A 72,089-nucleotide genomic window follows, 5' to 3' on the forward strand; every position below is an offset into this window, starting at 1 on the left:
GTTGCACACAGAGAGGTTTCTCCCAGGAGCCGTCTCTCCCCTGCCCAGCTCTTACCAAGGACAAAGGCCAATTCTCAACCTCCCAGTGTGACAGAGATACTTTGGGGATGGAGATTTCCCTGCTCTCTCTCCCAAGGCTGGCTCCAAGGAGGTGCACAGACCCTTTGACAGCTTGACAAATGTTTTTCAGCACCATCCAAGTGCACTTCTTAGTTAGGCCCCTCTCTCTCCTTCACAAAGTGGCTCTGTGTTGTCCCTTTGGCAGCCAGTAACAGGGCTTGTTACTAACCAGTCTGAAGGACTCTGCTCTTTAAAGAAAAATAAAAATAGATCCTTCACACCAGTAGAATAAGGAGACAGTGAGACCCAAGTAACTTGCCAGGAAGTTCACATGGGCAGGATGCTCGGTGTATTTTCTCCATCCCTACTCAGAAAGATTTGGGTGTCTGCCTCTCATAAATACCAGAAATGAAAGAAACTGGGAAAGGGAGGGGTACCACCAGCAATGTGCTCCAATTAAAGGAAAAAAAATAGTGATTTAAGTGATTCTTAAACCTTATTTAAAAATTTGAAGCAACTCTTCTACAGGGACTTTAAAAATGCTGGTGTCTGAAAGGCTTCAATGACCTCACAGCCACCAAGAGAGGGAACTGGTGTTTTCACAATGGATCAAGGTGGGTTTTTTTACATCTCAAATAAGTTTGCAGTGCTTCTGGAGGGTGCATGGGGGTGTATTTACAGATCTCACTTCCCAGCCAGGGCACAGGGTGTAGAGTGCCAGCCTGGGGCTGTGCCAATATTGTTGTGTTCTGGGAAAACACAGAACGAGAGCTTTTTTGGGTTGTGATAAGGGGTCCACTTAAGCAGAGCAGAAGCCAAGTCATCCCAATTTACAGCATAATGCAGACTGTGATAGCAGTGAAGGTGCAGCATGAAGCTTTCAAATAACATAAGCTAACGTCTAGAAAGTGAGAGTGGAGGAAGGGTTTTGCTCCTGGTCCAGCCACCAATTCCATTCATGTCTCAGACAAATCATGTTAGGCAATATTTGCTATCCTGAAGAAAACAGAAGCAGTATACAAATAAAAGCTGGTAAAAAAAAAAAAATCACAAATTACAAAAACAAAACAAAGAAAAAACCAAAACAAAGCTACAACCAAAAAAAGAACAAAAACAACAACAAAAAAAAAAAACCAAAAAAACCCAAAAAAAAAAAAAAAAAAACCAAAACAAAGATACAACCAATAAAAGAACAAAAACAACAACAACAACAACAACAACAACAACAAAAATCCAAAAACAAACAAACAAACAAAAAAAATCAAATCAAAAGAAACAAACAAAAACCCTCAAAAACACAACCAAACAAAAAAACCCCCACCATCCAAACCTGGAATATGTGCAGGTCTTCAGAGTATTCTGGTGTCACATGTTTGCACACACATGCAAACATGCACCAATATATGGATGTAGAAGACAAATGCACAAGTTGTATTTTTCTTCCTCTCAGGTGAGATTTTTGAAGATATTGGACTGAATTAGGAGCTCAGATCTCAACATTGTTTTCTGGGGACTTCTGCTCCTAATTCACTCACATTTCTGGATGCCTGTGGCATGTCATTGCCTGTGTTTTCCTATCTCTGTCTGGGACAGGGGTTGTGTGTGAAAAATAATTGTATTTTTACATCAACTCTATCACTAGCAGCAAGCTCTGTCTCAATATTTTAATATTAAAACTGCAAAAGCAACATTTTATTACAATACAAACTTCCTGTGAAGTTTAATTACTTAAGACCTGCAAATACTCTGAGTTACAGTTTTCAAATAGTATTTATTGCTATTTTAATGGATATAATTACACAGGATAAAGTTATAGCAAATATTTCTAGCTTAATATCTATTTCTTCAGGAGTTTAAATCTGGTCCTTGCTGCATTGTAGTCCTTTGTGTGTTTTTAATATTTTAAAAAGGCAGGGCAATGCCTTAGCAAGATCTACATCAAAGAATTTAATGTGTAATTAATTAAAAGGATACTCTGGTGTCCCAGTCAATTTGTTTATTTTTTCTTTCTTTTCCACATTTTGCAGAATTATTATTTTTTTAAATTTAGATTTCTATTACCTTTTCTTTTTCATTACTCAGAAAATGCTCTATGTGGTGACTACAAACAAAGCACTACATGGTACTCTTCATTGTACCAATGCTTCTCTGGAGATCTATTAAGGAAGAAAAAAAAAAAGATACAATAAAATCTTGCTTTGAGCTGAGTTATTCCAATTTTCTTTTCTGAGTTGGAAGCATAGAAAAGAAAAAAAAAAAAACAACCAAAAGAAACATTACATATTTGAGTATTTAAATGCCTGACTGTTTATGATAACACTGTCATCTGGTACTTCTGCTTTCTTGGAACCTTTTGAGGATTTTTTTAAATAACTCTCTCCCTTTCACAATTTTAGAAGTGATTCAGAGGAGATTAAGATGCTACTGATGTAGTTCTGCTGTTTTTTAGTACAGTTTTCAACTCACTTGTTCACTTTAGCAGATATTTCTTTTATGACACTGATGGTATACAATTAAAATTGTTTTATAAATATCTCCCTCTCTTCCTTCATAACTGTTCCTCTTCACCTTCTGGAGAATTATTGCTCAAACTCTCATCCTTAGCCACAAATCTGCCTTTTAGCCCAAGTCAAGTGGGATGAACTCGTGACCTTTTCAAACTCACAGAAGATAGATTCAGTAGGAAGGGACTTACTCACAAGCAGACACAGTTCCTAGGAAACTCCCTGAATTGTCACCCATGCAGTGCTGATGGGATGCACGTGCTCTGCAAGTGGGAATGAGATTCTCACAGAGGGGTGAGTTACCTTCAATTCACATCTGATCTTTCTGGTCAAATGAGATTCCAGAAGAGAGAAGGAAAAAAAAAAAACAAAATAAAAAAAAAACCCAAAAAACCAAAAATCAAACCAACTAACCAACCAACCAACCAAAAAACAAAAAAACCAAACCAAACTAAACCAACCAACAAACAAACAAACAAACCAACAAAAACAAAGCAAAACAACACAAAACCAAAAAAAACCCAAACAAAAAAACCAAACAAACAGAAAAACTCAAACCTAACCAACCAACCAAAAAAAAAAAAAAAAAACAACCAACAAAATCTCACAAAACAAAACAAAAACTGAAAAATGAAAAAGCTCTATTCTGTAGCAAGAAGAAAACTAACTTATAAAAAAAAAAAAAAACATAGCAAGAAGAAAACTAACTTAAAAAAAAAAAAAAAAAACAAACAAAAACACCAACCAACGTTAGTCACTTAGTCTTTGGAAAAAGGAGTTTATATTGGAATATGGACAATGCACACAATAGTAACACTGAGGGAAAATCAAATATTTCCTGAAAAAGAAAAATAAAATAATCAAAAGTCAGCCCTCATGACCTAAGTGGGAGTGATTATATGTGTACTGAAAAGGGAGAAACAATCCAACAGCAAAATGAAAAACTAAATCCTTCATCTAAAAGGTTTTCAAAATTCTTCTGGGTTTGGCTCAGGGAGAGTTAATTTTCTTTTTAGTGGCTGGTTCAGTGCTGTGTTTTGGATTCAGCAGGAGGATCATGTTGACACCACGCTGGTGTTTTGGTTGTTGCTAAGTTCTTCTCACCCTAAATCAAGGGCTTTTCAGTGCCTCATGCTCTGCCAGGGAGAAGCTACACAGGAATCTGGAGGGGAACATGGCCAGGACACCAGCCTGAAGTGGCCAAAGGATGTTTCATCCTGTGGGACACCATGCCCAGTGCCTCAGCTGGGGGAAGTGGGGCTAATCACAGCCAGGGGATGGGTTTAGGTGGTTTCAATCACTGGGTTTCAATTTGGATTTCAAACACTGGGTTTCAATCTGGGTTTCAATCACTGGGTTTCCATCTGGGTTTTGATCACTGGGTGGTGACAAACTGCATTGCATGTCTCTTGTCTTTTTGGCTTTTATGACACTGTCTTCCTCTGCTCTATATAGTAATGATCATTATTAATTGTAATAATTATCATTATCATTACTATTATCTTTTATTTGTTTCAATTATTAAACTGTTCTTATCAGAACCATGACTTCTATTCTCTTTTCCAATTGTCCTCCCCAACCCACCAGAGAAGGGAAAGAGAGCGAGGGCCTGTGTTGTGCTAAACCTGGACAAAAATTTCTATAATGTGTTTTATCCACAGGACACCACTTCTTTCTGGGCTGATATTCAGAGTTTCAGCAACCCCACATTAATGGGTGTGATCAGAGGCAAGCAGTGATCTAATAACCGTGGTGAGATGCCTGCTGTCAACATCAAAGGCTGCAGTTATGGAGGCAGAAATTCCAGCTGGGACATTCTTGTGTCCTGTGTCACACAAATCAAGATGTTCCCGACACTTTGCTCTCTTATCCTCATCCAAACTTCCCATCGTGGAGTCACTTTGGTGTAAAAATCACACGTAGTTCTTGGGCAGGGCCAAGGTGTCAGGAATGATTTCACTCCTTGGAACTTCCCAGGAAGTGAGATCCACACAGAGGCATTGCGTGAAATGGTGAATCAGTTTGGGAGGCAGATTTCTGCTTTTTTCTTACAGTTCATGGGGGGAAATGGGTGTTTCTTTGTATTCACCAGGGCAAGACAATACATTTCACTGCTCATTTGTATTGTTCTTACACAAGGAATGCACACTCACACTGATCACTGCACTTCATTGCTACCATATGAAAAATAAGGAAATTTTTGAGCCTCCTTGCTTATCCTCTAGGAACCTACCAGGTGAGAATTGCCGTTGCACAAGTTCTGCCCTCCCTACATCCTATACCACCAACTTCCCAGAAGCGAAGCAGATTTATAAATTATTTCCTGCTCCTGACAAGGCCTCTTGGATAAGTTTACAACTCGGCTTTGTTTGCAGTTGTTTGATTTCTTCCTGTGACAAGCCTCTCCCCACTCTGGCATGGATGTGGTGATTTGATAGTTGGATGGCTGTCCTGACACAGCAAGAGGGGAATGAGAGAGGGAAATTACTACACTTCCCCTGTTCTGAGCAGAGAACAAACGGGAAGCTCGATGACTTTTGCTGTTTCAGAGGTCAGTAGGTCACACTGTCCATTTCCAGTGAGATGGCTCAAGAATTCTCAGCCCTCTCCTTTTGTCTTTACAAGGAACAAAGCTCAGAAAACCACATAACCTAGATGCTTCCTGCAGTTTAACTTCACAGAACTCACAGAATCACAAAGTTGGAAGAGACCTTAAAATCATAGAGTCCAGACCAGCCCAAACACCTCAACTAAACCTTGGCCCCCAGTGCCACATCCAGGCTTTGTTAAATACACCCAGGGATGGTGACTGCACCACCTCCCCAGGCAGCCATTCCAGAACTTTATCACTCTTTCCCTGAAAACTTCCTGCAGGCTTGTGATCAGCTGGGAGAAAATAAGGCTAGAGCCACTTTCTTTACAATGAAAATATCAAACCCTCCAGAAAACTCATTGGTGTGGAAATCCCATAGTTCTACAAGAACTGTCCAGCTCTGTGAACAGGAAGGACTGGAGAGCTGCAGAAAAGATGGAAAATTCTCCATGTTGTTTCTTACTCTCTATAGCCAATCTTTGCCAGAATTGTCATGGTCCTTTTGGTGACATTTAGGTTGGGAGCAAAGTCTTTGGCACATTGTCTTTGAAATGGAAGCATTTAAAAGAATCTTTAAAATTTTGATATTTTTGGGATTTTTTAAATACAATATATTTATAAATACTCTAAGTCTGCTATTAAATAAAGCAGAGGGACCAGAGTGAACTCAGAAAAAGCTGCAAGAATGGAGAGGCTGGGTAACCAACATCCAGAAGAAACCTTAAAGAACTGGGCGTGTGATTTCAGAGGCGAAGGAAGATTTGTGATTAACTGAGGATGGCTAAAATAGATGTTACATAAGAGACAAGCATCAGTTATTCCTTCTCATCATTATGGGCAGGAGAAATGGATTTACAAGGCAGAAGGGAGGAATTAGACCAAATATTAGGAAAATGGAAGCATTCAAAAGAATCTTTAAAATTTTGATATTTTTGGATTTTTTTTAATACAATATATTTATAAATACTCTAAGTCTGCTATTAAATAAAGCAGAGGGACCAGAGTGAACTCAGACAAAGCTGCAAGAATGGAGAAGCTGGGTAACCAACATCCAGAAGAAACCTTAAAGAACTGGGCGTGTGATTTCAGAGGCGAAGGAAGATTTGTGATTAACTGAGGATGGCTAAAATAGATGTTACATAAGAGACAAGCATCAGTTATTCCTTCTCATCATTATGAGCAGGAGAAATGGATTTACAAGGCAGAAGGGAGGAATTAGACCAAATATTAGGAAAGACATCACACTTACAAAAAAATCTTCATAACTACAAGGAAAACCAGGCAGTGGAGTTCGTTGCCAAGGGGAGGATGTGAATCACTGTCAGTGGAGATCTCTGTGGTTGAACAGCCATCTGTTGCAGAATTAAATCTCCATTGTGGTGTTAGATTAGGGTTGAAATACTTAGCTATTGATGTTATTGCAGTTAGAGTGAGTCTTGTATTACTGGTATTCATAATTATGGATAACCCAAGAGCAACCTGATTTTTTTTGGTTTTTTTTTTGTTTCAGTTTTGTTGTCTTTTTTTTTTTTTTTTTTTTTTTTTCTTTGCCCTGTGTATATGAAGGTTTGTGTAAAAAAACTTAGCTATTGATGTTATTGCAGTTAGAGTGAGTCTTGCATAACTGGTATTCATAATTATGGATAACTCAAGAGAAACATGATTTTTTTGTTTTTTGTTTCAGTTTTGTTGTCTTTTTTTTTCCTTTTGCTATGCCCTGTGTATATGAAGGATTGTGTAACAAAACAGCTGCTACATTTTCCTTTTCCTTCTATTTATCCATTACAGGAAACCACCAAAATATGGCAAATATAGTGGAATAGGTGGGAAATATATCTCGTGGTTCCTCCAGTAAGCTTCCAGAATCTGTTTGCATCCCAGCAAGCTGAATGAGGAATTCCTCGTAAGGAAAAGAGGTACAGATATGCCTTAGTCTAAATGGTAGTGGAAAAAAAAGTCATGGCAAGCTGTCACTTCTGTTTATCATAGAATTATTAAAATATATTAAAATTTGAAATTTGTCCCTTCCTTTCTTCTCTGCTGCAAATATGGATGGTTTTTATCCTTACACGGGGCTTAATTCAGGAAGACACAAACTTCTGGAGGGTATCAGGAGCTTTAAGGAGTAAGCAAAAAGAGCAGTGATCAATTCTGATTTTTAAAGATAGCACTTAGGAGTGGGACAATGGAGAATTTGTGGAAAAAAACCCCTGATGTCTCATAGAGAAAGACCTTGAATCTTTGTAAACTCCTGCTACATTATGGAGCTACTCAAGGGTCGGATAAAATATGGCAATCAGACCATAGATATCCTGATCTGTCTGTAGAGGCTGAAACAGAGCCTTGGCTTATTGGGTTAATTTCATCTTTTGTCTTTCTACTGAGCCCTGAAGTTGGTTTCAAGATTTCAAATATGCAGTCTTCAAAATGAAAATAGTTCCTGATCTTTCTAGAAAAGCAGTTCAAACCTGTGCAGGAAAATACATTGAATCAGGTGGCTTGTTGGAAAAGAGACAATTTATTCTTCCCCCAAACTTGTAAATGTATAATAATCATTACAGTTGAACCATTTCCACACTCATCTATACTTTTATTTGTATATATTCCTTGCTCTTTTCCTTCAGAATCTTTTATTCCGGTTTTCCCAAAGGTGAACAATTTGTCTGAGCTGAGAACTATTTCTATGGCTCTTAGGCTTGTAAAGAGAGAGCACTTCCATGTTATTATGTCATTTCCTCAAATAAGGGTCTGTGTTGCAAGATAGAGGAGTTAATTATGCTTCTCTTTTCTCTTTAGTCAGTTCTGAATCACCATGTTGTGTAATTACTCAGCTACTACTGTGCAATCAAAATAATAATATGTTTTTTACTTTTCTCATCACTATTGTAACCAGTTCAACCAGAACCCTTACTTTTTGACCCAGAATGTGAGAGTGTGAAACCACCTGCAGGATAACCACAAGCACGGGCTTATCTGTGGTCCATGGGCCACCAAGAGAGAAGAGTTGACTTAACTCATCTCATGCCACTCATAACTAACACCACCATCACCACTTGAGTGCCACTGACTTCATTATTGGGCTTTTTTTTTCCTTCCAGTCTGAGCCCCCACTCTGATGGGTGCTGTGTGAAGATGTCTGATAATTACTGAGTCTCTAGAAATTAAGATCTCTGAGCAAGAGGTTGGTCTCTGACCTCACTCAAATTTTGACCCTTCTTCTGTACATTTATTCTAGAAGCAGCATATCATAAGAACTTTTAAATGAGTGTGATGGGTCAACCCTGTCTGGATGTGGGGTTCCTACCAAGCCACCATATCACTGCCCTCCTCAGCAGGATAGGAAATAAAATGGATAAATGTCACAGGTCAAGAAAATCCTGCTCAATCAAGCAAAAGCTTCATGCAGAAGCAAAGAAAAATAAAAATTTATTCTCTACTTGGTGTCAGAAGGGGCTGTCCAGACACTTCTTGGGAAGCAGGGCTGCAGTACATTTGGTGGCTGCTCTGGAAGACAATTGCTGTGACAACAAATGCCCTCCCATCCCCTTCTCTTAACTTTTATTGCTGAGCACATGTGATATGGTGTGGAGCATCCCTCTGGTCAGGTGCCAGGCTGTGAGTTCAATCCCTATATTGGACTTGATGATTCTTGTGGGTCCTCAGAATATGCTGTGAGGTTTGGATCAGTTGTCCTGACTGTGTCCTTTCCCAAGATCCTGCCCAAACCCTGTCTACTAGCGAGAGAGAGAAATGCTGGAGAAAATAATAGAATCTCAGATTGGTTTGGGTTAAGAGAGCTTAAAGCTCATCTCATTCCAACTCCCCTGCCATGGGCAGGAACAACTTCCACCATCCCAGGTTGCTCCAAGCCCCATCCAGCTTGGCCTTGGACACTTCCAGGGATCCAGGGGCAGCCACAGCTTCTCTGGGCACCCTGTGCCAGGGTCTCCCCACCCTCACAGGGAACAATTTCTTCCTAAAATCTAAACCAAGTTGTCCTCTTTAGTTTGAAGCCATTTTCCCTTGTTTGTCACTCCAAGCTCTTGTAAACAATCTTTCTTCATCCTTCTTGCAGGCTCCCTCCAGGTACTGAAAGGCCACAACAAGGTCACCCAAATCCTCCTCTTTTTCAGGCTGACAATTCCAATTCTCCCAGCAGGGCTGCTCCATCCCTCTGATCATCCTGGAGCCTCCTCTGGACTCACTCCAACAGGTTAATGCTCAGCAGTTGCCAAAATGCCCCTGTGTCCCAAGAACCTTTCTAGCCATCAACACACAGCTCAGCTGCTCTGTGGAAAATTAATTCCACCTCAGCCAGGCCCAGCAGAGCCAGGGACAAGGTCCAGACTGAAATCTGGACACCTTTTTTTTCAGCACCTAAACATAGGTGTGCAGAGGGAGAAATTTCTGACCCAGGCACTCAATGTCCTTGTGCTAACACGATGTCTGGGGACATTTGAGAAATGCCAGGGTATTGAAGAAGCCCATGTTGATGGATTCAGGGAACACCTGTGCTATTCCTGCCTGGCTGGAAGCTGAGCAGGATGAACCAGAACAGCTCAAATATCAATAACCACATATGGTCAGGTAACTGAATCCCCTCCCAGATGTCTGGGTGCGCATGGAATTCCACAAGGACATTTCCAACGTGTCAGGAGGCAATTTTTCTTTAGGAAGGTAAAAAAAAGTCACTGTCAAAAGAAAGATATTCAGCCACCCTTTATAGGTCTCCCCACACTTCTGCTCACCCCAGTTCATGAGATGGCTGCACTTTGTGTTCTTGCATTAAAAAGAGTTGGATTTGTTAATCCAGCAGCACAGAGAGCGAAGCAGAACCACAGAGGCCTGACTTTTCCAGCATCCATGGTTAATGAATTCCATTTTAAAATGCACAGTACTCCGGTATTGTCATTAGTCAAGGGGAAAATAAAGACCAAAAAAGCCTCAGTAGTGTCTGTCATCAACCCACTTTTTCTCAACCTCTCCCATGATTATGATGTTCAGGGATTTACTGATTATCTTAACCTTTGGCCAATGATACAATCAAAAGAACAGCCAGTGCCCTCCCCAAAGTAAAATTTGGCAGTGCAAGGGCTCGAAAGAAGTAAACGTGATTTTGTAAAAGAACAGGGTTATAATTTAAGTAATGAAATTGCTATCCACCTGCTTAATTCAATACAAATGTTCCTTCCTGAGTGAGTTTTGCTTAGTCCCTCGCCAGGATAGCAACAGTTTATGAGAGAAGAGTTAGGAAAAAAAAATACCTCCGACCTACTCTATTCAATAAAAATATAAAGGCACCTAATGACTGCTTCAGTGGGTCTCTTTAGTTTATTATTAATATTCTAGCACTATCTGTGATTTTCTGTATGGTGTATCAAGAACAAATGGGTTTGCTCCTTACTGAAAGCATGGCAAACATTCCTATTTCCACTGAATAAAACCTTTTTTTTGGCCAGGAATTGTTCCATTAATTTGGAAAAATAATATCCCTTTTATATCTTATTCCTACTCATTCTTTCAGTAAAAATATTTTGAGATTTTAGAAGGTTTGGAACATTTGCACAATGGAGGTTATACTGAAGTTCATCTCAGAGACATGAGTGGTAGTGACACTTTCAATCTGTTGTCAAGAAAAAAAAATGGGCAGAAAATTTGTCTTTTCCCTCATTATTTTTTGAACTTAAAAAAAAAAAAAGAAGTAGAATAATTCTGTTTTTCCTGCCAGTTTGACTAGGAAATGAATTCCTGGTGTGGAAGAGGAAGTATGACACTATTATAAACTGTGTTCTCCTCTCAAATTCTACTCACTTTGCCACCCCTAAAGACAAATCTGTTGGCACAGCACTTCAAGGACTAATCTTTTGTGACTGACAGAATTCCAACAAAACACAAAAAAACAGCTTGCAAAGACTTCAAGACGTAACCAAGCCATTGTCCAGCCTCGAGGCAGTCTAAGACATCACTCCCATGGTGTGTGTCTGATCTTTTTCAAAACCCATCCAAACCCCATGACATTCTACATTTTCTTCTCTTCATTTATTAAAGATTTTAATAATTTTTACTGACATGAAGATTTTTCCAGACATCCCATGAACAATTTCCCTCTTGCACCTTTAGCCAGTGTCTTTTTGCCCAACCTGATGCAGCAAAATTATTCCTGTTTCCTTTCCAAAGGTCTTTCAAAATATGAGATGTGTCATGTCACTGTGCTGTAGTGGAAGGTATCCCTGCCCACAGCAGGGGGCTGGAACTGGATGATCTTTAACATCCCTTCCAACCCAAACCATTCCATGACCCTGTGGTTCTGTGATCTATCCACTTCATCTTCTCTTTTGGCAAAACCATTGCTTTCCTTCCGACCTTTCCCCTTACTCTGCATTTTCCTGGCCTCTCCTCAAACTCTCTGCTTGCCTCTGGATTCTTTCCTGCACATCCAAAGCTTTCTTGAAAAATACTTCCTAAAAAGGCTTTATCCTAGACTGGCCAAGTGTCTCTGGCGGTTTGACTGCTTACCACCATAAGTATTGCTTTATGCAGGAAATAAGTGAATCCCTCATTTATACACCCAATAATTTTGCCCTTTCTCTGGTATTGTGACATCACTGACATCATTTACTCACCTTGTGTAGCCACCTCAACCCTTGGGTGGTTTTTTACCCCATTAAGAGAAATGTTAAATGCAGCACTCAAATGGCAAAGTCTGTTTGTCTGGAAACATCACCTGATGGGCACCTGCCCTCTCCTAAAACTGTCCCCACTCTTCTACCAGGGGCTGCCTTCTCTCTTCCACTGGCAGCATTTACGAGGTGCCCTAGGGAGCTGATACTGCTGGGGCAAAAAAATGTGTATTTCTAGTCTGGATCAGCTCCTGCTCCAGTTCCCTGCAATGCCCACAAATAGTTGTGGCAGAGAGGGAGCAGCCCAAAAGAAGTTGAAATGGCAGAAGAAAGAAGAGCTGAAGCGCTGTGTGGGCAAGTAGCTGTGCCACAGCCTTGCTGCCAAGCTAAAAAAAATTATCCCAGTGGAAATGAAATCAATCAAGCATGCTGGTACAGGCCCCAGTATTCTAGTGCTTAAACAGATTTAATTTCACATGATAAAGGGTTAATGCTTTACATTTTGTGCTGTTTAAGCAGCTTTAGTTGAAATCCATCAGCCCGTTTCATACATGATGTGAGCAAAAAGGGGCAAAATTATCAACTTTTTACACTGCAAGGAAAAATTAATTTCACTGCATAATTATTGACTGCATATTTTTCAGTCTTAAAAAATGATAATTCAGGGCATCACTTACAATGCTTCTTTGAGCTCTGGGCTGTGTAAATTTTGAACATTCCCTTTTTCCTGGGAAATGAAACATTCATCCGTCACGTCTGCACAGCAAAACCGCCTATTCTTGGAGCTGTGGTTACGTGACTTAGGCCCAGCCTTCCCCCTCCCCTCCCACACCTTCCCTCTAAATTTCAATAGTATTAGAGAAACATCATGGCAATAAAGACTGTGAGACAACAGTAGAGACTGAAATTTACTTTCATTTCTCTGTAGATTTGCTCCCAGTATTACAAATTTCACCACAGCAGTCTGTGCCCATCAGAGTGACCTTGGTAGCCCACAGAAGCATTCCTAGCTCCATTTTCACTTTGGACACTGCTGGTTGCATCAATGACTTCAAGAAAAATGCCACCTGTAGTTTTTTTCCCCCTATATTGAATTCTAATACCTTTTCTTGGGCATGTTCTTTGGGAAATATGAAGCTGCAGCAATGTCATCTCAGAAGTTGTAACTATTCAACTCAAATTGTTTGCTTTCAGCTTGGCAAAATTCCTGGGGTTTATATGTCAATGAAGTAAGTTGTTACTTCCTTTTTAAAATTATATTGTGAAATAATAATTTAGAATGTTAAGGTTTCCTCCATCTTTCCATCATCATAAGAAAACTAAAATCATGAATCATGGACTGATTTAGATCAAAAGGCACCTCAAAGACCATCCAGTTCCAACCCCCTGCCATTGACAGGGACACCTTGCACTGTCCCAGGTGCCTCCAAACCCTGTCCAACCCTGTTGAACATTTAAACTGTAGATTAATCTATGTGTAAATGTCTTTGTAAGTACAAGAATTTCCCCAGAGAAGTTGTGGCAACCCCATTTCTGGAAGTATTGAAATCCAGCCTAGATGGGGCTTGGAGAAACCTGGTGTTGTGGAAAGTTGGGACCAGATGATTTTAAGGTCCCCTCCAAGCCAAAGCATTCTGTGATTCTGTGGTAATGGAGGGGTGTTGTAGAAAAAAAAAAATCAAGAGGTTTTTATAAGTTTTTGGATGTTGTTCTATGTGTAGGAACAAGAGTGCAGAAACAGGGAAGGCAGGGCTGGAAGGAGGCAACATGTTGCGTGAAATCAAACAATATTTTATAAACTTTTAATAAAATCTAGGACCATTCCACAAAAAGTTGCAAGGGTATCCCTGAGACAGTCATGAAAACATCAGGTTTTTACCTTTGGAAAGCTCACGGGGAGAAAAGCAGCTCCTTTTACTGCACATCAGTGTCTTCTCTGCAGCTGTGCCATCCTGAAGGCAAACTGCCACCACTAGAAAACTTGGCAGAGGAGCTGCTGGAACAGGGAGTGTGCTGATGGTGGAGGTGATGAGTGGAGAGAAGATGTAGTAATTACTGATCTACTACGTGCCTGCCTCTGCTCAGGAGGAGTGTGGGAGCAGGCTTGCAGAGGTGGTGCTGTTCAAGGACTGGTAGGAAGTGAGAAGTTTGAGCCTGTGGAAAGCTGGTCCTTCAGATGTGCTTTTATGGTGAAACTAAGCAGCTCAAAGTTCTGTTGGTTATTGTGGAAACTTTTTTTGTTTAAATGAAAAAAAAAAGAGCCACTTTAATGAAATAATAATAATAAAAAAAGACCCATAAGCCCATTATTTTCCTTTAGACGTGTCTTTCTCCTTAACCAAAAACAGCTGGAAATTTGCACACAACAGCGACAGTAGGAAGGAACTCATTTTAATGGAATGTCTGCACTGCAGAGTGGCAGAATCAGGCTGAAAACAGAGAAAAGCCAGGTTTTCCAAAATGATCCATGGTGATCAGAGTTCCTATATTGTAGATTTCAGCATAAAACCCCTCCATACCAATATTCACTCTCCCTGAAAAATAAAAACCTTTTGAGATATCTTACACTGGGTTTCTCTGTGTTCCCTCCTAGGATGAAAAGTAGCAGGCAATGCCTTCTGTGGTTTTTATAGCCATGACTTCAACAGCACTGAATAAACACATGGAGTGCTTCAGATGTGGTGGCTGAAATGGAAAATTCTGATGTGGACACCAGAAGCTTACTCAGAGGCAATTTATTTTTCTAATACATGGACCAAAAAAGCGCATCCCCGTGGAATGGGAGATGTTGCTCCTCTGAAATGGGTCTGTTCATGATCCTTCTTCAAACACTGGTTGAAATGGCTGTGGGGTGCATGGTCAGTAGACATTTTGTGGGTTATTTACCTTAAAACACTGATACATTGCAGGAAACCTGATGGATGCTCAGTCAGAATTTCTTTCTTAAATCTGTAATGTTTTTGGGAAGGAGGGGAGAGAGAATGTGTCCAAATTCTGGCATGAGCTTGTGATGACAGCACTGGTCACAATGGTTTTATAAGATTTTCAAGGGTTATAATAATATTAAATGTTTGTAAGACAACTAAGACTCCCTGTTATAGTCTTACTACTGAAAGCACTTTGAATTCAGGACAACCTGAATATTTACATTCTCCCCAAATGGGAATACAAGTTAATCAGCAAAATGTAGATAAGAACTGAATATTGTCGCCAAACATTATTTTGAAGGTATGTGTGATGGTGAATTAAAACTTTGTAGGTTTAATTTCTCTTACCAGCTTTTTTTCATAACTACTGCAAAAGTAGATTTAACATTATGGGCTGAAATTTTTCCATGTTACACCTCTGCAGGGAAATCTTGCAGTTCTTGAGATTTTGTAGCTTCTGAAATGAGTTTAGGAAAAAGTATGAATTTGCCCATGATAAATACATTTATAAGTGTTCATTATCCTCTGGCATGAGCTGATTAAAACTGACAGGAACACAGCTATAATTTTATTTTAGACAAGACTTTGAAAATTAGCATAATTAAGGAATGTATAAGGCTTTTGGGGAGAATGAAATAAATCCTTAAGCACACACTGCAAGGAAAATTTGCCCCCTTCAGCTCTCCAAAGACACTTTTTTGCACTGGATATGTTCAGTTCCCTCCCAGACTCAACCTACAGCCAGGCCCTGGAGGCTTCAATCCCACAGATATTCCCAAAAGTAGGTACAACTTCAGTTCCTCAGCTGTGGTGACTCTGGGAGGTGAGAGGTTTCTTTCCAGGCTCTCAGCATTCCCACAACCTGTGTAGAGAAACAGACAGAAAATACTTGAAATAATTGAAAAAGATGAGCAGGGCTAATGGACAAAGAGCCATGCCAGAGGTGGAAACAGGGTTGTAGGATGGACTTCTGTGTGGGAAGTTGGGAGCTGGGGTTTATAAATTAATTTAAGGAATGGCATGAGATGAGAATAGAAGAGCAGAAAACAATATTTGAAAGGGATTTCATATCTTGAGTCTCTGGTCTTGCAACGTTGATACTTGCCTCATGTTGATGGGGAATCTGAAGTCCTTCAAGATGGCACAAACTGAGAGACAAATAAATTTTCCTTTAGCTCTGAGTGAGAATGGGTATTTCTGGAGTGGGATTCAGCTGGCCTGCCTTGAAGCACAGGATGAGATGAATGAGCTGAGTGTTTGTATTTCTAGACTTTGGCTAAAAGACTTGACTCATTGATATTCACACTGAACTTTCAGAAGTCTGAAGCAAACTGGGAAGAATCCTCTGAATTTTGCCTTCAACTCAATGCCCAAACAGGTACACAGCAAAATTTGTGTTCATGTGCCTGTCAGGAGGCTTTGATTTTGCATTTTAAAGTGTAGCACTGTGGTCATTACACTCCATAAAAACTCCCAGATACACTAGACCCATATAAGAAAAAGGTTTTGTTACAAAAATTGACAATAACTGTTAGGAGAGTGTTTCTCTTATGCCAATCATGTTGATTTAATATGGGATTGGTAACATTTAGAACTGTCCATCCCCCCAAAACCATTTAGTGTTAAAATAAATGAGCCTTGCCAGGAGCATAGAGAATTCCCATAATCCTGGCATCAATCACTCAATTCATCCAGTCCAGTCTTTGAGCAAAGTCAAAAAAATTTGCAAAGCTTAAACACAGTGGAGAGAATTGTTAATATTTATCTCCCACTTCACAACCCTGCTACGTCATTTCTGTGCAAAAAGATAAATGCTTCAAATCAGCAACTGAGAGGAGAAAGAGAAGTCAAAAAGCAGGTGAAAGATGCTAAGAGAAGCTGCAGAAGTGAGGTCTGGCTCTTGCTTTGGAACATGAACTCTTGTTCTTTATATCACTGTGCTCTGCACACCCTGAGTCTGGCAGTGCTTGTAAGTAATTGCATGGGAAAAAAAAAAGCTTTTACTTCATTGTGTTTCAATAATTGTTCATTTCCTTGTGGGAGCAGATGGTCAGATACAGCTTTATTTTAAAATTATTTTTTACGAGTCTCTTTTCTCTCTGTTTGCTTTGGATTCCAGTTAAACAAGGCAAGATGCAATGAAAAGTGTGAACAGCAGCAGAAGGGACCCACGTTGTGAGATCTTTATATCAGTTTATTTCTCTGCTTTCTTATGACACACTCAGTAAAGAGAAACACATAAAGAGAAATTCTTATTTTGTGTGTGTGGGCTTTGAAAGACAGTGACAGGAGAAAAAACTGGAGGAGGGCTGTTACACCAGAGCAGATGAGTTTTGACAGAGTTTTCTTTAATTTCAGATTCTGCAGGTTTTTTGTTACAATTTCATCTGCCTTGGTGGTAGCAATGATATTATTTGGCATGTGAGCTGCTGAGATGCTGCAGTAACAAAAGAGTGGAACCAGCAGGGATGTTTAGGGCAGATTTAGAAAAATCCAAAGCCATTAAAAAACTTGGAGGTCTTGGTGATATCTTACTTTGGACAGAGATTGGCAAACCAAGACCCAGGATCACACCAGTATCAGAAAAGGTTTGTGCAAATCAGGGGCAGGATATTATCTTTACTTTTGAGAAAAATCACATCTTCAGCATCTTCCTTTTGCCATGCCTTCTCTACATCCCTTCTTCTTTCCTGGGAATTTCTTCCCTGAAGGGACATTTTATGAGGGGTGGCACAGCAGCTTGGGGTTTTTTTCTTCATTGAGGAAAATAAACCACTGTGAAATGGCTGAACAGACTTCTTACTGATGTGAAACAAGAGATTCCTTTGTATCACCTGTGCGACAAACCCACTTTTCCTGACTGTTCTTAAGTAGAATAGCAGGACTCAGTGCTAATGGTTTAAAATATGACTGAAGGTCTCTGTAAGAACCTGTCTCATTTAGCCGAGAGAAACAGAAATTTCTCCTACAAAGTTGGGTTGCTTTCTGTATTATTACATACTGATCAAAACCAAGTCTATGTGTTAGTGTATAATGAAAATCTCCTAGCATGGGTTGCATACTAGAGGATTGGTGAACAACCTCATTTGAGTATAAAATGGTGGAACAGCAACTCTCTGTTTTTGTTGGTGATATAATTTTTTCATACACATTCTCTGGAAAATATGAACTCAGCTCCTGGAAAGGTTTGGAATGCTTGAGAGACTGACTCTCATCTCCTTAAACTGGGGGTCTGCTAGAGGTAAAGTGCTTTGGGGTGATGAATATACCTAAAACACAGCCTGGGAGTAGAATAAATCTTTTTAGTTTATTTAACCTGAGTTTCTGTCATATCAGAACTGGCTGTCAGTGCTTGCTCAAGCAGCGGTTAGTGCTGACTTGAAAATAAACTGTGACAGCACCTCCTAAGGCTGGTTCTTCTTGCAGGAGGAGGCAACAATTTAAATACCTGGTACTTGAGCAGCCTCATCTTTTTATTTGAGATGCATGTGCTAAATTAAGTGTTCTCACAATCTGGAGACTTAGAAAGTAAAAGTGAAAAAAAAAAAAGACTTTCCTGGAGTTTCCTGGACTGGTGAATGAGCCAAACAAGCTTTGCTCTTGCCGTGAACATTTCAGAGAGCAAAGAGAGTTTTGACAGGCAAAATCTAGCAATGTTTTTTGCCAGGAGAAATAATTTAGAATAGTGCAAATGGATGCATTTCCTCCTGCTGAGGTTTTTCTGGGCACAGTTCACTGAACCAAGAGAATGTTGTAAAAGAGATTTTCAGTAAATGGTTTGACTGTTTTTTCTACTGACTAATAAAGCTGCTTCTTGCAATAGCTGTCATACGTCGTGGTTAGGGAGTTTTCTTGCAGTCACTGTCCAGGGTGAGTACAAGGGAAGAAATAATATATGTTGGCATGAAAAGAGGCATCAAGACAGAAAAGCTTGTCAAGACAGGTGCCAATTTTCTGTAATTCCGCCTGACATTGCATTTCTTAGTGAAGAGAAATGGAGGGTCTCCCTAGATCCCCTGGTTTTACTCATCTGGATGGCATCCCTGTAGCATCCCACATACCAGATCTCCTCCTCCTGGGACAGGGTAGTGTCTGTGCTCTACTCCATCCATCCATCTATCCATGGATGCATCCATCCATCATCCATCCATCCATCCATGGATCCATCCATCATCCATCCATCCATCCATCCATGGATCCATCCATCATCCATCCATCCATCCATCCATCCATCCATCCACCCATCCATCCATCATCCATCCATCATCCATCATCCATCCATCCACAGTTACCCTCCTCTCACACACACCAAACTCCATTCATCCTGGAGAAGGAGCCCTGCTTTTTGCTGCTGCCTTAAACCGATCCATGGCACTGTTGTCTGCAAATCTGGCAGGAAAACCACATCCTCCTAAAAGTGCAGTAAATGAGAAGCAGATGATCTTTCAGGGCAAACATATGGAAATAATGACATTTTTAACTACCAGGGTCCAAACCCCAGAAAAACAAATGCTGTGTAATTAATCCACTGCTCTCCAGCAGCCTGAGAGTCTTGAATCTTTGGTCAATATGCAGTTCAAATGCTCTGCAGGCCAACATGAGACATGGACATTAACACAGAAGGGAGAGACCAGCTTATTGGAAAGGATACAATCTGCCCTCTGAATGAACTGAAAGGCAGAGAGTTATTTTCCAAATTCCCTGAATATTAATCTTCTCTGGGTGGAAGAAAACTGAGCCATATGCCAGCCACCTGTTCACCATGCAAGTCTCATCCTGGGTTCATTTTCTGTTTTGTCTCTGTGTTTTTCTGTCTATACTCACAAATGCTTCATCAGCACCAGTGGCCAGGGTGAAGAGATAAAAGTTAGAGTGTCTCTGATCACAACTCATCTTTTGGGATTGAGGACAGAGGTTAAGGCTGGACACGGCACATATATTTTAATTTGAGTGAAATAGTCCTGTGCACTCCTGCCCAGTGGGTGCATCCTCAGCATTCTGGGTGTAACAGCCTGGGCAGACTTTGTGCTTTGCTGCCCAAAGTTCTCTGGATGCCTTCAGATCCTCCTGCAGTTCCCATATAAGTCTAAATAAGGACTAAACAAACTGAATGTCTCCTGCTATTAAAACCCTGTGTGTCACTTTTTTCTTTACACCATCATACCAACAAATGCTTTGGTGCAGAATGCTTTTTTCCCCCAATAAAGGAGTCTTGCCTCCCACCCTGTGTAAAGAAAGGCAGATGGCAGAAGAGAGAGAACAGATTCACTCCTTTCAAAGTGAAGAGCTCTTTCAAATGACAGTTTTGCAGTAACTGTCTATGATTTCTTGGTGATGCTTCTTTGGAGGTTGGCAGGGGTTTTTCTGTGCACAGGTTCTGCAGCATTTCCTGCAGTACTGAGTCCTTCATTGGTAAAAAATTTAGCCTGAATAGGGGCAGTGTGCCTTTCTGGGGCCATATTTAACAGGGTGTAGCTAAAGTTGGGGTATAAATTAATCCTGCACTCAAACTCAGGCTCTAGCAAAGAGATTTTTTATTCTGAATGTAGCCAGAGGAACTGATACTTTCCAGTACAGAGCTGTAACTACCAGCTTGTGCAGAGACAAGCAGCCTTTGGATGGAAACCCTAAGCACAGTTCTATGTCCTTAAACCAGCCCTGTTAGATGCAAAAGTAGGTCTGGACTTAATGCCTGATCCCATCCAACCCTTTTTATCTAACACCCCCAAACTCTCCTCCCTGCAGGTTGCTGGGAATGTCCACCCTGAATGTGATTTTATGGTAGAGCTAAAGAAAAAGGAGGCTGAATGTCTGGAGGCCCCACAGGAGCATGGAAATGCAACATCACCAGGTATCCATCCATGTGTGAGGGAGAGGGAAGGGAGCAGAGTCAGGACATGGCCAGGCTGCCAAAGGACATGAGGGTTTTATTTATGGTCCCATGCACAGATGTCTTGTCAGCTCTTCTTCCATCTACTCCCATTCCTTCCCATTCTTTTATTTTTTCCACAGTCCTTCACATTCAAACATGGACAGTCAATTTATCAGAGTGAATCCTTGTGCCCTTGTCCAATTCCTTGGCATCATGCTTGCTTGTTTGTGAGGTTGTGTTGATCTTTAAAAATAGGGCAACTGCTGAAGAATTACAGTGATCTGATCTTTCTTCCAGCCTCACTCTTCATTTATTGCATTCTTTCTGAAAACTCACCTCAGTCTAACACAGGGGTCTAACTAAAGCAGATTAAATTGCACTCTGGGGGTGTTTATTTATCATAATAAAAACTGTGGCTAAACTATATTTATAAGATATGGAAGGGGTGGAGTGGCAGAGTTTAAAAAGGTTTGGGGTTTTATTTTGCTCAAATTTAACCATGCTTAAAAATATATTTCACTTTCTGTCTGAGGTTGCAAGAGAACTTGGGACAAATTGCTGTGCTGGCCAGAGGCAGATGCTGGAGAGATTCTTGCCTTACCATGTCCAAAGATCCTCTTTCACTTCATGAAGGAGCCAGGTGGTGTCCTACCATGGTTACTCTTGTTGTGTGTCTGGCAAAAGCATTTCTAAAAAGGAAGGGTGAATACAGAGAATTTCGTGTTCCCATGAGCTGGATCAGAGAAGTGCTGCAAAGACTTTAGGAGGATCTGAGGGACCTTAGCAGTTCTTCTCGTATTTTAAGGATTGTCCATAACTGGATTTGATTTACATAGTCTCTGATGAGGCCCTGGATCAAAAATATAATTTTTTTTTTCACTCCTGGAATACAAGGAGTGATTCCTTGGTTTCCATGTGCTTTGGGATGAGTTTGTTGCGTGAGTTTACTACAAAGCTCATCTGGAGGCTGTCTAGGTCAGAAGTTAAGCTTGGGGTTTCTTGAGATTTATGCTGTGATTGGTGTGGGATGAAATAAAAGGCAGAGGAATGAACAATGTGATTGTTCTTTAAGACCAAGGTTGGAGATACAAAGCAGAATTTAGCCCTTGGAGCAGCACATGTGCTGCAAAACTGCAAACAAATACCTTTGTGTCTGCTCCCTCTCTGGGTGAGCATGGCCAGTAACAAAATGTGAGCCCACAAGGAGCAAACCACCTTCCAGGAAAGACCTGGATTTGGCAGCTCCACAAGAAAAAGAAACTGCAAAGCCCAACCTCTGCCACATCCAACACCTGCTACTTATAAACGAGGGATAAGGAAAATCCCTTTCATCTGTGCAGATTCATTTCCTGCCCCGGGATTTTCGACGTCTCCTTCATCTGACTCATAAATATTTTTTTGTGGAAGCATGCTGTCCTCATGGAAGGGACTGCTTATGCCAGCTTCTGATCTGCTAGGGAAGAGAAAGCTCCAGGGGAGGTGGGAATGAGAAGGGATATGGTGGAAGGGTGAGTACTGTGCAGAGCAGAAATTTATGGAGCAGTGCTTCCCAATCTTCTCCAGTGTGCCTGATATAATTCCTTCCTTAGTCCTTCCCACCTCTGTCCCATCACCTTTGCTCCCTCCCTTCTTCCCATTGCTTGTCTATAAATAAAATACAAAGTTTTGTATCTGATGACTTGAATGTGCACAGGAAAACTGTCCCGCTGACTCTGTGAGATGCTAATTATCCTCTTCTCCTGGTACAACTTTGTACCAGCCAGAGTTCTTCTCCCGGTTTTTATTTTCCATATTATCTTGTCCTCCACTGAGAAAATTAAATTCCTCTTTTTCAGCTGGGATGATAAAAAGAAACTGCACAAAAAAGGGCTGGTCTGACCCATTCCCTCCCTACCATGTGGCCTGTCCAGTAGAAGATGAAATTCCTCTAGAAGAAGTAAGTTTAATTACTCACAAATATATGTGAGTGGTGTGCTGATGTTATAGTATTCCCTAATATTCCTGAAGAGAGAAACTCAGAAGAATCTGAAATTTCTTTCCAAGTATGGGATATAATTCCAATTTTTACTCTGGTGAATAATTCCAGTTCTTACTTATTTTGTAAGATAACTGAGAATGCTTTATTATTCAGGTGTAACAATAACAAAGCCAGCTGTAAATCCACAAGTATAACAGACAAAGATGTAGCACAAAATGTTCGTAAAATGTGTATTAAGACATTTCAGTAATATCAGTCAGCAAGATGAATTTGTAGTATCGCAGCATCTGTACAGAAAATGTGCTATTAAAAAAACCACTGTTAAAAATTTAGCAATGTAAGGAAAAGAGGTTTTGGATGTCTCATCCTGCATGAAATATCTAATTCAACAATGGAAAAAAAGAGTCCCAAAATCTTTGCAATCTCTGCAATGCAGATCAGAATTTGACATATTTCTTCAGCCAGATTTTCATAGTCGGTGATATCTTGAGGTTACAGGCAGAGGGAAAATATAGTCGCTTGACTCCTAATAGATCATTATAAAAACATGGTTCGTGTCACCATGGGGAGATTTTGCACAGGTTCCCAGAGAAGTTGTGGCTGCCCCTGGATCCCTGGGGCTGGATGGGGCTTGGAGACCAGGCTGGATGGGGCTTGGAGCACCCTGGGATAGTGGAAGGTGTCCCTGCCATGACAGGGGGTGGGACTGGATGTTCTTTAGGATCCCTCCCAACCCATTCTGTGATGATTCCATTATTCTACCTAGAGGAAACTCAGTTGTAGATTTATCCACTTAAGGAGTTGATTATTTTCTCTTTTACACATCTGATTTTTTGCCAGCTATGGTCAGCCTAGCACAGTTTTGATGTTTCTCATGGAGTGGTGCATCCAGACTTCCTGGCAAGATTTGGAGCTCTGAGGTACTTAAGTGAGCTTTGGCTGGAATTGTGCATAGTCAGGGATTTGGGTAATCCTGTACAACTCACAGTTCACCCACTAGACAAAAACCCCCCATTATGCCTGGTTTTCACCCCATTTAACTTCATCAGTCTCAAAAGAGTACTGGGAAAGTTGAAGCTGATCTCAGCACCATGGATCTGTCTTAGTGCTTTATCAGGACCAGGTGGGAATTTTCCAGGTATATCTCTTGGCTGTCCCCACTTACTGCATTCCCACTGAGGCATGCTCTCAGAAAGGATAATCTGGTTTCTTATGGATAAAATTGAAGAAAGGCAAATTCAGGGTGCACCTGCTGTGCTCTGAGCAGTGATAACAGCTCAGCCCATTGGATCAGACTGTGGATAATCATAAATCTGCACACTTGGGTGCAAAGCCCTTGGCATAAAAGATTTCACTCTACTAATCCAGGAGTCGGAAGTAGATGATATTTAAGGTCTCGTCCAACCCAAACCAGTCAAGGATTTATGATGCTATGGCCTGCTCTTTCTAAGGGAGCTGTAGTGATAGATCCTTTTTGTTGGTCACAGAAACCAATAAGGTCTGATTTTCTAAAGACTTGAATTGTCTTCTGAAATTGTTTCCCTTCATTAAATATAAAAGAAAAAGGATGAGAAAAACCAGGTTTGTATTAATAATTAAACAGATCAGCCCTGAGGCCAGGCTCTTCTCGTTCTACTACAGACTCATATTTAGGCAGCTAATTGTTAAGCACATAAATAAATTAAATAAATATCAGTCTTATAATGCCTAAAGTTCCACTTAAGGCTCAAAATGAGCATCTCCCCTTCCCCAAGTGAACTGTAGAAATGTACTTCACAGCTGTGCAGATTTTAGGATATAAAAGCATTGAAATGGGACCCAAGAGACAGATCATGTTAGATTTGCAGCCTAGAGCTTTTTCATTCTGTTTTCTGCTTTCCTCTGAGACAGCTGAAGTCAACTTATTTTTACTCAGATTGTGTCTGATAGAGGAGCCACTTAAATTGAAATGGATTTTGACTGACATTCCAACAGAGCAGTAGTTGAGTTTGGCAGCAAGAAAAACAGAGGAAAGAAACAACCCCTGAAAAAAAAAAACCCCGAACAAATCAACCCACAACAACACAATAAAAATTGAAACGAGGAATAGACAGCAAAAATGGATGTAGGTAAGCATAGAGTAGGAAAGTGGAGAAAAATAGAGAAAGGCTGACAGAGTTCTGTATTAATCATGCTGCCAGCAGCATTGTCCTGCTTTTCTGGAGAGAAAACCTGGTATAGAATACAGCATTTATAAAAATTGCATAAGATTTTGAACAATGCCTTTTTGAAAGACTGGTGCAGGTCTTTATGGTTTTTGAATGAGCTTCAAACTACCCTGATCAATACATGTTTCAGCATCAGATTGGGCTGCATCCACATAACTATGGAATGGACTACACAAAAGAAACATAATGAGTGATTTAAGTTGAATTTTGCTGTGGGAAAGAAGAGGGGAACAAAGGCAGTCAGGGACGTCAACAGAATGGAAGCATCAAACAAAACAAAACTGACAGAACCAGTAAAAAAGCTGTTATTTAACAGCAACTTGTGTGACAAATACTTTTCTTTTTTTCTAGCAATCCTACTTTTCTACTATAAAGATCATCTACACTGTGGGATACAGCGTGTCCATCACCTCCCTCATCATTGCTGTGACAGTTCTGATTGCATTCAGGTAAAGGTGTCCTCTAACCTCAATGCTTTTCACAGTTCTTAATTTCTTAGACTGTGGAAGACAACAAGAGACGTAACAAAATAATAGACATAGAAAATCAGGTGAATAAAAATAAAATATTCCAGACATGTTGGTTAAATAATATGAAACTGGAGCTGGAAATTAAAAGGCATTAGAGAGAGCCAGGAATAAGAAGATTCAGATATGGGAAATAAATCCTGGCTGTCTCTTGGCAAAACTCAAATACTCACTTTGATCCTGAAGAACCAACAGAAAAATTTACTTGCTTTAGGCTGGAATGAAGATTTTTTCCCTAAACTATGTATGCCTGCCTGTTATGGCTCCAGGGAATTTTTAATAAGAATATACACAAAGGACTTGATTCTGAATTAATGTTCCTATGGGATTGTATAGATTACTATTGAAAAATTTACCATTAAAGATATGTTTTAAAGTTAGTTTCAGAATTTGGTCACATTTGGTGAGAATTCTTTCTTACTGAGTTTGGTATTTTACACATATTTATAGGTCTAATTAAGAGTATTTAAAGCATTTTATCGTGTAATGTAGATTTAATGTTTGCTACCATGTGGGATTTATTTTATTGTTCTTTGTTTATTTCTTGTATCTCTGTGAGACAAAAAAAAAAAAAAAAAAAAAAAAAAAAAAAAAAAAGAAGAAAGTTAAAGGCAGGAGTTTTATTATTATGCTGTGAGAATCAGGGTTCTCTAGGGAAAATTTCTTGACCTCTGCTGGTTCCTAGTTCATGTCTGGAAGCCACCAGATACGTTTATTGACATCCACTCTGACCTCAGGAAAACAAACCAGCCCAAATGAGGGGAAAGAAAGAAACAATGGACATAAGGAGATGTAGTAATAGGGAGGAAAAAGTCATAATTAACAATGGGGTTGACATTTGAGGTCAGCAATAAAATTCTGCACACTTCAGGTGAACTTTCAGATTAGGTGACCCTCAGATTACTGGGTCTGGATAGAATTTGGCTTTTAGTGGCACTTTTTGATCATTAACTCAAGTCCTCATCTCAGGATGAAAACATGAAGCTGTATAACTCCCTCAAAAATCTGTATATAATAGCAAAAATTTAATCTTACTTAACTGGGAATTTAGGTAGTTGTGTAAATTGAATTTAAAGTAGATGTGCCAAATTACTGTAAAGCTCTTCTGTGCTTTTACTTATATCATCAAAATAACTTTGGCAAAGGAAAAAACCTGCAATCCTGGTTTAAAAGGAAAGAGATTAAGATGTAGATTGTGGCTGATTTGCTTCACATGAGGAAGTTTTCTGCCTCTCTCTGAAAGAGCTCAGTGGATCAAAATGTTCTTCCTAAATATGTCTGGAAGTACCTGAGATAAAACAAGGGCTTATTGCTTATTTTAATTACCACCAGCACAAGTAAGTTAATTACCTCAGAGGGACCTCTCCTTTTCTTCCAGGAGGCTTCGCTGTCCCAGGAATTATATCCATGTACAGCTCTTTTTTACATTCATCTTAAAGGCCATTGCCATTTTCATTAAGGATGCTGTCCTTTTCCAGGAGGAAGGCATTGATCACTGCAGCTTCTCTACAGTAAGCACATGAAAAGCACGATATTGTGATATTTGATGTTTTTATGTACCATTTATTTATGGTTTCACTTTTCATGCCTCTTTTTTACTACTTACTGTTTTGTTGGGGTTTTTTTGTTTGTTTTTTTGTTTGTTTGTTGTGTTTTGTTTTTGTTTTTGTTTTTTCCCTCCTATCCTGGTAATGAAAATTATAAAATTCTTTCATTCAATATATTTTACTTCCATAAATATGTACATTATGGTCTCCTACATTCTTAAATATCAGTTATATATATTCTTAAAGTATCAGTTTGTGATGTTGCAGCACTCTAAATGAAATTTGGACTTTCACATAGCAACAAAGTAGTATCATTACACTGTTATGTTTCAATAATCTGAAGTCTAAAATTGAAGATCTCTGAGTACATCAAAGAACAACTTTTAAAGCTTATTCTTCTGGAAATGTTGGATTTCCTGTTCTGGTCTGTAAACCACAAAGCACTCAAGGTACCAGACAATGAATTTCGGATTCATCCAGCCCCAGATCTTGGCAATGGTTTTCAAGCAGAGGTTTATGGGATGGTTCTGCACTGTTCACAGCCACACAGAATTTTAGAGCTGAGCATAAGGAGAAAAATGGGTCCTTGAACCTTTATTCAAGCAGCATTTGACACTGAAGGAACACTCAAGGCAGTGTACCCAGATTTGTGAGAGAGATCACATGCGTTTGTATTGTATTGCCAGTGCCCCAATAAAAGAAGGAATGATGGATCTGTCTCCATGTTCTCAGAAGGCTAATTTTTTATTTTATGATACTATATTATATTAAAGAATACTATACTATACTAAAGAATACAGAAAGGACACTTACAGAAGGCTAAAAAGATAATAATAAAAACTCGTGACTCTTTCCAGAGTCCCAACACAGCTTGGTAATGATTGGCCATTGAGTCAAAACAATTCACATGAAACCAATGAAACAATCACCTGTGGGTAAAAAAATCTCAAAAAACACATTCCAAAGGAGCAAAACAGAGGAGAAGCAAATGAGATAAGAATTGTTTTCCTTTTTCTCTGAGGCTTCTCAGCTTCCCAGGAGAAAAATCCTGGGTGAAGGGATTTTTCCAGAGAATGTGAATGCCACACTTGGGTGCCCAAGTTACATTTCTAACGCAGAGACAGAAAGCAAAATGCAGAGGGGATTCCAAGGTGTTACAATGGCTAAAGCCTTACTACTCAGAAATCCATTTTACATTTGAAGCTCCCAGTTTAAACATCAGTTTAAAGATCATGTTCTTGGTAGAAGTCACCCAATATCACAGATGTCTACCTCATGGTCAAACCAAAGAGATGTATGTCCAAGCAATGCCTAAACTGTGAGTTTTCTGCTCCCCAGACCGAATGCAAGATCTCCGTGGTTTTCTGCCACTACTTCATGATGACCAATTTCATGTGGCTGCTGGTGGAGGCTCTCTACCTGAACTGCCTGCTGCTCTCCTCCCTTTCTCATGGAAGAAGATATTTTTGGTGGCTGGTTCTCTTTGGCTGGGGTAGGTTTTTATGGATTTTAGTGAAAGACAAGGTGTTAAACAAGGCTGTGCAGCCTGGAGAAGATAAGGCTCCACAGAGACCACAGAGCAACTTCCAGGGGGTACAAGAAGCTGGAGAGGGACTTTTCTCAAGGAATGGAGCAATGGGACATGGAAATTCCATGTGAGACCCTGGCACAGCTTGCCCAGGGAGGACTCCCTATGCCTGGAAGTGTCCAAGGCCAGGTTGGATGGGGATCTGGGACAGTGGAAGGTGTCCCTGTGGGTTGGAGCCAGGTGATTTTTAAGGTACTTTCTTCCCCAGGCCATTCTATGACTCCATGGTTCTATGATTCTATGATTCTATGACTCTACAATTTTATGCTTCCATGACTCCATGATCCATTCCCATTGAAAATATTGGATGTGGTAACCAATTGATCTAACTAAAGAACCTAATCTGGGCCTTATATCCATTTTATTTTTATGTGCATACTAGCCAGAAGCAATCAAGTTTTTTATGGCAATAAAGCTCCTGTGAAAGGTGTGGGAAATCAATTCTATTTGAGAATGCACAAGGACACATCCTCCAGCCTTAACCTTCTTCACCCCACTGAAAACACCTCTAAGGAATTATCACAAACACCAGAGTTCAATGTGCCTTGCTCCTCTTTGTGCAGAATTACACAGGTTGGGAAAGGGAATTGTTTTTTCCTAAGCATGTTTTTTTTTTATTTCTGGTATTTCTACAGCCCATCTTTTGCGCTGAGCTATTGTATGAATGAAGCAGCTCTGTCCACTAAATAACAGGACAGGCAGAGAAACAGCAACATCTCCCCTCTGATTTTGTTGTTGTCTGGAATAAATTGAATTGTTCAGACTTAGAAATCTGAAACAGAGTGGGTGCCCACAGAGAGTTGCTGTGGGAAGAAAAAAAGCAGAGCATTCCTCTATGGCAGGTGAATGCACTTGGCCAGAGGAATTTTTTGTTGTTTCAGGGAAGGAAATCCATGCCTGCTGCCATCAAAAATTAAGAAAGGCCTGACAACTCAGCAAAATAATCACTTCTTGTGTTTTAGGGACTGTGTTTAAAACAATTCCTGCCACAGGCACTGAGTCCAAAAGCTAATTCCAGCTCTCAAAAATGATTGATCTGTATCATTGCAGCAGAGTTTCAGTGGACAAGGCTTGAATTAATTATACCTTATTTTAAAATGTCTGGCAGGTTTTCCAACTCTTTTCACCCTTATATGGATATTGACAAAATTCTACTTTGAAGACACAGCGTAAGTCATTGTTTCCCACATTATTCTATATCCTTGGGTTATATTTTTAATTAATTGCTGTGATTACATACTCATCTTTTTCTAAACTTACTATCATGTTCACAGATGCTGGGATATTAATCAAGGCTCTCCTTATTGGTGGTTAATCAAAGGACCAATTATAATTTCTGTGGGGGTAGGTACTTCTGAGTTTGCTGATATTACTTACAAGAAAAAAGGTTTTTGTAATAGAATTGGGTTGCTGTTTGCTGAGTTGTAGAAAAAGGAATGGTAAATTTCTACTGTTAACTGCCTGTGTCCAATGCTAACTAAAATGTTCATCTTTCAAACAAATTGAAACTTTCCTAGAATTGTTAGTTTAGTTGAAATTAATAGCAAGTGATTGGACTGAATACTCCATATATTTGAAAACAAAATTTTAGCATAAGAACCCAGAATCTGCCATAAATTTTAATACAAAACTGTCAAGGGAAATAGGTTTCTCTTCAGAGCTGACAACTGATAACAGCTATTGAGCCTGGCATTTATTGAATAAAGTGATGGTCTTTAAATGATTACCATAGATGTTTACTCCCACAAGTCATTAAACCCAAGCAGTGTTTGAGAAAGCAATTAATTGGTGACCTGAAGGTCAGCTATTAAATCTTAATTTATTTGGAGCACAGATGCATGCAAATGAGGGGTATGGAATCACAGAATTTGGGTTGGAAGGGACCTTAAAGATCCACACAAACAACGTGAGTGAAGAATCTGAAGTTGAATTCTGGCCAGAGCTTGCTGTTTCAATAAAATATTTTATGTTCTTCCACCTCTGTTATTTCTTCTGCTAGAATTGACATAGAGCATCACTAATGGATAGAATGAGGTTGGACTTTCTGGTAAAATGAGGACATTCTTAGACAAAATTAAACATTCAGCCTCGCCTAAGGAAGAGCTGGTGTGTACAGACGCTCCAAAAATGCATGGGGAGAATCCCTCTGATCATGAAAAACTGAGCAGCCTCACAGACTTTGCATAAAGCTGTGCCAAACAACAACTGTAGAACAATTCATTTGCAAGTTAGGATTGACCCTAACTGCTTTGGAGCTGAGCTAATGCTCCTCAAGGCTCCTTCAGAGCCAACAAAGGGAAATATGCACTTTTGGCAAGTGTCAGATTAGATTCACCTGATTTAAAACAAGTCCTTGGCAGGAGGTGAGCCACTCCCAAGCCCACGTGAAGCTCTATGAACTCTGCTGGCTGGTTCTCCACTGGCTGCAAAGGCAGAACAGGGTGATCAGCTCTGATGGAAATATCTCATTGTAGAGGTATTTAGGCAGAAAAATTCTACTAATAGTGCCCAGAGAGATCAGCCAGAATTTAGTGCAATGTTTGTCTCTAAGGGGAATCCAACAGATTTGAGCTACAAAAGGTACCAGAGAGTCACACAAGCTAGTGATGAAAATATTTTGCTGAACAAAGTGAAAGTCTCAAGTTTTCATCTTCAGCCATTTCTTCAAGAAGGAATACAACTTATTTAAATACTTGAATGCTATCAGCAGGAATAGCATTAATGACCTTACATTAAAACTGCAGAAATCACATTCTAACTAAAATAAAAAAATAAAACTTACCAGATTTTCACTTCAAAGTTTTACATCAGAAATTAACCTCTTCTTTTTCTTCCCTCCCACCCCTAAAATGTTGTGAACAGGTCAACTTTGTCCTATTTATCAACATCATCAGAATTTTGCTGAAAAAACTAGACCCTAGACAAATCAACTTCAATAATTCTGCTCAGTACAGGTAATGTATAGAATAATTTTTTAAAACTCAATTATTTTAATTACAATAATAAAAAGTTATGTTGTCTTTTCTAAACAGAGAAGTACTTGCTCAGTGTCACAGACAGGCTCAACTTAACTGGTATTAAATTTTAGTATTCCCAACCTTATCCCATTCCAAAGAAAATTAATCAAAGGGTGAGACTCAAGTCACCTTATATTGGCCAATGGGATGTATTCAGATCAGCTCAGATGTCTAGCTTCCAATTAAAATAAATGTGTAGACAACTAAATTAATTAAATTTACATTAAACCTCTTTCTCTGTATGAGAACAGTAAAGGAAGACAGCATACTTATTTCTATTTTATATTTATATATTTGTTTTTCTTTTTCACTTCTGCTCATTGCTGTGGCACACTGAGTGCCTTAGTTTTTACTCAGAAAAAATTATGTTACTTTATTTCTTCTCATCTCTTGTGGTAGGCGTCTCTCAAGGTCAACTCTGCTTCTAATCCCTTTATTTGGAACCCATTACATTGTCTTCAACTTCCTCCCAGAATATACCAGCCTGGGGGTTCGGCTTTATTTGGAGCTCTGCATTGGCTCTTTTCAGGTAAAATTACCACAGATCCTTTGGTTCCTTCTTACCAGTTTTACTATTTTAGCCTTGTGTCCTCATGACAACAAGAACTGGGCAAAAAGAATCCTTAGATCCTGAAACCAGTGTCTGCTCACAGAGTTCCTGGTTCTTTGCTGAGTTAAAATGTCTGAAGAGGTGACAAATCCTACCTGGCTCTAGGCTGGCCTCCAGATTTTACAAATACCAAATTTCGGATAAGTGTGTAAATTGGATGGGGGACCAAAGTCAAGAGTGGAAAATCTTCCTTGGTACCAGTATTAGACCAGCTGCTTTCCCTGACTTCACTAACAAACTCAAGCTGACTTGGGCTGATTTAAATAACCCAGAGCCAATCAAAGTTGTAGGTCTGGCCCCCTTGCTAATTCTTTGTCAAATAATAAACTGATAATTAAACATAAGCATCAAGCAGTGCCTGGTGCGTGTACCAGCTGCTGTCCCAAGGGATGCCACATCCTTTCCCCTCCTACAGTTATTGGTTTGATGCCCCCACTGCTCTGGATTGGCACACAGGGCACGGACAGCTTGAGGAGCTTGATGCCAACAAGAAAACTCCTGCTCTGGTGTCCCCTCCTACTCTGGTGTCCCCTCCAGGTGGTTTTGCTGCCTGAGCTATGAGCTGGGCAGGACCAAATTTCCCTTTGCTTCCCTCCTGTTCCCTGTGCTGCACCTCAGTCCAAAGCAGCAGCTGTGGGAATGCCACCAAACCTCCCCAGGGAACAGATCACTCCCTGGATGGTTCCATGGGATTGTTCATGGGATGGTTCTCAGGGAGCATCACCAACAATCCGTGAGTTTTGTGCTGGTTTATTCCTCTTGAGGATTGAATGTGTTTGCCCAACAAACTCTGTCCATCCATCCCTCTGTACAGGGACCTTCACTGAGTTAAGGAATAGTTAATGAATAATTTAATGGAATAAAAGGTTGAGGTGTTGAGCGAGGATCTGGTCATGTAGACCTCCTAGGTCTTTGACCTCCTAGGATTTGTTCTGGATTTATCTCAGTTCAGAATTTTAACAAATACATTTAATAGGCCAGAACTGGATCTGATCTGCTAGTCTACAGAGACACAGAATTTGACTGGAGAGCTGTGTGAGCTCCATCCATGGATCTCCTTCAGCAGTCTCTGATTTACTTTCTTTGGAGTGCATAAAGAATCAGCTGTCACTGTGTTGGGCTGGAGAGTGAACCACACTTCCATAACCATCAATCGTATTTGTGAATTCATAGTATGTGACTGATTTTGATTAAATTCCACTCATCAGAGGTTTTTCTTTAAAGCTGTTCAGCTTTACTGTAGATCCATAAATTATCTTTCATTTTCCAGCAATCTCCCACCTATCGTGATACTCACTAATTCACATACCATGAAGTCAGATAATGCAAGTGACCTTTTCAGACTGTGCTAAACTTTTTCTTCTGGTCTCTTTCAGGGGTTTATTGTGGCAGTTCTCTACTGTTTCCTGAACCAAGAGGTAAGGACACTATATCAGATATATCTTCTACAATATTGCCTTCAGTGGCAAATATGTATTTAACAATCAGTTTGATACAAAAGATAACGAAATCTTTCATTTTCTTATGACTGTTACATGGGTAACAATGTTGATGAATTTCATTTCAATGATCTTCATGGGAATGAAGCCATCTAGTGGAGAAATGAACTTTTACTACTTTGCTATTCTGTCAAGTATTTTTGATCCTTTCTGCACATTTTTTGTCCTATAGCAGGGCTTGGAAAACCCCTGCTAAGTCCAGATCTGAAAATATGACTTGCTTCAGTGATGCAGAGACATTTACTAAAGATCTAAGTTTAAATTGGAAAGAATTGCATACCTTTCCCCAACAGTGAAATATATTTTTTTAGTATTTTTAATAGTCTCATGAAGCAACTCAGTACTTCTTTATGTTGGTAAATCTGGTTTTCTATTTAAAATGTTTAAGTGAGAATTTTTATTGTTGATCAGAGAGGAATATTTCCTTTTAGCTTAGTGTCCAGGTCCATTTACACAGTCTAGATGTGATAATAATGCATCTTAAAGGAATTATACAGAAAATGTGAAAGTTTATCCTCCATATTTTAGAATATGTTGAAACTCTGGAATTTTCCCTCATTTTCTGACTCCAGAGTAGCTGAGATTGCTCCTTTGGAATATGACTGGGATTCAGTTTCAGACTAACACTCTGCTGGATTCTCTCTGCAGCTGCTGGAAAGGAGAATCCTGTTCCATATATGCCCATCCTTCTCCCCTGAAAGGGCATCCCTGGAGTGTCAAAGGTGTGTTTAGGAGATGAATCCCATCCCTGATCACTCTAGACTCCCTGGACTGTACTGACTAAACCTTCATTTTCCAGTTTAAACTTTAAAGTCAAGGCCTGATTAATCTTTCAAACAGTATTTAATCACCTACATGTGCCATGGGCCAAACTTTCTGAATTCTATAAGAAATTTCTGAAACATTAAATTAAATATTTTGAAATATATTAACATTCTTAGCCTTTTCGGTTGAGTTTATGACCATGAATTACTGGCTACTCTAATGATGCTTGTGTTTAGATAAAAATCCTGTCATTAGTTTATTAATAACCTAATCCCTTCTAACCACAGACCACAGCTACACATCCAGCTCGACTTCCAAACACACAGCACTTCCATGCAGAAATTCCCTCCCTATTAAACATCTGGGGAGGCACGTTCTAACAAGAATCAGATGTGACAGAAGGCTTTAGTGGGTGGCCTGGGCCCTCTCTGTGCTCCTGTGAACATGCCAGGACACAACACACAATGACACAGCTGTGAACAACACACAGCAAACCTCTCCTGACTGCTGCTGGCTTTCCCCTCATCATCTCAAATGCCAAAGCAGCATAATTTCCCAGCCACAAATTGGAGAATGCTGATTAAGAAACTTGCTGCAGATTAAACTTTTCTAGAAGCAGATGGAACCAAGACAACATCCCTTAACAACTGAGAAAGAGCAGGCAATGTGGAGAAAATATATTTAATTGTGTAGGCTGCACTGGTGAGATCGATGGTAGAATAAATATCCATATGAATAATTTTTTTAAAAGGGAGGAAGGTATATGAAAAAAAGCTAAGATATTTTAGAAATGGAGAATATGGTTTATAGAGCTAGAGACCTCAAGCTTAGTACTTAGTACTGACAGAACTTAGTACTGACAGAACTTAGTACTGACAGAACTTCAGGAGAAGTTTTCATCAGTGCAGAAGGATGGCCATGCTGAGACAGGATTCTACTTCTCCCTATCAGCTAAAAATGAAACTAACTTGGACAGAGATGTCTCAAAAGTTGTTTTCTAGCCCCTCCTTCTGTCCTGCTTCTTTCCCACTGTGTGCTCCCCAGCAGAATTCAACCACAAAACTGCCTTTTCCTTTGTTCCTGAGGTGCAAACGGAGATCGGCCGGAGGTGGCACGGGAAGAGATACGGGCTGGTGCCAGTGTGGAGGAGGACCAGGTGGACTGTGCCCTCCAGCTCTGGGGTGAAAATGACCACATCTGTGTGCTGAAACTGGCCTCAGGCTCTGGAGGGGAAAAAAACCAACCAACCAACCAAAATTTTACCAAATGTAACTATTGCAGTTTATCCTGAGCAAATTGGAACAGGATCCTCCAATTCTGACCATGGGGCTTTTCTGCAGGACAAGATTTGCAAGGACAGATTAAACCCTGACTGACCTTCTAAACACAAAATAACCCTCTCAGTGATAACTCTGCACCACAGCAAACACAAAAATCACCTGTTCTGGTTCACTTCTACACTTTCACAAGTAGCACCCACCAGTGACACCACAGATGATCACTTCTGGAAAACAGAATTAAATTCTAATTTAGTGGGGGCTGGAGTCTATCCATCCTGTTCAAGCTTTGTTCCATGTTTTGATTCTGCAGACACACAAATAATAAACCAAAAGCCTTGCTAAACTCCAACACCATGACTAAAGAAAGTCCTTCTATGTTGTCTTTTTACATTTTCTCTTTGAATCTTTTTGCTACTAAAGTTCACAATAAAACGCTCTCAGGTTCTGATGTTATTTCAGGAGTTATAGGTTAGAAAATTCCTGACAGCCAAGTAGCAGGAAAGGGAGGCATTGGGAAGGCCAAGCCTCCATATGATAATCATTAAGAAAACTCTTTACAAGGAAATGAAAAGAAAAAGCCAACTTTTGCACAAAAAAAGATTGAGACCCCCAGGAGATGGACCGGGAGACTGCTAGGAATATTGCTAAATATTTTCTTATGTGTGACTGTTTTTGCTCTCCAGTGTTGTAAAAGATTCAGAAGCTTGAAAATGAACTTGGGTTCCCAGTGTTTGTACTTGAGTGGTTTTGTTTGGTTTTATTTTGGTTTTGGGTTTTTTCCACAATTGTGATTGTAACCTGTAGATTAAAAGATTGATTAAACTTTTTGATGGGACTATCAGGGCTTGGAAAGGGGTGAAGGAAGTTAAGCTGTACCAACCAGTGAGGATCACGGCATCAGTACACTTCACCCTGCTCTTCTGAGCATTTCAGTGAGTTTTTTTCTGATTAAAAACCAGAAATTTCCCTTTGCTTTGAAGGTAATTACAGCTAACCTGAAGAAATGGAAAACTGCTTTACCTAGTTTTTGTATAAAAGTTCATTGTCCTGGAGGCATTTTCCTCTTTCATTAAAAAAAAAAAAAAAAAAAAAGTGTTTTTTTTCCCCTGTTATTCTTCTACCTGTGAAAATTGCAGCAATGGCTGAGGCTGGGAGAAGTTGTTTATTTCCGTTTCTGAAGTGGCTCCTTGGAACACATTTTACATAAAGCCCAAGAGACTGTTTTTTACTGCTTTCCTTTCATTATCCAGGAGAATTCATGCTGATCTGGGTGGAGAGAAAGGGACTAACAGAGAGAAACCTTCTCGTGGTTTTCAGTGTCCCACAGCACCCAGCTCTGGTGGAAAAGTGACATAACCAGCAAACATAGAGCTCTTTCCTGGAGAGGAATGTTTTTCAGCCTCCCCAAGATCATGGTCTCTACCAGCTAAAATGAAAATAACTCAGGAAAGACAGGTAATTTTTATCCATCTCTCCCCATAAATGTTTAGATACAAAGTTTCTTGCTGCTGGTGAGAAAAATCAGCAAATTTACTGTGAACACCATCATGCTGTAAAAGCATAAGACAAAAAACAGTAAAAACCAAATAAAATTTCTTCTTCTCCTGAACAGATAACCACTGTGAAGTTCAGCTGATTTCTGAATGTGTGATGGCACTTTCTGCCCTCCCTGTCTCCAACAGTGTTTTAAAGTGTCATATTAAGACTCTTGACCATATCAAATGGGTTTTCTAGATTGTAATTAGGCTGTGAAATTCTGAAATGGGGTTTCCACATTGACTCTGACTTTAAAAGGATGGGTTAGTAACAGATATAAAGGAACATGAACACAGGGACTTCTCAGGGCTATTGTTTTTAGAGAAATTTGGATTAAGGGATTGACCCAAATCCCTCTGTATCAAATATAGTTGGTCTGCCCAAATAATTTCCTTTGGTTCTGTATCATCTATAATAGCAACTATTTGGCTGCATTCCAATACCTGTGGCATCCATTGTCACCTAAACAGGGTTATTACACACTGAGTCTTTGTCCTGCTCCTGTCATCTCAGCTTTTTCTAGCATGAAAAAGAGCAGGAATCTTCAAGATATAATTTTTTCCCTTTCTGAAATAAACCCTAGCTATTATCCAGGGAATATTTTCCTTGGCAATGGCTGAAACTGGAAACAGAAGTGGTTAAAATCACAAGATATGACTCAAATGATTTAATTAAAGTATTCATATCAGTTATGACAAGGCATGACATGGAGATTAGGATTGCATTACATTTTTACTAAATCCTATATTGAATATAAAATGTTGAGCAGGATTCAAAAACTGAATCAATTCAGCTTTTCAGGATTGGAATTGCATTGAATTTAGATTATTTTTACTGGTCTTACCATGAGTTTAGGAGCATGTGCACACTTATCACATAAGACTATTTTTCTACACGTTCTTGTCTGTCACATGCAAGGTCTGATAACACAAGTATGAAAAGTATAAGCAGCAGAAACTCCTTAACCTTTGAAGAATAAATTTGGCTAAGTGTGATTTACTTTCACTTGAAGTAGGGCCAGAGCAACAAAAAACTGGGTTGAAGACAGAAAATTATTCCCAGATTGTGCAAATTGCTACAGGGTTTGCAATGCAATGAGTAAAGACAGAAATAAAAAGGTGCTTCGAGGCCTGGGGGTATGAGCTGATCTCACTGCAGGCTGCAGAAGTGAAAAACAAAATCAGTTTTAGGTGTTAATTTTCAAGTTTCTGCCAGCTTAGGTGTAAGTTAAATAACTTATTCTCAAACTTAGTGTCTTACCACAACTCATTGTATGATATTGGTTAACTTTTCTGCTCCTATCCTCAAAAGCACCTGCCAGATACCTAAAAAGAAGCAATCCCTTCCAATTAGTTTTTTGAATGGAAATATCCCAATTTTTTTGTGGGAGCACTTGGTTAGTTTCTTTTACATTCACATTCAGGTGGCATTTTCTGTTGGGCTTTTGCCCACTAGTTTTGTCACTATTTTTTCATCTTCACTCAGCCAGGAAATAACCCTTTTACACTGATTATTTTCTGTCTAGTTTAGTGCCTTACATACTTCCCCACACACTGTAACTGCTAAGTTTAATGGCAAATTCTCTTCTACTAACAGCATATAATTTATATGAACAAAATTAAAGAGTGTGTCCCATAACAGCTATCAGAGAACACTTCAGGTTCTGCTGTCTTTATCTGACATCAAGGAGAGGTCACTATTAATGTTTTTATATCATGAAATAATTTCAATTTTCAGTGAAGCAAGGATAACTGTTCAATACTTTGTTTTATTTGAATTATGACTCAGGCTCTGGTGCAGTAAACCCTTGGTACCTCTTCCAAGGGATGTCCCACAGTGATGACACTGACCTTAGAGAAGGACACTGGAGAAGAGAAAACATAAAAATATTAAAAGTGGCCCAAAGGTCCTTTAGATTGATTATTGTAATAAAAATTCTACTGGCATAATTTGTTACCTGCACCAATTTGCAGCTGAAATCCTTCCCTGTAAGATCCCAGGTGTGCTGTGATGCCTGTAGGAAAAGGGAGATGTCACTGTCTGTCTCTGATGGGGTGGGAACAAGCCTGGAACATCCTTTAATGATGATTCTGATGTTCCCTGCTGGTCAGGGAGAGCTCTGGAAACTGAAATTGAGATCAGCTTTGATAGCAAGAGACACAATCACATTTACACCAGCGCTGTCTGGCTTCAGTTGTGCTCTGGTATTACCAAATTAAGATGCTAATATGGTACTCTTCAGTTCTGCCATTGTCCCTAAAGGACAAAGCTTCTCATCACATCCTGCCCACTGCAAAATTAGTCAGAATGATGGGGAAGATTTTGGTCAGGGGAAATTGTTTTATGGCACACTATGAAAATCCTATATCCAAAGAGCTTAAAAAAAAAAAAAAAAAAAAAAAATTGCAGTTTCTATGAATATTTCATGATCTTTGGGCTTGCAGAACATAATATTGTTTAGCTGCAAATAAAAATACATTGTGTTCATATTTTGTGACATAAATTAAATGACTGGAATGTGTATTTCTACTATATTTTTCTTCAAATGCCACCAATTTTTAATATATATTGAAATTTAACAATAAAACAAAAGAATGCTAAAATATTATTTGTAATTTTATGGATCAATAGGATTTTCCTGTCATTTTGGATGTGATTGAACAAACCCACTGTGTCAAAGTAGACAATAAATACCTTTCTTAAAGAGACAGGAGCACATACAATATATCTTAAATTTTTTTAACACAAATGTCTGCAATGGATCTGTGTTTCTTTATTTCCTCTATAACACTCAGTTAACTTTTCAGACTATTTTATCTATGTTGTAGCTGGGCCTGTGCAGAGCTGCTCTATGGAAGGTGTCCCTGACCATGGCAGGGGGTTGGAACTAAATTATTTTTAAGGTCCCTTCCAACTCATTCTTGAATTCTGCAGTTCAGGAAAAACTAAAACCACACCTTTAAACTGGGAATGAGATTTATCTCCAGCTGTTTTAGCTAAATCAAGTTTAGGAAATGATGAGAGGGTGAGGTAGTGCCTCTCCTCCCCTTCCTAAGCACAAGCTTTATTTTCATAACTCAGGTTTCCAGCCAAAAAAAGCCCCATGTTCCAGAGGATTAGGTCTACAGGAAATTGTAGAAACACCTGGTTTTGGCAATAGAGTTAATTTCTGATGATTTGAAGGGATTTTAGAAACCAGAGAAATACCCACACCAAATCCACAGAGTGCCTTAACAAGTTAAGGATTTTCTCCATCTCCTGAGTGAACAGATAATGACAGTGAGTAAAACAGAACTCTGAGTCCAAATCAGCTTGATGGGAAAAAAATCCCCAGATATTCTGTTTATTCTGTGTTAACTGTGCTTTCTTAGCCACTGAGACCTACAGAGAAAAGGTAAAATGCCATAAGGGAAAATGAGGCATTTTAAAGGAAAATGAATAACATCAGGGTGGAAATGAAAGGGTTTTTCCTTGAAAAGTTCCCTCACACTCTGCCCAACACTGAAAGCATTGCCAGAGAGGCAAAGTCTAAGTGGGTTCAAGACAAGGTTGGAGAAATGAATGGAAAATCTGGGAAGCAGATCACATGCCTGCCCTGAGCTTCCCCTCTTCTCTGGGTGTGAGGTTTGACCATTGTCACTGATGGACAGCACAAATCAAGGGCTGATCAGAAAGTTCCAAAGTGAACTTCCAGTTAAAATATCTGCACCCTTTCCTTGCAAAAAAAGCGCAGTTGTGTTGCAAAGAACACACAGTAGCCCACAAATTGGGGTGGGGCAACTGAAATTTCATCTGATCACTCTGAAAACAGCCCAAATTTCTCTAGTTCGAATGGAAGTCCTTGTGTGGTTTTCCATGGAGGTGAGCAGTAGGACACAAACTGTGTAAAAGAGTGATAAGAGTTTCTTTTACCTCCTGATCTTTTATCCCTTGTTTCCTGCAATTAGAAGATGGTTCTGTCCCCAGTTTCACTGGTGTCTAGGCTACTTTATTTTTTATGCCTTTTTTCTCTCATAAGGATGTGATTTATCCCACAGATCAGAGACTGGTTCTCTGTGGTATGTGCTACCTATATATTTATTTTAGTCCAAAGACACATCCCTACTCCACTAGATGGCAGCCAGGACCTTCCCAGACCCCATCCCTGTGCCACAGGATTCTGCTTTTGCCGGATTGCCTCGGCACACACCAATTAAGATGCTCCATCCAGCAGGTGAATTATCTCACCACCCTTCCAGTGACACCCTCAGCATTCCACACCAATGAACTCCACCCTCCATCCTACAGCCAGAACATTGCATCTTTCTTTCCCTTGCTGCTTGTCCAGGTTGGACTCGATGATTTAGATGTTTTTCCCAATCTAGACAACTTTATATCTGCAAAAGCACCTGCATGTGGCAGTCATATTTTCTGGAAAACTCCCTTCGCCCAGGATTTTTCTCCTGGGAAGCTGAGAAGCCTCAGAGAAAAAGGAAAACAATATTATCTCATTTGTTTCTCTTGTATTTTGCTGCTTTAGAATGTGGTTGGAGATGGTTTATCCAACAGGTGATTGTTTCATTAGTTTCATGCGAATTGTTTTGACTTAATGACCAATCAGGGTCAAGTTGTGTCGAGGCTCTGGAGAGAGTCACAGTTTTCATTAGTATCCTTTTAGCCTTCTGCAAGTATCCTTTCTGTATTCTTTAGTATAGTTTAGTATAGCATTCTTTTATATAATATAGGATCGTATAACAATAAATGAACCTTCTAAAAACATGAAGTCAGATTCATCATTCCTTCCTTCATCTATATAACAATAAATTAGCCTTCTAAAAACATGGAGTCAGATTCATCATTCCTTCCTTCATCTGGGAACCCCACAAATACAATACCTGGAAGTCCCTCAGGAAGGTTGTGCCACCTATTTATGCTGGACATCCCTTGGTGGAGTGAGCCCAAGGAGCCCTTGAGGCCAACCTGCCAAGCCTTGTGCAGGTTGTGAGATTCCCAGGTGTGGATTTAGGCATGGCTGGAGCTCCTACTCATCCCTGAATAAAATCCACAGGCTCCTGGACCACCCAGCACGCAGCCTGGGAGCTGATTTTGAGGACACTGGTGACTCAGAGTCCAGTGGAAGATGTGTCACTTCCCTTTTCCAGCCACACTGGAGCCCACCCTCGGGGTCATGATGACATTCCCTGGCAGCAGATACACAAATCCAGGCATGGTGGGAATAAATTGCACTCCCTTGCCTTGCTGGTGGAGTGCCTAGGAGGGGATGGTCTGTGGGGGGAGGGGATGGTCTGTGGGGCAGCAGCAGATGGCAAAGTTGCCAAAGCAAAGGCTGAATCATTTGGGTGGATTTACCTGTGCCTCAGAGCTGGGGTTTGAGGTAAAGCAGCTCCTGCCAGGAGCAGGGCTCTCAGGCTGCACCCCAACACACAGCAAACGTGGATTTGGAGGAAAAACCTGGAGCTCGGTGCAGGCAGCAGGGTGGTTGTGGCTACACAGAGCTCAATTCAAGATTTAAATCCACCTGAGATGCCAAAAAAATAAAATCCTGGGCTTACTGCCACAGCTGCTTGGCTGCTCTGCTGTGGGAAATTCATTCATGGTGTCCCCTTGGTCACTTGGTTGTCACAGTAGTGAACACATTTATGATGTCAGCTCAAAAAAATCCCAGAGTGCCACCATAGTATTGTGACAAAACATCAGCAGTCCTCTACTGTTTTGTTTCCTTAGGGATTTTATGTTATTTAAATACATTTCAATGGATTTTTGAGATAAAGCTTTGTAGGTTTATAGTGACCTCTGTCAGGATCAGTTTTGGTAAATGCTAGACCTGAAGTGAAGATGGATTCTGGTTTTGGTAGGTGGTTGGTTATCTTTAGGTTTCATTGAAGAAAAAAAAGTGGATTTTTTTGTGGGTAGGTGGGGAAGAGAAGAGAAGAGAAGAGAAGAGAAGAGAAGAGAAGAGAAGAGAAGAGAAGAGAAGAGAAGAGAAGAGAAGAGAAGGTTTTATGAATGTTGATGGATGCTATGGAATGATGAGTGCTAATGGAATTATTTCCACATATCACTGTCACAGTCTCCAGACCTTTTATATTTTATAAAGAGGATTAGAAAATATCATTCCCATTCTGACTGAAAATAGCTTTTCCAATTTCCTCCTGATAGAAAAAAGGGCTGCAACAATACAAGTATTGGCAAAAGTAACTTAGCCCTTAGTGTCATACCCAGGGCTAGATGGAACATTTTGGAAATATTGACATTTTATTGAAAATGAACATTTTATTTTCATTGGTTTTAGAGTCCCTGTAACATTTCTGAAGTGTTGTTGCATCTTTGGGCAACAGTCCACACCAGCTGTGGGAACCAGATTGACCCATTCCCATGTTCAGTGCTGAACACAGGCTTAATTCTATATTATTCTGAAGCAATTGTTTGGTTTCATTTCTATTAATGTCAAATTTGCACTAGTATTTTTAATCAGGAAATGCAGAAAGCATTAAAAATCAAAATACATTTCTCATCTACTGCAGAAAAATATCCTGGAGTTCCCTTTTGTTGGCCACCTTTTATTTTTTCCTGCTGAAGAGATGTCAGAGGAATTGTGTGTCTCGTATTTATTTTTAATGGGAGAATAAAACTTTTACCATTTTTGCCATCTAGGAAGGTGCAAAGAGATGGGATTCACCTGACAATATTTAGTAGTCTAAGAGGTAGGTGCCTAAATTCGGTCCAGGCAACCCAGGCTGTCTTTATAGACAGAAGAGAACATTTGGAGGTGTGATTTACCTGATCCATTTTAGAATCTCAGTATAAAAATGAGATGAATGGCACAGGAGACTGCCCTTGCTGGGTCTCCTTAGCTTTCAAAGGAATCCCACCTGGACCAGCTGTAGATGTTTTGGCAGATGGTCCTTCCCAGCACACGTGGCAGGAAATGGTGGCTGACACTGCACAGATGAAAAAAAAAAAAAAAAGGCTTCAAACTGACAGAGGGAAGGGTTAGACAGAATATTAGGAAGAAATTCTTTGTTGTGAGAGTGGCGAGGTACTGGGATAGGTTTCCCAGAGAAGCTGTGGCTGCCCATGGATCCCTGGTAGTGCCCAAGGCCAGGTTGGACAGGGCTTGGAGCAACCTGGGACAGTGGAAGGTGTCCCTGCCATGGCAGGGGCTGGAATGGGCTGATCTTTAAGATTCCTTTCTACCCAAAGCATTCTGCAATTCTCTGAAAGATGCAGTTTTCAGCATCACCCTGGAGTCTCCTCCAAGCTGGTTCCCAGTTTTTGCAGTCAGCTCTTCTGCTTGGCACCCACAGGGCAGCTCCTGCATCCACAAGCTCTGCACTGGGATGGGTCAGCATCCCACAGGATGCCTCAGGGCTCACATCCAGGACACTCCCAGAGCCCTGCATGGCCATGCAGGCAATAGACTCATCCCACCTCTCTGTCCTGGGTCCACTGCTGCTCAAAAGCCATTTCTTGGGGCAGCCAGTGTTGTCAGAGATCAGAAAGTGGTAGCCCAGCTCTCCCTGCTTTCTGCTCTGGGTGTTGGAGAAGCTCTTCTGACATGTTAAAAATGAAGTTATGCTCCAGTCTTGGTTACTAGTGCAGTTGCAGGCTTATTTTAAGATTAAATACACCAATGTTCTCTCACAGCCTGATTTCTCTCACCTAACTACACAGACAATCCCGAAGGGTTTTTCCAGTACTAAATTAAGCATTTGCTTACCTGTTTTCCTGGCACATAGAACTTGCTTTGATTTTCATGACATAAACATGGGAACAGGACAAAATACACTGAAGTGACCAGGTGCAAGTGCTGTGTGTCCTCCTCCCTCAGCTTTTAGTGCATCTGTTTTCTGAGTGCTCTTTCAGAACCTCAGTAACAAAAGGAAAGTAGCTTTTAACTACTGGTTATATTTTAATCTCCATCTGTCTCTGCTTTAAAAGCTTTGGGGGAAAAAATAGAGTGGCTTTTAATAAAGTAGAAGCTTTTGAAACACCAGTAATTTTCTTTCCTCCCAGAGACTCAGTGGAGGACATTTAATTGGATTAATTCACCATTCACATTTAAAATGTTGGGTTCTTTTTGTTTCTCTCTCTTTTTTATTTTTTCTTCCTTTCCCCCCTCCTCTCCTTTCTGATGCTTGCATTTATCAGCTATTTCACAACAATTCAGATGCTTTTAGAAGGAAGTTGTTACCTCTGTACCCAGCAAAAGAACTTGGTACCTCAGCTTCTGATGTGTGATGGACAGGAATATTTGGTGACTCATATAATGACGAGAACTGCCAGAACATTGGTACCTCAGCTTCTGATGTGTGATGGACAGGAATATTTGGTGACTCATATAATGACAGACTGAGACAACAGGAAGTTAAATTCCTCTAATTTTTCTCCTTTTTTTTTGCTTCACAGGGAACTGTTCTGCTTTTGGTCATGTAGTACTCCTCTATGAGTGTTCCAGTTGTCATTCTTTATAGCCACATATTTAAACAATGAAATATAAAATAATGAAAGAAAAATGAATTGTTCCCATTACAGTTCAATGTGTCAAAAATCCTTCCTTAATGAAAACAAGGTGTTTTTCACAGATTGTTGATTTTGAGAAAAGATTATCAAGTCCATGCTGAAATATTTGATCTATCTGAAGAACTAAAATTCAGATGCAGATTTCAGACCTGAATAATTCATTGCAATTTAATACCATGACTAGTTATGAACATCTTAGTTTGGCATTTTCCTTAGGACCCCTCTGAGCAGTTGGAACAGGTATTTGCTTAATATTGGTTTTGCTTATGACACAAGACCAGGCTGGATGGGGCTTGGAGCAACCTGGGACAGTGGAAGGTGTCCCTGCCTATGGGAGGGGCTGGAATGAGATGATCTTGAAGATCCCTCCCAACCCAAGCCATTCCATGATTTTGTGATTCTCAATCCCACATAGTTTCCCCCCTGCATGTCTGTTTACCTGAGCACTTATAAAACATCTCCAAGAACCGTAACCAGCTAAATCTCTTAATAAAGAGATTAAAACCAGTCTGTGCCAGCGAGTGCCATCAGCAAGAGTAGATACAAGCAACGATGGAACATATGCTGATAAAAGATCCTCATAAAAAACATGAAGCTTTTGGGATTTTGAGTGCTTTTTTTTTTTTTATGAGAAAAACAAGGCTTTTAGCAGCAAATTTGGGCAAACAGCAAGCAGCTGGTTTCCCACTGGGTAAACATGTGCAGAGGGATCAGCAGCAGGACAGTCCAAGGCCTCTGTGGGTGCTCTGTGCTCACCTTGAAAGCCAGAGAATTGCAGGGATTGACAGGTGCTGGGGAAAAACACGGTGTGAGAGCCCTTTGCTGGGGAGTGTGCAGCAGGGGAGCCTGGATAAATCACCCAACAGAGCGTGGAGGCACGAGCTGCTGGGCTGTGGGTGCTCAGCTGGAGAGCAGGAATCAGTCCTGCAGCCAGAGGGATGCTGGCAGGGGAGCCCTAGGCAGGCTGTTAGTGCTGGGGAGCAGCTCTCTGTCAATTCTTTGCCTCTGTTCTCTGCCAAGGTCAGGATTAAATGTGTGAGATGGTATTTCTTGTTGGGACTCAGATGTTTATCAGTTCTTATCCATGTCACAGTCTCACAAACCCTGAGTTATAAAGCACTGTACTCTGACAAACTAAAAATGGAGCCCATCTCTCTCTCTACAAGGCCTTTTAAGGATAAACTGTCCAATTAAGAAATGAAACCCAAATGATTTTTACTTTTAACCCAACAACCAACAACCTGTGGCCCACAATGGGGACTTTTTTATCCAAGTACACAAAACCACCCAAACCCATGGAGAAAAAGGTGAAGAAGAAGGTGAAGAAGGTGAAGATGAATGAGAAGAAGAATAAGAAGGAGAAGAAGGAGAAGAAAGAGATGAAGAAGATGAAGAGGTGAAGAAGGAGCAGCCTCTGCCCTAAAATCTACAGCTTGCTTTATCTGTATTACTATATTCTAAACCCTTAAACTCTGAGTTTCCCACCCTGTGATATCACACACTTCTAGTCAAACTCCACACCCACAATCCCAGTTCTGTCATTCCATTTTGGAAGCTTCTCCAGGCCTCAGGTCAGTGCAGTGTTCTCTTGGGGGTCAGTGCCTGGCAGCACAGAAAGTCTGGAATTCTCAGCAGCCAGGGTTCCAACACTCTCCTTTGAAAGGTGTGCTTAAAAACCTGCCTGAGGTAGAAGTCACCAAAACCTTCAGGAAAAAAGTCCCAGTCAGGCCAAAGTTGCCTTGCCATTTTTAGCACAGGTGCATCAGGAATTCAGCTCTGAGGTTCAGGATAGATCTTTGAGTCAAGGTATGAAATATAAATGAGATCAAGCCTAAGAAGCAGAGTGCAACTCAAGCTCTTCCTAGTAAAAGCCAGCCAGGGAAGGCAGCTCAGAAACACAAAGTATTCTTCCTTTTGCAGGGACGTAAAGTTTAAAAATTACTATCTCAAACCCTCTGACTCAGGCGTTCCCTCTTCTGATTCTCTTGAAAATATTTCAGCAAAACTAAACTACAGTGGCTAAGCTTTGGGAATTTGATGATTGTTAAAAATCTGTCTTGGACCCTAAATACTGTCTCACATTGTTGGGTTTTCTCTGATCCAGATCAAGGTGTGTGTCAGAGGCTTCCTAGGGAATCAGCAGGGTATACAGGCACCTCTAGGGGCTGATTATTTTTTCCTAAGCAAAATGTGTAAAACAGTGAAATTAACCACACTGCAGATGTGTTGTCACTCAGCAGTGGCTTTTAAATTGTTCTCTGTTTAATTTAGAAGTTTAATTTTTAGGCATCTGACTTTAAAAGTGTCTAAATTGCAGCATTTGAATCCCAATTCAAGAATCACAGCTGAATCCTATCTCTACTGCATGCATGTGTAAGTGATTTTTTGTAACTGAATTGCAGCTGAAAGTGGGATGAATCTTTTCTATTGAATAATTCAGGAGGGGGAAAAAAACCCTCTAACACCACTGAGTCCAACAATTAACCCAGAACTGTCAGGCCCACCACTAAACCCCGTCCCCACATGCCACATCTGTGTCTTTTAAACACCTCCAGGGCTGGGGACTCCACCACTTCCCTGTCCAGCCTGTTCCACTCCTTGACAACCCTTTCTGGGAAGAAGTTTTCCCTAATATCCAATCTAAACCTCCCCTGATGGAACTGAAGGCCAAGTTCTCAAGTTCCTCAGGATTTTGGAGAAGAAACTGCTTGTCTCTGGCTACAACCTGCTCTCAGGTGGTTGTAGAGAGCAATAAAGTATGGCCTCATCCTACTTTTGGCCAGGCTAAACACCCCCAGGTCGTGTTCTTCATAAGATTTGTGCTCCAGACCCTTCAACCTTTCAGTATGCCACTGCTTTGTAAGGAAACAAGACATGCAGGGTACCAAGAGTGAGAGGGAAAGTTAAGGGAGAACAGAATGAGGAACAGAGGTGCTCTGTGAGAGAATGCAGGCACAGAAGCTGAAAAAGAGATGGCAAATGGAGCTTGCCACCAAAGAAAACCAGAAGAAGTTTTCAGGTAGAGGCAAGCTGTTCTTTTTTACCTTATTCTTTCTTCTTCATGGGTTTGGGTGATGTTTTGTAATTGGACAGAAAAGTCTTCATTGCAAGCTTCCAGGGATTAGTTATTGGGTTAAAAGGGAAAATAATCTAGGTGTTCTTTCTTAATTGGATAGTTTAGTCTTAAAAGACCTTGAAACAAGAGATTGTGGCCATTTTGTGCCTTCTAATGAAAAGCTGTTGAGCTCACAGTAGTGAGACTGTTTTACTGATAAGAAATAATAAACACCTGAGTCTGAACATGAAACTACCATCTCGAGTGCCTTCAGTCCAGACCCAGAGAAACTGATATTCCCCCTTGTTCAATGTGGCTCCAACAGGGACCTGCCACTGTCCAAGGCCAAGCCCATCAGTGACAGTGGGAGTGACTCTGGCATCACAGAGTTAAAAAGGGGGAAAAACCACCTGCAACTTCATCCAGAGAAAGGAGTGAGGATATGTGAGAGGAGCAGCTCTGCAGAGCCAGGGCAGTGCAGAAGGGCCAGCTACAATGGGTCCCACAAGAACTGATCTCAGCACTCACCCAGTGACACTGTTACCATGGAGACAGGGTTTCGGTGTTAGAGTTGAGAAAAAGTTTATTTTATTTGTAAAGCCTGTCTAGATGTTAGAGGCCATAGGCAAGGCATGGTTCTGGTCTCTCTCTGTAGTGTCTCCTCAAGAGAATGGAAATGAAACCACAGAGACCTCAAGCATTTCAGAGTCTCAGGAAAAACAAAGTCTGAAAGAACCGGATCAGCAATAATTGAAGAAGCAGCATCTTCTTTTATGAAATATTTCTTTTAAAGTTAAAATGCAGCTTTGAAAAGAGAACCAAACATAATCCTAAGAACTGGTGGCGGTGCTCAGATGATGAAGGAAATCTGTTTAGTTAGGTATGCAAATTGCAGGGGAATTAATCAAAATTCATGGCCCCATAGAGCATCTCTGTAGTGTTTAGTCCTCTTAGCTGCTAAAGGCCTGGAAGAGAGTCTTTGTGTATCTTTATTGCTTAGGTGGAGGGAAAGACTTTTCAAAGGTGCATAACAGATGATGCATAAATCTGAGTGCATGGCAATTAAACCTACATGGCTAATTGCTGGAGCAAGCTTTAAATTCCCAATTTAGACATCACTGTAACTTTCAGACATTGCCTCAGGGGAGGCTGTGGGAAATGGTGGCAGGAATGTGTTCAGGAAGCCTTCAGAGACAGAAAAGCAGTGTCAGTGAGTGATGGAAATAAATTAGTGCAGACAAAACAAGTAAAGAGCTGAAGTTCTCCTGCCTTCTTTTAGCTAGCCTGAAGTTAGGAATCAGATCTCAGCTGGTTGTGCAGAACATCTCTATGGTCATTAAAATGAAATCCAGGGAGATGGAATCCAGAACTTCCCACCTCTACTTCATCCAGTCTCTGTTGGCCACATCTTAGAGGGAGATTCAACTGACTTTTGAGAGTCTCTGTGTCTCCCCGGAACACATACACATTTGGCTTCAAAAATTGACTGGAATGGAACAGAATAGAATAGAATAGAATAGAATAGAATAGAATAGAATAGATTTCTCCACTGGAATGGACCTACAATGATGATCCAGCCCAACCCTCTGACGATTTCACTTCAAAAGACACTTTTCTTTTAGATGAAATGAATCCAGTTTCACCTGTCTGCCCAAAACAATTGGTTTTCAAAAGATGATTGTTCATCCCCACGAGCAGTTCGTAGTGCAGGATAGTGAACATACAAAGAACTCAATTCCTTCTGGGTACCAGAGGATGTGAATGCAGAGATGAAGGGTTGACTCCAAGTTTATTGCTTTCACCTTTAGATGATTGACATTTTCCTTCTGATCTTTCAGAGATTTTAAGTTTCTTTTTCTCTCCATAAAGAAATGCTCACTCTGTATCTGGAGTGAGAGTGCTTTAGAAGCCAGGAAATTCTGCAAAGGACAACCAGAGGAAGATACATCCATAATTTATCTTCCCCTGGGTGAGGGTATGAACCAGATTAATTACTTTTCATGAGCAACTGCTGGCAGATTGACCCCAGCTATTATTATAACCATTAAGTATCGAGGAGGAAGATAATCAATCAGTCAGTCTCTTACACTTGTAATCTTGGCAGCAGAAACAATCAGGGAGCAGCAGATCTATTCATCTGCTGGCTTGTCTGACTGTTTTCCTACGTGTTCATCTCTTCCAGGCTGCAATATCTGTCCATCATCTGCCAGTCACTGCTCTGCAGGACTCGCTGTCAGCTGGTAGCACACACAGAGCTGCTCAAACCACTAGAACATCAGCAGTTTTCTTTCCCTAGTGGAACAGCCCAGAATGATTTCCTCCCTGCAGAGGGAAAGTTGGATGAAAACGAAAGCAATTCTCATTCGGAAGAGCTGAGTCAGGGACAGCTGAAACAAGAAAGCACAACAGAAACCCAGCATGGGAGAGGCATTCTCTAAAATAGATAAGATTTTATATATTAAGTATGGGTGCTTGATTTTTATTGTGGTCAGGACTTAACTGCAGATGCAGCCACTAAAAATACCATGGCAAACAGCTGTTGCTGTTAATATCCAGCATAAATCATCTCTCCACACATTAATCAAGTGGAAGGCGTTCTGCTCAGAAGGGACTCTTCCTGCCACCTTTCTTCTGCCACTCCAGACCTAATGCCTTCCAGAATCCTTTTTGTGGAAAGCACAGGAGGGAAAAGCTCAGTGACTGTTCCCAGCCTGGGATGCCAGAAAAGCTCTTCCCCCTGCCATTAATTCATGAGAAAAAGGAGCCATTTCCACGCCTGTTTATCATAGCACATGCTGCTCTAGGAAATCAAGCATTTCCCTGTCAAGCATCTTCCAAGCAGCCTAAAAAGAGCCAATTTATTTGTTCTGTGCTGCTAAATGATTGAAGAGGCTAACGGAGGAATAACAACACGCGTTTGGGAGATCATATAAACATGAAATTTGAAGATGTAACGAACCTCCAAAATGATCATTGTGCATCTTGAGTCATGTATCACTAACAAGGAGCTCAGCTGGCTGGTTGGAAGCTTTCTGTGCAGCCTGGGTCCTGATTTCCTTCAATTTCCTCTCAATGAAAGCCGTGGCCTGACAGACACGCTCTCTAGATTTTCCTTGCAGCCAAGCACAAAACCAAAAAGATCATTGGAAAGCAGCTGGGAAGCCCTCCAGAGGATGCCTATATTCTATCTCCAAGGGAGGCCCTGCTTGCCTAAAGAATTGTTTTATAAAACAAAAATAAAATAAAGAATTATAAAATAAAATTCGAAAAGGAAAGATTATTTTAGAAAATAATTGCATTTATGCAGTCTGCCCCTGCTGAAATCCCAAAGCAAAAAAGCAAATAAAAATATTTGTGTTAATTTTTTTTGTTAATTGACCACATAAATGACAGAAAATAAAGCTGACAAACCCCAAAACTTTCACAATTGTGTTTTTTTCTTTTTCTTCTTGGTTTTGCTGCCAAATGCAAAGCACAAGATGTTATGCTTCCCCAAGCCTTAGAGAAGAATTCAGGTTGATATGTTAATTGATCACAATTAATTTTACCACGAGAGCTCTCAATTCAAGCCACTTAAATAAGCAATATATTGAAAGTGTTTTTGCCTGAGGTCTTACTTATAAAACATGAAATTCACCTCACCTAATTATAAATATTTAAAAGTTACATCTCTAAGTCTATGCAAGACTTCCATTTTTTAGAGTCACTGGGGAAAAACAGGCACCTAAGAAGGTAATTTTTATCTTAAAGGATGACTAGTTCAGGCTTTGAAAGGCAACCAGCCTACCTTGCATAAATAAATCTCACCTAAGACTAGAAACAGAAATATGGACATGAAACAAATTAAATTTAATGAGAATTTTCAACCAACCAAGAAAAAATCGAAAGGGGATTTACCCAAAACCGTGCCACAGCTCAATGTCAGAGTCAAGAATCAAACCCAGCTCTCCAGAGAGTCCTCCTGTTGTGACACAGAACAACAAGGAATTGTGAATCCCTGGCACTATGGTTGGTTGTTACTCCAGAGTAAAAAATTAAGTCAGGAGAAAGCAAGATGAGGATTAAAAGCTGCTGCTAGATTTTAGAACCAGTTACCAAAACCAGAAAGTGAAAACTAGAAAGTGACTGGGGCAGTAGGATAAATGTTCTTTAAGAATATTATGTGTCTCAAATATTTGAGATAAATATTTCTCTAATATAATGCTTTGAGGGCTGGAGCCCCTCTGCTCTGGAGCCAGGCTGGGAGAGCTGGGAATGTTCCCCTGGAGAGGAGAAGGCTCCAGGGAGAGCTCAGAGCCCTTCCAGGGCCTGAAGGGGCTCCAGGAGAGCTGGAGAGGGACTGGGAACAAGGGATGGAGGGACAGGACACAGGGAATGGCTCCCACTGCCAGAGGGCAGGGATGGATGGGATATTGGGAAGGAATTCCTGGCTGGGAGGGTGGGCAGGCCCTTGCACAGGGTGCCCAGAGAAGCTGTGGCTGCCCCTGGATCCCTGGAAGTGCCCAAGGCCAGGCTGGATGGGGCTTGGTGCAGCCTGGGATGGTGGGAGGTGTCCCTGCCGTGGCAGGGGGTGGAACAGGATGAGCTTTATGGTCCCTTCCAACCCAACCCATTCTGTGATTCTGTGACTTTTTTACCTCTTACATAACGTTCCTTCCTTCACTGCTCATTAGAGAAGAGAAATCTTGTAGCCTTCCCTGTATAAAACTCTCAGAATAATGTACCTTCTGGAATTTATGGTCTGGAATACACAAAGCAAGAGCTTCCGTGCTCACATCCTGTCCCTCTCGTAGATAACAGCAGCCATTATCTCAAAATCAGAGTGACCTTTTCTCCCTGCTCTGCTGGAGATGGAAATTGTTCAACCCCAAAGAGGCAAATGGTCTGCAAATATTTTCCCATGTGCCAGCAGACAGCCTGCAGTTCTGATCTCTCTCTCCAAACAGTCCCTTGCTCATGCACAGTGGGCACTGTGTCCAGACCCCACTCCTGATTCTGTTGTGATAACACAAGTGTCAAGTGGTCCTGGAGATGCCCACACTGAGTCATCCCCACTGGGACTCACTGGTGGCCCAAGGCACCAAAAACTCCAAAAAACCAAGCCCAGCCTGCTGAGGGAGGTGCTGGGAGGTCCATCCTGGTGCTCCATCCTCCACCTGGTGCCTGGGACAGCCCTCTCGAGTCCAGGGCATTGATCACACCTTCACTGGCCAGCAGGAGCACTCAGATACTTGGCACATAGGTGGATATCTGTGTTTAGACAACTAAATGTGTGTATTTTAAACAACAGAACAAGGTTCAAACCTTGCCACTGGATGCATGTAGTGATATCTTTCATCTGCACTATTTTCTTTTTCTTTCTTTCTTTCTTTGGGAAGAAAGGCCACTGTACTACTCCTTTTCTTTCTTTTCTTTTCTTTTCTTTTCTTTTCTTTTCTTTTCTTTTCTTTTCTTTTCTTTTCTTTTCTTTTCTTTTCTTTCTTTTCCTTCCTTCCTTCCTTCCTTCCTTCCTTCCTTCCTTCCTTCCTTCCTTCCCTTTACATTACTATTCATTACATGTTTATATTTTTATGAAAAGGAACCATAACATCCAAATACCTTCTTTCCATTGCAGCTATTTTTTTTAAATAAACCCGACTTTTAACTCAGTTTTGTTTCACTCTAATTCACCCAGGGGATCTATTAGCAAGACCCTCACTCATTATCCCTCAGAGGTGGGTCACATCAAGGTTCTCTAGCCCTTGGAGCATCTCTGTGGTCTCCTCTGGACTTCCTCCAACAACTCCACATCCTTCTGATGTTGGGGACCCCAGACCTGGAAGTGAGATCTCACAAGAGCAGAGCAGAGAGGGAGAATCACCTCCCTCAACCTGCTGGTCACCTGTCCTCATCTCCCTGCCCCTGATTTAGGATTTTGGTACCCTAAAGTCTGTAATTCAGCTGGTCTGACTGCATGCAGGCAGGGCCAGTTGGTTTGTTCAGATTTATAAGGATAATCATACTATTTTTTTTAGGTGTAAAATGTCCTTAATTTTTGAGGAATGAACCCTCCCACAAAGAATAAAATTAATCGTGTAAATGAATGGGGTTTTTAGTCCAAATAGTCCTGCTCAGCTGCTTTTATTTTCATTGAGGACTCGAGGCTTGTTGGAGATATTGCTCTTCTCTTTCAAGCTTCAGTAACCTGAATGAGAAGCCTCTTGTATGCTGTGTTAGGAAAAAAAAAAAAAAAAAAAGAAAAGAAAAAGAAGGGGGAGGAAAAGAAAGGACTAATTCTATTTTATTGCATGTGAAAAATGTTTTAGGAAAATAATAATCTTTTCCAGTTGAAGTAGGAAAGGAGCCATCAATACATCAAATAGGACAGTCAAGTTACATTTCACATTACAAACTGCCTACCCAGGAAGCAAAAAATGAAAAATAATTGACTTTGATACCACAAATCAGAATTTGACCAGGGCAATATGTGCATGAGTGAATTCTGAGACATTAAATTGTAACTGAAAGGCATCTGGCTGTCAAAACTTTCAGAATTTAAACCTTCAGAGAAAGCATAGTCCAGCAGATAAGATATTACATTAAGGCTCAGGAAACAGGTTCAGCCCCTGCCATTTGCCACACACTTCTTGTGTGAGAGTTAATAATTCACTCTGTGTCACATGTGGGGTGGTGGATAATGTGTCACAGTGCTACTGGTGGCAGTCCCCTCAGGTGCCAGGCTGCTGAGCACAATCCAGAGGCATCCAAGCTGGAATTGCAGGAGCAGGAGAGCTAAAACAGCCAGTCCTGCCTAAAGGAAAATGCTGGCTGGGCAAAAAGTAACTTTAAAGAAGGTTTGTCCCTTGAATTGTACTACTCTGGAGGACTTCAGTGTTTCATGGTGAACTGTAAGGACCTGCCTTCTCTTTGTGGGGAATTCACAGTTATGTATGCTCCCGGAATTTAACAACTTACTCTTTTGTCTATATAAAAAATCAAACACACCAAAAGTAAGTCCCAAAACAGAGAGGAATCATTTCTTCCATGGAAGAAATGCTGCCACCCTTTACCTGGGCAGCAGAACCTCCCCCTTGAGGGTGAGAAACTCTGGCATAATCCCAAAGATGAACCCTCTGTGTGTGCACAAGAACCTCCAGCCAAAAGGCTCCCAGCTCCTGGGGACTTGTCTGGGGTGTGGGAAGCAGATGTTTCCACTCTCTCCTTAGGCTGCTCCACTTTGCATGAAATAATTCAGCATGAATTGGACCACTGAGAGAGAGAGAGATTAGTAAATGTGATTTTGAGCCCCAGAGGCCAGTTACTTACTGGAGGAAAGGGAGCAAGGTTTCAGTCCTGCTTCCAATTAATATGTGTAATGTATGCATTCATCAGAGCATGGTGAACATGCAGCTCCCTCTCTCCTGGGTGCATCAGCTAACCACAAATCCTATTCCTTTCTTGAGCATGGGTAACTGGTAATTAGCATGAATAACAAAAAAAAAAAAATATTGGCAAGAGAATTATAGAACCCACCAGACTTCAGACTAGTGGTTAGGTTAGGAAAGGTTTACGTGGGTTTAGCTCTCCTTGGCTGAGACAAATTTCAAATCTCACCACTAGCTGCTGGATAAAAAAGGAAAAAAAGAAAATGCCTCAATTTGTTGAAGCTATAATTCCAGCAAAAAAATTTCTTTCTTTATGTCTTTTCACTGGATTGGGAGAAATGATTGGGTTTTAAATCCTGACAGCACATAAATATGAATTACACGCTCGGCTGCTCTGTGCCATCCAAATGTACATGGCTGTGGGCATGTCTCAAAGGAAGCATTTATCTGCTCCTGGGAGCTCACTGCTGGAAGTGCAGTCACTGTAGGAACTGTTTCTGGTAGTAGGAAGGCTGATGGTGGCTGCTGCCTGCTGCTTTCCCCAAGATTGGCTGTTTGGGAACCACAGGACTGGCTGATTTTCAATGCGGAATATGGGTTTTATATACAAAGTGTAGATATTTATAGTTTCAATATTTATATTTGACCTTTGACTCCCTCTGACAGTGGAGATTCAGTGGATTGTGTGACCAACTCACCCCTTGCCAAATAAATAACTAAAATAGATTAAACAAAGCATGTCCTGAAATAACTCTCTTTACCCCTGTTAACTATGAAGGAAGCCAAACTAGCTTTTAAAAAAGAAAACACAGTTTTCATGTGATTTCTGTGGAGGTTTAGGTTGGATATCAGGAAAAGGCTCCTTTCCCAGAGGGTTCCACTTCTCACCACACCTTGGACATGGTCAGCCACCACTTCTTGGCTGAAAGGCAATATCAAAAACTCCCTCATCTTCATGCTGCAGTCAGGAAGACAAAAAGCCTCAAAAAGGATCATGGAATGGAATTTCACAGAATGACTGAGGTTGGAAAAGCCCTCAAAGAGCATCAAGCCCACCTTGTCCCCAGCCGAGAGCACTGAGTGCCACCTCTAGGCTTTCCTTGGACACCTCCAGGGATGGGGACCCCAAACCTCCCTGGGCAGCACATTCTAATATCTAACAACCCTTTTGGTGCAGAAATCCTTTCTGGTGTCCAGCCTGGACCCCCTCTGCCACAGCTTGAGGCCAGGTCCTCTCTTCCTGTCACTGGCTGCCTGGGAGAAGAGGCTGACCCTCCCCTTGCCACATCCTCTTTTCAAGGAGTTATACAAAGTGATAATTTCGACTCCTGTCCTACAAATTAGGAGCAGTAACTTCACCAAGTCTATTTCTTCTTTGTTCTGCAGTCCTGCAGCTTATCAAAGGTGGTTTAGAAGAGACTTTAATGAGTATGAAGTCATCATGTGATGGTCTGATGCTTTCAGGTGTCAGGAGAATTAATGTGGCCTTGTGGTTACTGTCAGACAGCTCTTCAGAGCAGCCCAGCTACTCCTGCCAAAGAGCTGCTGCATGGGATTCATTTTAAGAATGAAGGAGCTCAATTAAAGACCTTGATACATTCCTGCTCCTTCGCACAGTCTGTCACCAGCATGGTTCTTCACGTTCACTGCCCTAGTTTCTTTGAAAAAGAGAGACCTTACCCTCCTGATCTCACTGCACATTAAAATGTTCTGCTGTCTGGTTTCAAGCAATCTCCACAGACAAAAGCTGGAGTGGGAAATGCTGTGTGGTTTTAAAAGCCACAGAATTTTATTAAATAAACACAATAGACAAGTGTAGTTTTGATCATTTCTTTGCAGCAATGGGTTATCTAAATTATTATTCCTCAGATGTCTTAGAATGTAATAAAGTTTTAGGGGAAATCCCCCAATCATTAATTTTATCATCCTTTATCCATTATAAGTTGAGATTGAATTGTCCAAACTCTAAAATTTTAAGACCTTTAAATGAGACTGAGAGAAAATATCTTCTTGGAAAAAGAGGGACAGAAGCAGTGGTGTTTATTTTCAGGGGTGCAATTCAGGAGTCCTCTCTTTAACCGCTCCTGAACTGTAAATTTAGGTGTTGCAGTTGAGACCTCCATAAAGGAGTTGGGTACCTGAGCTCCTCTCCAGGCACATAAATACTTCTAAATTCCTCTAATTTTTGATTAAATTCATAATGCAAAAGAGACTTTATCTATAGGCAATTCTTTGAACACGGAGCTTTAGAGACTGCAGAGGAAGCCTGCAGTTCTGCCTCTTTTAGGATCTAGTTTTGTCTTCAGCAACTAAATTGTACAGAAATATTCACAGTTTTCACCTGAAGTAAATTAACATAACTCATGCCCTTGGTAGAAAAGAGATAGTGATGTCCAGCTAAGGGTCTGTCCCTCCCAAAAAATTAATTCAATATTAATATATAAGTATTTTAAAGATCTCCTTGAAGAGAAAGCCAAGCAAGATTTATTAATAGCCCCCCCATTTCACAAAAGCACTGAAGAAACCATATATTCTCATTGCATTAAATAACAAAGTAGGTTGAAGTTAAATAATTTGGGGCTTATCAGCCAGCAGTAATTTATTTGTAACAGAGTATCACTTGGATTTGTAATAAAAATTGATAAAATGCTTCTAGGTAATCTAATGTATTTCCTTATTAAAACTAATGCTCCTAACTTATGCATATGTATTAGCCTCCCTGAATAATAAACTGTGCTTCTGAAATCTTAATTCCACTTTGTTGCACAAACAGACAGAGTAATGCTCCTCTGTATCCAAAGCAACTATCAAGGGGTAAGAGCTGGCATATGGCTTCTTTTTCACTCACTGTACTCCATGCTCTGAAAGTCCTTCCCCTTCCCTCTCAGCTGAAGGTTGTAGTCTGCTTGTTTACTCTCACATATTTGTGTTTCTCCAACAGGATTATTCACTTCGCTAGGAAATTAACAGTTACCCATGTGAAACTGATTAAAATGAGAGGAGCATCTCTTCTGAGTGGTTCACACTTATTAACTTGTTTCTGTGCCAAACCCAGTTCATATTTAATGTAATTATTGGGAGAAGTGGATGTCTGTGCTCCTAGAAAAACACCTTCAAGAATTCATCTGAAGGAACATTTTTCCTGGGCTTTGCTTCACCTTGGGTCATGCCTTCATGTGCAAAACTATCACACATCTATTAATTTAGGAGAGTGTATGAAATTCTGGTGGAAGTAACTCTTTTTTATTTTTTTTTTTCTGGAAGACATTAAACTCTTTCCTCTCTATTTTCTTCTGTCAAAGACATCAGTGATCACCTTCTGCTCTCTTCTGTCACTGGAAGCAGTTTCCCCCAGAGCTCACTCATCTGATGAATTTTTATGATCCCATGGCAGTGTTTATTTCTCTCCATGGACGTCAAAGGCAATGACTGTCTCAAGATTAGACCTCTGTCTTTTAAAGGATTAAATGAGGACACATCTATCACATTTTGAACTCTTTTTCTCCCTCCTGTTATGAGTTAAGAAGAGTAAAACCCTCCCCAAAATGTCCATTAAGCTGCACACTTCCATTGTGCCTTTGCACGTGCTAACTCATGCTCTTTTACCTTTCTCAATGGGTACGGTTGGTCTTAAAAAAAAAAAAATACATCCCCAAAATAACCAATCAATCAACCAATCAAGGAAACAACGAAAAATGTTGACACAAAATTGGCTAAAAGCAGAGAACTTGTTTCAAGCTAGAGAACTGATTTTCCCTCCTTTTCAAAGAAAAGCTTGACTTCACCTCGTCTCCTTATCTCCTGAGTATTTGGGGTCTGGGTCTCATCACTGGGATCATCCTGTGGGCCTGTGGGATAGGATTTAGTGTGTTATAAGCTTGTAGAACAGCCTGGGGTGGGGATGGGCTCATCACAACACGGGGAGGATGTGGAGCTGCTGGAATGAGTCCAGAGGAGTCCGCGAAGGTGCTTTGAGGGCTGGAGAACTTTGCTCTGGAGCCAGGCTGGGAGAGCTGGGAATGCTCACCTGGAGAGAAGAAGGCTCCAGGGAGAGCTCAGAGCCCTGCCAGGGGCTCCAGGAGAGCTGGGGAGGGACTGGGGACAAGGGGGAATGGCTTCAAACTGGAGAGGGGAAACTTGGTTTAGAGTTTAGGAATAAATTCCTCCCTGTGAGCGTGCTGGGACCCTGGCACAGGGTGCCCAGAGAAGCTGTGGCTGCCCCTGGATCCCTGGAAGTGTCCAAGGCCAGGTTGGACAGGGCTTGGAGCAGCCTGGGATAGTGGGAGGTGTCCCTGCCATGGCAGGGGATGGAACTGAATGATTTTGAAGGTCCTTTCCAAACCAAACCATTTTATGATTCACTGATTTTCAGGATCCTGTACTTCATACTTCTGATCCTCTTCTCCATGGCATGGTGCCTTTACATCCATAGGAATTTTCCAGAGGTTGTTGCCAATTTGCCCAATGGAGTTTCAGTTTATACACTGCTCAGCATGAAGTTGTATGACCCCTGCACTTTCATGTAGGTGTTGGTATTTCTCTCCTTGTTTTTCACTTAAATCTCCTATGAGTTCCTTCAAAAAGTACAAATTGTGGCCATTGGGATGGAAATGGTAGCAACAATCACCCTTGAAAGCATGAAAAGGAAAACTAAAAAAGAAAAAAGCCTTATCACTCCCACAGTTGTTTTGATCATAGGACAGATGCAGTGCATTTAAATTAGTTTATTCAAATTGTATGAAATCTCTGCTTTCCTGACTCTTTTGATGTCAGCCATAATAGGCTTTAGAAAACATATCCTGTATTTGGTTTGGAGCATTCTATTACCAAGTGTATAATGACTTTGGAGGAGCTGGATCCTGAGAATGAATTACACTGGAGAGTAACTTGCAGAGATTCTGCTTTATATTTTTTGCTGTGTGCATATTATGCTGCTTTAAGGGTAACTTAAGAGCACTTTTGATTTTGGCAGACATAATAACAGCTCCAGGCAAGTGAGCTGTTTTTTTTTTTTTTTTTTCTATCAAAAAGACTTTCTTCTCAAGCAAAATATAATTCATTTCCTGTTTTGCATTCTCAGGATAACAGCATTTCACATTCAAGTGAGAAATAACATTAAAAAATGGCTTTCTGATTTTATGGAATCTGAATAGTATAGATTCACCAAAATAGGTTTGAGCTTTAGCAGGGCAAAAATGCACTCTTTGCTTTAAAGTGAGGGTGGCAGTGGCTGTATTTCAACCAGGTTGGTTGCAAATGTCTGAGTCAAGAACCTGTGGGTGCTTCTCCTGCAGTTCTGCCAGAGGCTTTCAAATATATATATATATATGGAGAAATCCTGCTCTGGGCATTTCTCTGGGTGTCTGTAACTACAGGAGACATCTGGAGCACAGGAAAATATGTCATTGTTGCCCTACTTGGCAAATGCAAATTCAGGATATTCCAATTTACCTGCACAAGCCTTTTGAAAGTGCAGGAGGATAAAGATACAAATGGTGTTTGTTGTCCAAAAGATTAAAAACAGAGCAAAGGATGTGGCCAAAACTCAGTAAATCCACTTCTCTTAATCACAAATCATTGTACAATGATAGCAACGAGAAGATTCCTCTTTCTTTGTATGTGGCATTTGAAGAGAAAACAAATTTAAGTGGAATCTTGGATTTTAGAGCTACTGGTGTTACAACAATGACAAAAAAACCACAATCCAAAATGAAATTAATAAAAAAAACCAGAACAGTGGATGGAGAGTATCAATGTTGAGAAAGTTTTTTTGAAAGTTCTATGCTCACAGTGACAAAACTAAAAGGAATAAAAGCTAAAAGAAAGCCAAAGTAATTTGTTTTTTCTTCCATCAGGTCTTGCTGAGGACAAAAAATAAAATGGCTTCATTTTTGTATAGCAACAGCAGAGAACTGAATGTTCCTTCTCGGACAATTTTTTAAGTAGAAAGATTCATATCTTACTGAAAATTTCACCAATCTGCTTTTCTCTCTGATCCCCAGCCTGCAATCAAGCAAATTAGAGAGCTGTATGTTGTTACTATAGTAATAAATGTGGCAGTGCATAAAGAGAAATTGGGCAGTCTCAGATACATCTCTCCCAGGGAAAATGGAATACAATTTTTCATAATTTTGACCACCCAGTGTTTTTGTAGCCGAGGGTTCTAAGGAACCAATGTCCCCATGTCAGTGGAAATGTTTTCCTACTCATTTGTCATTTTCAAAATGAGCAGACATTTGAATCAAAGCTAAAAGTTGTTCCCAAATTGGTGGTGTAAGCAAGGAGACAGCACTGACAGTACAATTTATGTTGACTTGTGCTAGACATATCTCAGTATATTTGATGTCTTCTATGCCAGTTTGTTTTCAAGCTTTGAATTTAATAAATTCAAAAAGAAATAGAAATAAATTTAGTTTAGTTTTTCATCTGCATTTCTTTATGTCTACACAGATGGATTTTGTCTAGATTTTTATATGTAATAGATCTGTGCTTCTGAATCTTCATGGACAGTTTGTGTGTTTAAATAGTTGTGCTTATATATAGCAGTCAGATTATACGGATAAATTAGTCTGGATTAAATTGAAATTAAAAACTACCATGAAGTCAAATAGAACTAAAACATAGTACAGCAATCCTTATTCTAAAAAATAAAATGAATAAGGATAATCTAAAAATAGAATTTAATACACAATTTGAATGACAACTCATTAATTGCAAGTATAAGAAAAGAAACAAAAAATTGACAATCTTTTGCAATGCTCATTTCCTGGATTTGCTGCACCCTGCTCAATGTCTATATTTACATTACAACAAATTCCCAACATCATGCCTGAGACACCTCCACCTGTTCTCATCCAAAGGCATGAGCAGCACCCTCTGGAGTCATCCCTACATTCTTCCACCTTGCCTCCCTCTGTGCAGGTGTATCTCCCCTGACACAAATCCTGCCTTTAAACCCAAATCTCAGTGTCAAAGCAAGGAGCACAGAACTCACAGAATTCTCAGAATGACCAGGTTGGAAGAGACCGTCAAGACCATGGAGTCCAACCCAGCCCCAACAGCTCAACTGACCCCTGGTCCCCAGTGCCACATCCAGGCTTTGTTAAACACCCCCAGGGATGGGGACTGCACCACCTCCCCGGGCAGCCATTCCACAACTTTATCACTCTTTCTGTGAAAAACTTTTCCCTGCTATCCAGCCTGTATTTCCCTTGGTGCAGCTGGAGGCTGTGTGCTCTGGTTGTGTCAGTGCTGCTGGAGAAAGAGCCCAGCCCCAGCTGAGCACAGGCAACTTTCAGGAGCTGTGCAGAGTGAGAGGGCACCCCTGAGTCTCCTTTTCTCCAGGTGAGCACCCCCAGCTCCAAAATGTTGCCTTGCTTCTGCAGGACACAAAGCAAAGGCACACAAGGCTGATTTACAACATTTTATCTGTGGTGTGCGTACACAGAAGGCAGGATTTGAACAGCACAGCTGAAGAAAAAAAAAAAAAAAAACTGTAAAATATTTATTAGGGAAGGTATTTTCACTGGTCTGAGTCCCCTCTAGGAGAAGATATCTTTATAGAGAAATGACATCATCTCACACCCTGTTTCTGGTAAAAGGAGCTTTCTGCTTGCCAAATTGCCTGCATGAAGCAGCATATTGCTGACAGAGAAGCTGTCACTTGCATAAAGCTGTCATCAGAAAACGTGCCTGAGTGTTTGAGGAGCGAGGGAAAACACAGCACACAACTTCTGAGTGACTGCATCTGAGTGCTGGCTCTCCAAAATGCTGTTCATTTCATGGTGCTCAGCTCTGAAGGTGTGCAAAATGAGGCTTTGGGGCTTTTTCTTCAGCCTTTGGTGAAAAACATTTCTCACACCTTAGATTCTAGTGAAAAAAAAATAAATGGTGGGGGGTCAGTTATGGTTGTTTCTTATTTTTTGACATCTTTCTGTTGTTGGCTGGTGTTTTTAAATATGTTCTTAGCCTAGAAGTCAAGGTACCTTGTTTAATTCTCTAATTTTCCACGGACTCCTTGTATAACCTTGGTCAGGACTTGGCTCTTTTTCCTTCGAGTTGCCCATCTTTACAATAGGAAAAATGATGTTAAAGTCATAATTAAAGTAATTGAATTATTAAAAATAAATAATTAAAATTATTAACAGCTATATAGAAATTGAAGCAAAAGTGTCCAGAACAATTACTTAGAGATATATCTTTATCAATTTAAGGTGCATAGATATTTGGATTTGGTTTCTGTTGATTTGGGTTCTTTTTCCTTTAAAGGAGTGTCTTGGTTATCCTTATGTGATTTGGGTTCTTTTTCCTTTAAAGGAGTGTCTTGGTTATCCTTATTTTTGTTTTCTAGTGATTTGAGGGAAAGTTTCAGTTGTCAGCCTTTCATAAGTTTTCTTTCTTAGCCTGAAGAAATTTCTGAGCTTTGTTGAGGACGTACCTTGCCAAAAGAATTGTTTTCCTCACCTCCTCTACTTAATCTGTCAGCCTGCCTGCCTGTCAAGGCATCTTGATGCTAAAGAGATGAGTAATGGGAAAGTTTCAGTCAAAGCAGAATCTCACTAGAAGAATAGAAAAATTTTCCAGTATGTCCTAGACTGGACTATGAAATCAGTGGCAAAACCTCTTCTCAGTTGTATGAGTACTGTGTGAAATCAGTGACTGAGCCACTGAAACTTCTCCATTACAGCAGTAATTGAACATAACTAAGCCTTGGGCAGTAATGTAGTTCCACATTAAAAACTCATTTTCACTCAGTGACAAAGATCCCATCTTTGTACATCAGCAGTAAAAAATCCTACCAGCAAACATCACTTTATGGACAATAATATCATTGTCACATCTTTTTGCAGAAAATGGTAAGATTTGCATATTCATGATCTTAGAGGTCTTTTCAATATAAATTATTTGATGACTATGATTCTGTGGTTAAGGAATAGAAACACTAATGTTTCCCATTTTAAACATTACCTTTAGCATTTGTGTGAAATCAAAAATGTTAAACACAACCTGGGTTTATGTGCTTGATGGCAAATCTGTTGGGTCTGCTGAAATACTTAGTCAAGTCAGTTAATAAAGACTGGAAGATAAAATCTGACCTCTAAGGCCAGTTTTTCATGGCTGAGACCAACCACAGAACTGGTATGGAAAATAGGATTCAACCCACGTGATTTTAGCTATTGGAAATTAAACAAGTCATTTAAATTCCCTTTGAAATCTGAGGGAGGGACAGATTTATTCAGAGTCAGGTCATAGCAAAATATATATATATATAAAGGGAAATCTGTGCCTTTCCACTGGTTGTGAAGGAGTTTGATCATGAGGTTAGGCTAAATGACTAAACCTGAGAAGAGTGAAGTTATAGATTGAGAGAATCACAGAATGGTTTGGGTTGGAAAGTTAAAGATCATCCAGTTCCAGCCCCAGCCATGGGCAGGGACACCTTCCACTATCCCAGGCTGCTCCAAGCCCTGTCCAGCCTGGCCTTGGACATTTCCAGGGATCCAGGGGCAGCCACAGCTTCTCTGGGCACCTGTGCCAGGGCCTCACCATCCTCATACAGAAGAATTTCTTCAGTTCTGATCTTCTAACAGAGGACTTCCCTAAATATTCAATCTATCCATCCCTTGTTCCCAAACACTTCTCAAGTAAAACTAACATGTGGTTGAGAAAAAGAGCTTAAGTGTTTAAATCCCATTTAAGGGATTTTGAAAGCCTAGAGAAGCTTTTTCCATCCTGGTCTCTATCTGTGACTCTGAAACTGTTTTGAACATCTGAATTCCTTAACAGTGGAACTGCCATAACTCTATTTGTATTTATCATGTCTTTCATGGACTCCCTTTCTGCCATGACAGCTACAGAAACATCTACATGTGAACAGATAAGAAAATATATAATACCATGGAGGAAGGGTGGGGGGAAAGGTGTCATTAGGGAGAAACACATATTCACATTGTTTGGAGAGGTAAGAAACAGTAACTGCACCATCAGGTCCTTAGAGCTGTGCCAATGGCAAAGGCACAGTGTGTGGATCCAATGAATCCTGACTAAAGTGAGGAAAAACTCACAGGTGAGTTTTCCTGTTAGGAAAAATTACAAAGTCATATTCTCACTGAGTCACTTTGGGAACAGCTGTTGTTGGATGTCTCGGTGTGAAAAGCCAGGTGTCTGCTAAGGAAGGCAGGAGCCTCCCTTGAAATGGAAAATGTAAACCCCCTCCCTCTGAATTATTTTAATTTTGAAATTAAGGGGCTCTCAGGCAAAGATATGGGAATAGGAATAACAGTTCTTTACTAGGAAAATTAAACATACAAATGTGATAGTACAAAAAAAACACAGCCAGAGTGAGAGCAGGAGCTGAGCCCTGTGTGTCAGGGTGGTGGCACAGTCCCATCCCATGGGGGCTCAGCCCTCCTGCAGTGCCAGCTGTGCTTCTGCTGGAGCAGGGATCCTGCACAAGGCTGCAGTTTTCCTCTGCAGCTCCAGGGCTGCTGGAGATGGGCCTGCTCTTCCTCTGGGAATGCAGGGCAGGAGAAAGCTGCTCCTCTGGGAATGCAGTGGGCAAAGGCTGCTGTGCTGTTCCAGGCTCAGATTGTATCCAGGTAGGAATGCTTGGCTCCTGCCCTGGGCGGAGCATCTCCCCATGGGATGCTGGAATTTGATCAGCCCTGCAGGGACACTCAGTGGCCATGAGCAGAAGCTATCCCCCTGGAATGATGAAGGATGAATCATGGAAAAGATCAAGAACACTTCCCCACCTGGAAATGGAATACATACTTTTGGTTACATCTTGCATTGCAACCTAAGACATTGGGAGAACTGCAGGCAGTGGATGAACTAAGGAAAGGGTTGGTTGAAATTGGTTATTATGAAAGGAGAATTAGAAAATGGAGTAATTTTCCAAAGGGATCAGCCTTGGAGCAATCAGTAATTAATTGCTTCACTAAATATTTTGCCACACAAAGTACAGTTCCTAAAGATGTATTTTCAGTGGCATGGTGTGGGACTGGAGAGTCACTACAGACACTCTCAAGAAAGGTTAATGAGATAATGGAACAACGAGGAGTGGGACCAGAGATGAAGATCATGGACTTGGAGAGAAGCAAAAAAAAATCTTGTTTTAAGTGGAAATAACTAGCAAGGGAAATAACAGAGAATTACAGAGCAGTACCTGTGTTATCAAAGATGCCAAGGAAATCATCCAAGCACTGAAATCCAAGATGGATGTGGCAAATTGTTGTACCTGTCTTTGCTCCCCTTTGGGCCAGGGTTATAGAATTTAAATACAGGGCAGAGGAGTTACTGGAAATGCACAAGGTCATAGTCTGTTAAGTGGAAATATACCCATTGTTTTGAGAATTTTAGGTCTGAATCCTACTGAAATTAATCAAAGTGTTTCAAGTTACGTACTGGTTTGGCTTCAGAAAAAAAAAAAATTAAAAAATCTTTATAAATAGGCTCTTGTTTTTTCCTTCACCAACCAGGTGACACACATGAAAGGCTGCATTTCTTGTCAGCTAATTACAGCACATCAGGGATAATGAAACTTTTTTAAGAACTGATCCATAATTCTGCTCATGCCTTATGAAGCTGTTTCATAAAAGTCAGAAATATTCTCCTCATAAAAAATAAAAAAAATGACACTGTCTGAGGGGCATTAAATGGAAAAAAAAAGAAGGAAGAGAAAGGGGGATGGATAATTGAAGACTTATGGAAAGAGATGGACAATATTTCTAATGCACAAAAAAGATTTTTGTTAGAAATAAAAGTTGGTTTTTTGTCTATTAAAGTGACTAAAGGATTTTTCTTACTTCACCTCCACAGGACAGCCAGGGGTACAGATACAGAGGGTCTGTAACAGGGTTTCTTTTCAACTTTGCAGCTCCTGATGGTAAAGATTTCACCTGTTCCTGATTTGTCAGCAGGGAATTGACTTGGAGAGGCTTGGAGCACGAATCAAAGCATGGCCAGAGGATGGGACAAGGGATTGCTCAGGGCACTGCTGCAATGCCAGCAGCTCTGCCTTTGTTCCTGTCACCCAGGAGGAAGCTGGGTGCAGGGGAAGTGGAATGGGAGATGAACAGTGCTGCAGAGGACGTGTGCAGAGTGAAGGAGTCCTTCTCCAATTAATTAATTAATCTTTGGATGTAGCCCTGCACACCCTGCTAATAAAATCAGCATAGTTGCAGTATCTGTAGGAAAGAAAATTGAAAAGAAAGCAAACCAGGGGGTTTGTGTGTGTATTTAAGTAGCTGCCTTTCCCCTCACTGAGGTGCCTGGTTTAATTTCGGGTTTGTCCTTAACCACTAAGGAGGCTCAATCCGATTTTCACAGTGGTGCCAGTGCTTAAGTGAAAAGTGAAAACTGCCAGAATGCTCCTCTTGCTGTTTGTTTCTAATGGAGGGTGAGGAAGCACCATCTGCTTTCTACTATTTTCAGGCACTGCTTGATAGTGAAAAGGCTGTGTCAGCACACAGACCCTGAAGCCTGAGGGATGAGGCTGCTGGAGCTCTGCCTAGGTACTGCTTTCTGAAAAATCAGGGTCTTCTACATCAACAAGTTGAGCACATGGAGACATAAAATTGTCTGTCACAGTATTGGACCTCCTTCAAAACATGCTCAACTTGGCCACTAAGTGCTATCTGTGACAAGCCAGGAAAAGCACATTTCTCCTGGGGTGGGGGATTGATGCCAAGTTTATTATGTGGTGTATATTTACTGAAGTAATCTTTTAGAATACTCTGTATTCATATTAACTTAGGCAGTAGTTTTCAGCTGTGTGTGGTAATGCATTTCACCATAACCTGACCCTCAGGTAAGTGACAAACTCTCACCTGTACTATTTAATTCCCTAGGCTTTCAGGGAGAGGGATTGTACTCAAACTGTTCTTCGGGTGAATAAACAGGAGACAGGGAATGAAAATGGGATTATGGCTGCCCCTGTCCATCCTGCAAAGACATCCCAATGCCTCAGGGTTTAGCTTTTATATTTTTCAGATTCTGTGCTGCTTTAGTGTGTGGGTCTGGGCTTCACATCAGGGCATGGTGAGCTCTGTGCACAGAGCAGGGAGACAAAACAATTCCTGCTCCAGCTGGGCACCAAGGACAAATGATCCAAATCTCACCCAAGAGCACAAACCCCGTGGGCTGGAGAGAGAAAAACAAGCAGGATGGGAGTGCAGGGGCTGAGCTGGAATTGGACACTGAACTGCAATGTGCACATGGAGCAGAGCTGATCCCAGGGAGAGACCCCGTGAGCGCTCGTGCATTTTGGGACCATTTGGGTTCATCTTGGGTGCAGCCCTGGCTGGGCTCTTGTACTGCCCAAGGTGGATCCATGGAGGCCTTTTAATACATCCCTACTTTATTCTTTAACTCTGTCTGGTCTTTGTTCTTGGTCAGCCTTCACAAGGCATCAGTTCCTGGTGATCATGAAGGGACAGAAGGCATCTGGAAAACGCCCTTGACAGAGCCAGAGGATGTCCAGCTCATGCCCCACAAGGCATCATCAGTATCTGAGTTATTCAACATAGCTTGTTCAACACAGGCATCAAGAGAGTCACTGGGACTCAGGCCTGATTCATCCCTGCAAAGGCAGGTATTTAAATATGCTGCATGAATCATGAGCTAAAATACAGATTTTATGTAGGACAGCCTGGACTCCCCTGCAGACACCTAAAGTCAGGGGAAGTGAATTCTACAGGCTCAATGCATTTAGAAGGTGGTCTAAATATCCAGGGCTTCATCAAGAGGTGTCAATTTTGTCATAACTCTGACCAAGCTTTACCCCACCTTCACTCTTGATTTTTCCTGCTGAAAGCTGCTCATAATGAATTATTCTCTTTTAGGTTGTTTAGATTAAATCAGCATTTCTGGGGAAGAAAACTGACACCACCATCCTCATCTCCACATAAAAACAAACCCTGATTAAATGATAGAACTGCCTGAGTCTGAGGCTTTGTGTTTTTCAGTTTGGACCACCCTATTATTATTATTGCAGCCACTGTTTTGGGCAAGACAATGCAACCAGCTGTCTGTGCATATTTAAAATACTCAGAATTTTGTTTTGATTTTTCTCCAGGTAATTTGCCTCAAAGCAATAAAAGCAGGGAAAGACACAGTGTTGTTTTTTTTTTTTTTACTATGATTCAAAGTTTTAATAGCTTAGTGTATCTTAAAAAAAAAAAAATCATATTGCTTTCAACTTGGTGTGTCTAATTCTTTCTTTCCTCTAAGGCCATTTATACTCTAAATTTTATATCCATTGCTCCAGTAAGTGTATATATTTCCAAGATGTTCTTGTCTTTTTTTGTGTACCTTGTGATGCATAAAAAACAATTTGCTGTTTTCCCCTAGATGCCAACACATCCTTCCCATCTGCTCCTCTCACAGGTGATAAGAAAAAGAGTCAGGCCAGAGCACCAGTATCTCAGATAAGAATTTTAACCAAAAGTGATTTTTTTTCTTCTGAAAATAGGAACATTAAGAACCAGGATTGCTCCTGAATTAAATCCCTGTGCTTCCCTTGCAGGTGTCTTCCCTGGGAATGGGCTTTGGAATTCTGTAGGTAGACATCAAATTTTTGTTACTGCTTTTCCACTTTTCTTTTAACTTCCTCTCTGCCTAACAGGATATTTAAAATGCACCAAACATTGGTATTTTCCACACAGGAATCTCAGGAGTCCTCCTGGAGATTTGAAAGCCTGTGCTGGTAATTCAGCCAGGCTGGAGGAGTGAATCCCCCTTCCAAAGTACTTATATTCCCTCCGATCAGACTTTTTTATCATTGTAGCAGGAAAAATTACTAAAATCAGAACTTTCTGAATTTCATCTGGGTTCCAGGGAACGTTAATTTTGTGAAGAGGCTGAAAGGGTAAATGACAAGTTCTGATTTTTCTTTTGAATTCCTACTATTTACTGAACTAGCAGGAGCAGCAGAAATTCAGGCTTCTGAAAACCACTCTCTGCTGCTTTTCTCCAAAGGCAAAGGGAAAATCTGCACACACAGCATTCCTTGGAATAATCAAAGCTCAGCTTTGATCTCCTCCTTCCACCTCATCCCACAAACGCAGCAGGCAGTGCCCACTTCATGGTAAAATTCTTGCAGTCACTCTTTGGATGCAACCTTGAATCATTAAAATAATTTCAAAGCTGTCTAAAAATATCAGCTCCTTTATGAACTGGAGTTTTGGGGAAATGAGAGGAAAAGTGAATGAAAAAATGTCCTTCAACTGAAATGAAATTAATTTAGAGTTAGGGCTCTAGAAATAAGTTACATTCATTCTGCATTCTTTGATGGCCTATTTCAGTGCCACGTGGAATTTGTGTGTATTGTATAGGAATAAAAAAGTTCCTTCTTTTTTGATTATGATCTCTCTCTGTAGATTACATTTGTGTTTGTACAAGGCCAAATCTCAGCCTCATCAAGCAAAAAGTTATCCAACTATATTTAAACAAATTCTTGAGCTTAAGATTTGAAATTAAGGACTTAAATTAAATTTTTTATGTATAAATAGAAATTATTGAGAAAAAAAAATCAGTGGAAGTTGGAGTCCTTTTGTTCACTGAACACAAAGAATTGCAGATATTCAGTTACCACCTACTCGTAAATAAAGATGGAGAGCTGTAACTGTGGGGTTATTTTGTCCTGAAATTGCTGATTTCTCAGTTTCTAGAGACCTACTGTGAATTTATGATTTGCCTGAATGATTTTATATTTAAAAATGCCTTGTCCAAATCTTTCTTAAAGAAATTCCACCAAGGTCAGAGCCAGTTCCTGCTGTTAAAGTACAACGATGCCCCAGGAGTTTGGGGACATCAAGGAAGAGCTGGAAGGTGCAGTGACCCTTTTATTCCTGTTACCTTTCCATTCTGCTTTCCATGAGCAATTACAGTCTCCAAATGTGATCACAATGTGTTGTGTCTTACAGGATTGTGGCTCGTGAAACCCACGTTGGTTAAATGAAATTTCATCAGTGGGACCAACACTGACTAAGCAATTTCAGAGGAAAGTTCAGCCTC

At 40.5% G+C, this 72,089-nt stretch overlaps 1 protein-coding gene across 1 annotated transcript; it reads left to right on the forward strand.

Moving 5' to 3' along the window:
* Positions 1–16,616: 16,616 nt before the first annotated feature.
* GHRHR (growth hormone releasing hormone receptor) lies at positions 16,617–36,304 on the forward strand. The gene is made up of 13 exons (XM_041408745.1): positions 16,617–16,673; positions 20,450–20,555; positions 21,109–21,216; positions 22,412–22,512; positions 25,113–25,210; positions 26,667–26,799; positions 28,174–28,327; positions 29,532–29,592; positions 29,698–29,767; positions 31,286–31,377; positions 31,840–31,969; positions 33,427–33,467; positions 35,346–36,304. Exons 1-13 carry the CDS (start codon positions 16,617–16,619, stop codon positions 35,497–35,499), a joined length of 1,305 nt encoding a protein of 434 aa, XP_041264679.1. The 3' UTR covers positions 35,500–36,304.
* The last annotated feature ends 35,785 nt before the right edge of the window (positions 36,305–72,089 follow it).

Source organism: Onychostruthus taczanowskii, unplaced genomic scaffold (genome assembly GCF_017590055.1).
Source record: "Onychostruthus taczanowskii isolate IOZ18803 unplaced genomic scaffold, ASM1759005v1 scaffold3, whole genome shotgun sequence".
NCBI lineage: Eukaryota > Metazoa > Chordata > Aves > Passeriformes > Passeridae > Onychostruthus > Onychostruthus taczanowskii.

Bases quoted from the DNA above. Each gene is read 5' to 3' on its own strand.
- GHRHR (XM_041408745.1), top strand. From the start codon at position 16,617: ATGAACTCTTGTTCTTTATATCACTGTGCTCTGCACACCCTGAGTCTG. The intron at 16,674-20,449 runs GTAAGTAATTGC...TCCTCCCTGCAG, and splicing joins CCCTGAGTCTGGCAGTGCTT to GTTGCTGGGAATGTCCACCC. The intron at 31,970-33,426 runs GTAAAATTACCA...GGTCTCTTTCAG, and splicing joins TCTGCATTGGCTCTTTTCAG to GGGTTTATTGTGGCAGTTCT.